We start from the raw sequence: 61,410 nt of genomic DNA on the forward strand, positions 1-61,410 counted from the left end.
TGTGGGGCTCTGCCAGCTCGGGCATTGTATGTGGAAAGGGCAAGCATTGCTTTATGGCATGGGTTGCAATGTAAAATGCAATGGTGTCAAAATGTTTGAAAAACACTGGCATAGAGGAAAGGGCCTATGTCATCACGGCTGATTGAATGACTCATTCATCCCTTTATTGGACGTTTGGGAGCACTCACCCTGCACACAGATGAAGGGATACAGTGGTGCACAGGCCAGCACTGGTGCCTGCCCTTTGGAGCCGGGCAAGCCCACATCCCACGCCATACATGGGCTGTGTGATACATGGCGGTCACTCTACCTCTCTGAGACTCATGTGAGAAGTGAGAATGCCTAGCTGGCCCACCTTGCCAGCCTGGGCAGACTGAGCTGGTGCATGTCACACCTGGCCAGGCACCCAGTAAGCCTCCAAGTTCAGTGTGATGGGGTAGGGGCAGTGGAGAGAAAGCTATCTTCTGATGGAGCTCTGTCCTCCCTCCCCTAGGCCAGTAGCTGACTGCTGACTGCCCTCCCCTCAGCCATGGACACGCCTGGCTACCCTTCATTGGTGCCCATGACCTTGGAATCTGGGAATGCCTCCTCCACCTGGCCCCTGGCTGCCACCCTGGGAAACGTGTCGGGGGACCCCAGTGCAGCAGGGCTGGCTGTCAGTGGTGTCCTCATCCCACTCGTCTACCTGGTCGTGTGCGTGGTGGGCCTGCTGGGCAACTCTCTGGTCATCTACGTGGTCCTAAGACACACGGCCAGCCCATCGGTCACCAATGTCTACATCCTCAACCTGGCACTGGCTGATGAGCTCTTCATGCTGGGGCTGCCCTTCCTGGCTGCCCAGAACGCCCTGTCCTACTGGCCCTTCGGCTCCCTCATGTGCCGCTTGGTCATGGCCGTGGATGGCACCAACCAGTTCACCAGCATCTTCTGCCTCACGGTCATGAGTGTGGATCGCTACCTGGCGGTGGTACATCCCACCCGCTCCGCCCGCTGGCGCACGGCGCCCGTGGCTCGCACGGTCAGCGCGGCTGTCTGGGTGGCCTCAGCCGTGGTGGTGCTGCCTGTGGTGGTCTTCTCTGGTGTGCCCCACGGCATGAGCACCTGCCACATGCAGTGGCCCGAGCCGGCAGCGGCCTGGCGTGCCGGCTTCATCATCTACACGGCCGCGCTAGGCTTCTTCGGGCCGCTGCTGGTCATCTGCCTCTGCTACCTGCTCATCGTGGTCAAGGTGCGCTCAGCGGGGCGGAGGGTGCAGGCACCCTCGAGCCAGCGGCGGAGGCGCTCGGAGCGCAGGGTCACGCGCATGGTGGTGGCTGTGGTGGCACTCTTCGTCCTCTGCTGGATGCCCTTCTACGTGCTCAACATCATCAACGTGGTGCGCCCGCTGCCCGAGGAGCCTGCCTTCTTCGGCCTCTACTTCCTGGTGGTGGCACTGCCCTATGCCAACAGCTGTGCCAATCCCGTCCTTTACGGCTTCCTCTCCTACCGCTTCAAACAAGGCTTCCGCAGGGTCCTGCTGCGGCCTTCCCGCCGCGTGCGCAGCCAGGAGCCTCCCGCGGGGCCTCTGGAGAAGACTGGAGAGGATGAGGATGAGGATGGGGAGGAAGACAGGGAGGAGGGGAGTGGAAAGCAGGGACAAGGGGAGGAGATGAACGGCCAGGTCAGCCAGATCTCCCAGCCTGGCACCAGTGCACCGGAGCAGCCACTGAGTGGCACGGCTGGCAAGGAGCAGCAGTTTCTACCCCAAGAGGCCTCAGCTGGGGAGAAGTCAAGCACCCTGCACATCAGCTATCTGTAGGGGCCTGCAGAGGGCCAGGGTGGCCAGAGGATGAGGCAGAAGCTGTGGGTGCACCTAGGAACTTCTGCCCACGGTGTCAGCAGCTCATGGTGGGCTCTGATCCCATTGCTGCTGAGACTTGCTGTGTGGCCTTGAATAGGTCACTTCCCCTCTCTGGGCCCCCTGTTCTCTTCTGTGACTTAGGGGTGGGGGTGACCAGCCTGGATGAGCTCTGTCAGGTGAGAAGCCTGGAGTGCTATCACCACTGGGCTGCCCTTCCCACGCCGGGCCCAGGTTAAGGGGAAAGGTGCAGACCGGCTTTCCTCCTTGGAGACAGAGCGTCCTGGCGGGTCAGCCTGAGTCTTGGGCCTTAGAGGGATAAACAAAGGCCTGTGTTTCCTGGGCTCAGAGTCAGGTTCACAGGAGAGGGGCTGGGGCCAGGAAGGTCCCCCCAGCAGGGTGGGGAGGAGGGTGGGAGGCCCAGGCTGCTGCAAGGCCGTGGCTCAGCCCTTTTCTTTTCTGGGGCTCAGGCCTCACCTGCTGAACCCAATGACCTCCAGGTCCCCTGGCCCAAACAGTCAGGGCTGGGACTCCTGTGCTCTAGACATGACGAGAGGAGATAGATTTTCCAGGAAATTTCCAACTTCAGGGTCCCTTACTGCCTGGGCCTTTCTGAGGCCCTGCATCTAATTTTGTACTTGTAGTTTTATATTTCTATTCTTAAAGAGTGACCCCAAATTGCATAAGCTTAGGCCACCCAAAGCCTAGCTCAATGCTATTGTGTCCTGTGGCTGCAGGGGGGTGTCCCTGGGTCTTTGATACGGCCACACAGCCCCGATCTTCCCCTCCCAGAGGGCCAGGTAGACTGGTGTGGAAAGGCCAAGTGTCTAAACAGCACAGTGAGGAGGAGGAAGAGGATGGGGAGGGCGGAGGTCAGAAGTGGCCCGTGACCCGGGAGCCCCCCTGGTCCCTCTGCGCTGAGCGCAGTTGCGGTGTCCATGGAACTGGGTTGCTCCTGCCTGGCCTCTTCAGTCTCAAGGATGCACATGTGATCAGGACGGAAAAGCAAAAGCTCAGGAAGGTAGGGGCCAGCCCCCTGGAGGGCCTGGTAAGGAGGCCTAGACCTTGGTGGGGGTCTGGGGACAGAGCTGAGAAGCAGGGCCTGGGGCCTGAGGAGCAGGCCTCCCTATTCTCTGCATTCCTGGGGCTACAGTTAAGGAGACCCAGGAAAGGTAAGGCAGTGAAAGACCGCTGTCCCAGGCTGGACTCCCAGCCAGAGATGAGTGAACCGGCCCCAGGGAGGGTGGAACCTCAGGCTACATCCCCAAACCCCCCACCCCGCAGACGGTGGGACATCCTCAGGGAAAGCATGTGAACCACAAGCTGTGGGACCCAGATAGCCAACCCTCCTCAGGATCCCAGCCTTGACCTCTCTGGGCCTCAGTTTCCCTGTAAGGAACTGGATGTGGTTGCCTGCCTCCTGGGATTTGGGGGAGGAAAATGAGTCATACTGGGTAAGCTGCCATGCACACTACAATGTGGGGGGCGTGCAGAGGGACATACCAGATTATATAGTGAGGTAGCCTCCTGCCAGGCTTGGCCTACACCCTGTTCTCCATCAAGTGGCCTGTCTCCTGTCCTATCCTTGGGGGTGAGGACAGTGCTGGAAGTGAGAAAGGGGGAGTTGGGGTAAGAAGCCAAAGATCAGGGAAGCAGGGCTTGTGGGGGAGAGGCGCCCTCTCAAGGGGGAGCAAGTTCACAAAACCAGACTTTGTGTGGAGGCCGGAGGCCAGGCCCTCCTTCTGGGATTCCCTCGGGGAGGTTCTGGGGGTCTGAGGCAAGAGGGCCTCTGGCATTCCAGCATTCTTTGGCCAGCCCTGCCTTCCTGATTCCTGGGGCAGGTGAGCCTGTTCTGCAAGGATGGCTGGGAGAACCCTTAGGGGAATTCTTTACTGCTTCTGCGCTTAGCTCTTGTCAATAAAGACGGCAACACATGACAACAGCCATTGTCTGGCTTGATTCTTCTGCCTGGCGCTGTGTCTATATCCTTGTGTATGAGTGGGTATGTGCGTGTGTGCCCACCTCTGTCAGGATCCTCCCTCTATCCGTCTCTCAGCTCTCTGTGCCCAGGCCTCTTTGTGTGGCCTTGCAGAGTCCTGGTCCTCCAGGCGAAATGGGAGATTTGCCTGACAAGCCTCAGCCTACATCCTAACAGATCTTGGTCCCACAGCAGGAGGTATGTCCAAAGATCAGATCTCATGGAGGAAAGTTGATTGGCACCAACTGGGTCACATGAGGGGCCCTTGGGCCAAACACCAAAGACAAGGTGATAGCGTGCCATCAATGGCTAGGTATGGGTCACATGCCCATCTTTCCAGCCAGAGAGAAGGTGGGGCACAGTCTGGCCTGACTAATGGGATAGGGAGTGGGTTGGGGACAGACCCCAGGGGCAAGGGGTGCAAGCTAGGTGGCAACAGCACATTGGGTGCGTGTGTGAGCACTGTGCAGGGCACAGAGTGAGCGGTCAGAGCATCTCAGCCTTTTCCATGAGTCAATATGTGTTGGGGTGTTAACCCCCAGGGGCTGCTGTGCATGTGGCAGGTGTACATGGGCGGGGAGCACAGGGGCTGCTGGGGACAGAGCTTTGTGTGGGAGTGGTGCCTGGGCCAGGGTCCCTGCTCTGGGTCCTCGAGCCCCCTGAGCTTACCCACTATGCAGCCTGTCACTGCTCACTGTGATGCTCACAGGCACCCACGTGTGTGGTATCCCAAGGAGGATACCAGGCAGGGACTTGTCCCTCCAGGCCGGGACTTGTGCCTGGTACATCTGTGATTCTCAGAGTCTGGCAGCACCACAGGCCCTTCATATGAGTATTTGGAATAAATGAATGAAAGGAGGGAATTCCATTTCACAACTCCAGGGGGCAATTTTTACACTGTGACTCTAGCCTCCTTTGGATTTGTGTAACATAGTGACCCTGCATAAATGGAGGGAAGGAGGGATGAAAGGAACCTGTATGGAGGCTTGGGGCTGGAGTCTGTGGGTTACTGGAACAGCAGGGGCTCTAGGGCTACAGGCTCTGGGGTTGTGAGCCCCAGCAGGCAGGAAAGGGTGTTGATGACCCTCCCTGCCTGACTCCCTCCAGATATCCAAGTTGCTAAGACCCACAGCCTTACCTTGAACTTGTCTCTCAGAAGTGGTTGCCAGGCAACAGCCCATGGCCACCAGGCTCTGGACCAGGACTTCATGCGTCAGCATCTGCAGAGAGGAGCCAGGAGTCCCCAGGGCCTGGGGTAGGGGAAGCCAAGGCCAGGGTGGGATGGGGGTGCTTCAGGCCCTCTTCACCTACAAGGAGTGGGGGAGATGGAGGACACTGTCCCATGGGGAGGTGACAGCCTGGGCTGCGTAGGACTCCAGACCTAGAAGGACAGAATCTAAAGTTGGCAAGAACCCCAGGCTATTATGTGAGGGGCACTCCCTGGGGGTTGCCTAAGCCCACCGCCCCGCCGAGGACTCACTGTGCTTCCCTGTCCCTGACGGGCCTGGAGGAGACTTTCAGCAAGTCCACTGCAAGGCTGTGGGGGAAATGCCTCCCCTAAAAGCCAGGGGACCCAAAGTCAGGAGGCCTGGGCCTGCACCCACTCTGCCATGAACCTACCTACCATGCTGCCTTGAGCCAATAATGTCACCTATCTGGGCACAGCTCATTAAGCTAACAAAGGTTTTCCAGAGCCCCGACTGTATGCAAGACCCTGACGCTGGGCTGAGGGAACAGGGGGGGAAAACAGACCCAGTTCCTGGGCCTTGTTGCTCACAGGCAAGCACACAAGTAAATGCACCACTGCCTGAGGGGGAGGGAGATGCAGCTTGCTCTGGGGGAGCACGGCAGGGTGGGGGCTGCACTGGGAGCAGAGGGGTGAGCATGTGCCAGGCAGAGGGAGCTGTGTGTGCTAAGGCTTTGAGGCTAGAGGAATGCAGTGAATGAAAGGGAGAAGGGCAGGGGCGGGGCCCAATTCAGGGACAGAAGTTGTGTCAGACAGGACCTCCTAGGAGGTTAATTCCAGTTGTCAGTTGAATTGTGTTCCCCTCGCCCCACCCCCAAATTTCATACGTCGAAATCCTAACCCCCACTACCTCTGGATGTGACCTATTTGGAAATGGGGTCACTGCAGATGTAAGTAGTTAAGATGAGGTCATACTAGAGAATGGTGGGCCCCTAGTCCAATGATCGACATTCTTTAGAAAAGGGGTGATTTGGACTTTGCACAGGGAAAAAGTTGGGGCGATGCTTCTACAAGCCCAGGGGGAAGACAGGAAGATAGCACACCAGACTCAGGGAGATGGGCGTGGGACAGCCCTCCCTCACACCCTCAGAAGGAAGCAACCCTGCTCGACACTTTGATCTCAGACTTCTAGCCTCACAATTTATTGTGAGACAATAAATTTTTGTTGTTTAAACCACCCAGTTTGTAGTGCTGTGTTACGGCATCCCAAGTGAACTAAGTCAGCCCCCACCTGCAAAAAGGAGAAGGTGCCTCCTCTCCGGTCTTCACGGAACCTTTGGACTAACCCATTCATTCTTTCATTCAGCAAGTGTGTGTTGGGCTGCTGCCAAGTATAGAAAGCTCAAGGCAGGGAAGTACAAGGCCCACCTTTCAGGGGTAAAGGGAGTCCCAGCAAAGAAAAGACATAAAGAGGCAGTTCTTAAGCACAAACTGCCTGCGTTTGAATCCCGGCACATCCATTCACTAGCTGTTTGAACTTGAGCCAGTTAATTAACCTTCCTGTGTCTCCGTTTCCTTTCTGAGATGAAGACGAGAGCAGATGTTGCTATTTTCAGGAGGGTTAGGTGAGTTAAACAGTTTAGAACAGTGCCCAGTGCATCGTTGGTGCTATGCGTTAAATAAATGTGAGCAGTGCTTCCACAGAAGCAAGAACATGCTCGCGGATGGGTGTGGAAGTCTCCAAAGGTGGGTTCTAGCAGCTGAGTGTACAGCTGTTTGTGCACAGGGAGTTCACGCACAAGGAAGGAGGCATGGAGGACATTTCCAGCTCTGATACCCATCTTACAGCTGAAGACAGTGAGGCCGGGGATGGTTATGTGATTTGTCCAGGATCTCAGCACTAGAGGCAGGACCAATCCTGTTTTCTCAGCCCCCAGTCCAGTGTCTATAGTTTAAAAAAATGAAATGAGGGCCACGGTGGCAGGAGTGATGCTGGGTGGGAGAGATCTCTGACCACTGGGCAGGGGAAGTTGATGCCCTTGGGGAAGACCTGACAGGCATGAGAGATCCTCCTTTCTCTCCCAGAGGCCCAGCCACCCTTCAGCGTGCCCTGCAGCCTTTGGTCCAGGCCTGCCTGGCAGGCCAGGGTGGTGTACACACATGGGTGAATGAAGGGCCAACTAATGCACACTTGTGGGTGGGAGGGGCAAGGTCAGTCTTTACTTTTTCACTGGTTCAAAGAAAATGCCCGGGCCACAGCTGGCATCCTCCAGGGTCCCAGACACCTCGGGTGCTGGCTTACACATTGCAGGAACACAGCCTGTGGGCAGCCAAGAGTCCATGTCCTCCACGGCGATTTGGTTACAGGCAGGGGAAAATGAGGACCGGGTGGCATGTGGCCTCTGGGACCTGTTATCTGCTTTCATTACCAGAAAATACGTCAATATTTACCCCTGGGAACTGCTGGCCCTGCTGCCCTTGATCAGCATGCCCCCAGAGCCTGCTTGGTTTCTCCATCCCTAAGAGTAGGGGCTGTCTCCGAGCTCCAGCCTTCCATACTTCCATCTGCTCGTCCGACAGGGCCAGTCTCTCCTTTCTGGCCATAATAAATGGCATCAGTTATGGGGAGAACAAAGCAAACCCAGGATGCCTGTTTACATGGGCGGCAGTCAGCTGAGCTCTCGGCCACGCAATCAGGTTCCAATTCCCGCGTCACCTTGTTAATTCTTGAGTGCTTTCGGCCAGCCTAGGGACCACCTGGAGTCTCAGTTTCCTCATCCGCAAAATGGGCTCCACACCCTCCTCTCACAGCCCTGCTGCAGGACCTCGAAGCGGCTGTGGACTGGCTCCGGCGACGCCAGCGCTGCTCTGGGTCCGGCAGGGGGCGCCGCGGGACCTCCCCTAGCGGCAAGCTCCGCTCGGCCGCCCTTGCCTCCCTTCGGTCACACTAGATCCACTCGGTCAGACTCGGCTATGTTCGACCACACACACCAGGCTCGGCCAGAGTCGGCTCTTCTCGGCTGTCCTCGGCAACGCTCGGCCAGACTCGGTTCTGCTCGGCCAAATGGGCCTTGTTTAGCTGTGCTCTGCCTCTCTCGGGTCCGGACGCGCAAAGGCCCCGCCCCGGCGCCGCGGCGGATCCCGTGTCCCTAGCTGGGACCGTGCACCCGAGGCCTGCTCAGAGTCTCCCCCTGGTGCCTCACGTGGGCTGGTTTCCTTGCGGCGGGGGTCCGGTGTGTCTGAGCCCTGGGTGACGCTAAGGGTGCTGCGAGCCTTTTCCCAGTGCTTGAGGCCAAACCGGTGGCCGTGGGGTCCGGGAGGCAACCCCCTTACTTCTGCCGAGTGAAGCGAGGGGTTGGCACTGGCCCTTCGCGCGCTCTGACGGCCCATCACCCTGGCTCTGCCCCTAGTCGGCGGTGGGGAGGGGGCCAGTGGCTGTACCCATTTGCTTTAGCCTCAGTTTCCCCGTCGAACCATAAACAGGGTCCTCGCCGTGGGGCAGAGGGTCTGGGACGGTGCTGGCTCGCTCTTTGGGCCTCTCGGGGATTCAGTTTTCCCTTCTGTAAAATGGGATTAAATTTGACCAATTCGGAATAACACCCTTGAGATCAGACGTGGGTTTCTGAAACCCTAGGAGGGAGAAACTGAGTCCAGGGATGGAATTTCACTCCGGGCCACCCAGCTAGTCAGTGGAGGGACTTGGTAGAACCAAGGCTGTGGCGCTCGGAGCGAAGGGAGCCCAACGAACTGCTTGAGAGAGGGAGGGTCTCGCGGATCGCGGACCGTGTGCCCACTTTGCGGGAAGTGGGGTTTGGAGGAAGAAGTGCATGTAGGGGCGCTTCGGTCTTCCTCTTACCACTCCCCTACCCACTTAGCTCCTGAAAAAGAAATAGGAAAGGCGGGTAGCACCGTAAACGCCGGTGGGACGGGTGGGTGCTGGCTGGGACGGGGAGCGTCACAGGCGACCAGGTGCAATGGCTCTCCCCAGCAGGTGGCGCTCACGGTTTCCTTTGTTTAGTTTGTTGGTGACTCCTTCAGCAATTAGATCTGTGACTTTCCATTGACAACTTGCACAGCTGATTCCCGGGATCATCATGTTTTCTGTTCTCATTTTTTGACAGGCACACGTTGTGTTTTTTAAATACATGAAGGGTTCTTGGTGCTTTGTAAGTCCTGACTAAATGTCAGTATTTTAAAACCTGGGCTGTAACCTAGATGTGGCCAAGGAGCTTGGTTCTGAGAGTCAGTGAGTCTGTGCCTGGTTTTCCTCACCTGGAAATTGGGATAATACTTGTGCCTACCTCAGAGGGCTATGGAGAGGACTGGATGAGTTAATACACGTAAAGACCTCAGAACAGGACCCTACCAGGGTGTAAAAGCTTGTCTTCTGAGAACAGGGTGGAAAGGGCAGGGGGTGGGCTGGGGACACACATGGCTCATGCTCTGGGTTTCTGGCCTGGGTAACAGGGTTCAGGCTTTCCAATAATAGTCAGTAAGGGCTACACCCTTACTGATGGGGGTTACTGCAGAGTGATGGGGGCATCTGGGGTTAACTTCTCTTCCTAGGTATGCTGTCATCCTGGGTCTCAGGGTGTCCAGACTCTAGGAATATGACCATATGTGCATGTCCTCATCATATTCAGGGTTTACCAGGGAGAAGCACTGAAGGGTGACCAGTATAGAAGTCCCCATGGGGTGTCCCACCAGGCTGCTCAGATGGTCTTGGCCTCGTGTCCCAGGGAGGGCTCAGAAGTAGGGAGACATGCCCAAAGTCCCACAGCTAGAACTGCCGGAGCTGAGACACAGCCCAGTTTTGTCTGCCCCAGGGCTGGAGCTCTGTCTTAAGCTACCTGGCCGGCTGTGGCGATCCTCTGAATGGCCAGGGTACCATGAGATGATGAACAAATAGAGGAGTTTTAGGCATGGGGAGAGAGAAAGAGGAAAAGTATTAAGGTATAATATTCTTAAGCCTTGCTCTCTTGTCTGCCCTGTACCAGGCCACCTGCCCTGGACCAGGGAGGACAAGAGGCCCATCAGGACGGCTGAGAGCTAATGGAGCTGGCCTGGGACCTGGTGAGTCTCATGCCTTTCCAGGCCTCATCGGCCTCACCCGTTAAGTGGGATGAGCAGCCTTTCTGGCAGAGGGGCTGTAGAGCACAGCGTGGGCACACCAAAGGCCCTGGACAGTCCTGTGTCCCCAGCCTGCTGTCCCCATTCCCCATCTGTTTTCCTTCCCTGCCCCCTTTCCTCTGAGGCTGGCTTTCTAAGCCAGAGGGCTCAGAGACAGCCAGGAGTGGTCTCCCCCTGGGGTGCCGCTGACTCAGCCCTTTTCTCTGGTGGCCCCAGCATGAGGAGGAGGGAGGGTGACTCCCCTTGGCTCCCGCTCTGTGGCCCTGGCTCTGTGCCCTGGGAATGCTGCCTGGGGCAGAGCCACATAGACCGCACGGCCAGTATGGACCTGACAGTTTTCCCAGCAGCCATAGTCCTTCAATCTGCTTTCCTTTGGGCCCCTTTGGGCCCCTAAATAGGCCTGGGGTTGGGGGCTCCAAATGCACTTGGGAAGGGAAAGCAGCACAAAGCTATAAATTGGGAGAGTCTGGCTCTCATCCAGTCTGCTGTGTGACCTTGAGTCAAAGAGTTGCCCTTCCTGGGTCACAGTGTCCCTGCGGGTCTTGGATGAGATCATCTCTAAAGGTCCTAACAGGCCTGAGAGTCTGCTGTTTGATCAGTTTCCCAAAACAGGAAAGCTGAGGCCCAGAGAGGAGACCTGGTCAAAGACACACAGCCCGTGTGTGTGTGTGTGTGTGTGTGTGTGTGTGTGTGTGTGTGTGTGTGTGTGTGTGTGTGTGTGTGTGTGTGTGTAGACCTGGTCAAAGACACACAGCCTCTGTGTGTGTGTGTGTGTGTGTGTGTGTGTATGTGTGTGTGTGTGTTTTGCCCTCCACACTTTGCCCAGCTGTGAGTAGGGACTGGGTCTTAGTTCCCAAAGCTCCAGGTACCCTTCAGGTCTCTACACTCCTGTGCCTCCTGAGGGTGCGAATGTCACTTGCCACCCCCTTCCCAGGGGACAGACCCTGAACTGCAGCCTTTGTCCCACAACCATGCCAGATTGTGCCATTGTGGGAACTCCAGTGGGACAGAGAGACTTCCATTCCTTAGGGTTGTGGTTTCCCTCCACTAGCTGTGTGACCCTGGGCAAGTCACTGCCCCTCTGGACTCACTCCCCATCCTGAGGCTGGGGTAGGCTTGGTTGAAATGATAGGTGGGAACACCCTTCAAGTATCAAAAGCCCATGCAAAGATGAGGCCAGCCTGGCAGTAAAACTCAACAAATGTAGAACGAGAAGGGCTGGTGGGCCAGGGATACTTGAGGCTGACCCCAGACCCAGGGCTGTAGCCTTTGCCAGTCCCCCTGTGGCCTAACCAGAGGAAGCTGGGGCAGGACCCTGCCCAGGCGCAGGAGCAGGCTGCACAGGCTGCCCTCCTGGGAACTTCTTAGGGGTCATTTCCACAGGAGGCTTGGCTCTAGAAGACCAAGAGGATGAATCAGCCATGGCAGAATCCCAGGCAGAGGAGGGGGGCTTTGGTGTCCATTGGGGGTGGGGATGCTGACCTGTTTGCCACCCTTACCTGATACCTGAGAGGTAATTTCCTGCTCCCTCTCTCAACATTTACCAAGCCTCCCTATGCCTGGCCCTGATGGGGACCAGGGTCCAGGGGTGAAGGGATTGACCCGAGTCACCTGTGACTGGTGACTTGGGGCAAATAAACTCTTCAGCTTTGGCTGGAGGGTCTTGGCCGGACTGCAGGGCTGGTCCCACTTCCTGAGCACCTCAGGACCCTCCTGCCCCTGCCCCTGCCTCAGCCTTCCGGGCCCTCCATTTCTCAGCCCCACACATCGTGGGGTCTCAGACCCTTCCTACTCTAACTTTATTGGGCCTCTGAATCAAATAAGACCCCACCGGACCACCAAAGAGTTAAATAAAGGAAATCCAGGCTCCTTTTATCTCCACAGAACCCGGAGGCTAGAGGGGAGGGATCAGGGAGGAGGGGAAGTGGGAAGCCAGCTCAGCCTCCTCCCTCCCTCCCCTCCCTTCATCCTTTCCTCCCTTCTTCCCTCCCTCCTCGGCGAGCCCTGGGGGTCTGGGCCAGCCACAAGTTATACTGCAGACATGGACCAAGGAGCCAGAGGCTACCTGGACGCTGGGGGTCCATGAGCCGCCGTGGAGGCCGCTGGACACACGGTGAGTGGTGGCAGGTCCTGCAGTTTCCTTTAGCAGGGCCACAGGGGCTAGGGTCCCAGCCTGGAATTCTCCTCTTTCCTCCTCTCTTCCTAGACACATCTCAGGCCGGGCTGTCTCCCCTTGGCCCTGCCAGCCCCTCAAGCCTCTCCCCACGGGTCCCTCCTGCTGACCGCAACCTTAGGCTCTGGTGCAGGGCTGTCCTCTGCTGCTCCAGGCTGGTGCCGCCCCTGCCTGGACACACACCGACTCAGCTCAGTGAGCCTGGCCCTCCTTCCTCCCCAGAGAGGCCCCAGCTCCTGCGTGGAGGCAACAGGAACCCCCAAACCACCCCCGATGGCATGGTCCTTCTCACTTGATCCCTGCCCAGCGCCCTTCCCCAGGGCCAGTCAATGGTCCTGCTGTGGTTATTAATACTCTTGTGAAAGGCTGCTTTGCTTCCTGCTTCCTGTGCTCCAGGTCACAGTTCTGTGTCTCCCAACTTTTGACTCCCATCTGGCGGGGGCCAACAGAAATGTCCCCAGCGGCACCAGTCCTCTGGGAGAAATTCTGCCCTTCCCACTCTGTGCCGGCACTGGGAAGAGGTCTTGTTGGGCAGAGGAAGAAACAAAGTTTTTATTGAGACTTTTACAGGTCAGGCATTTTCCCTGCATTTCAATCCTCCCAGGTAACCTGGTAGGGAGGTGGCATTGACATCTCTTTGTAAGTGTCAAGGAGCAGGAAGCCCAGAGAGGTTAAGTCACTAGCCCTAGGTCATGTAACTTGTAAAATGATTTGGGGATCTCAGGTCTGACTTTAAGCCCTCACCATTCCCCATTGGGTTACATCTATGGCCAGGAGAAAAAGGGGATTTTTGCTCTCAAAGACACTGGGATGTGTAATTTACAAATAAAAGGGGAGGATGAACAGAGGGAATGTTATCCTCTGAGAATTTGGCCTGCCTGTTGAGCAGAGCCAGGAAACCAGACCAGGGTGGGCAGAGAGGAGCTTGGGAACAGTCACCCCCAGGAGAGGGGATGGCTCCGGAGACGGCCTGCCCACCCCTGCCTTCTCCTGCTACTGCCCAGGCCAGGAGAATGGGGGTGGGGGGCGGCTCTGCCCCTTTAAAACCTAGCTCCTACCTCAGTGCTCAGAGGAGATAGGATGGCATTTACAAAAATAACAATTTTACCTTCTCTACATGTATTAACCACAGAAAAATATTTTTGAATTGTACTAAATGTTAAAGGAGAACACAAAGGAAATAAACAAAGAAACGCCAGAAGTGTAAAAACCAGTCTGGTTTCAAACGCCGAGTTTCCGATAGTGCGATAACTCGGTGCCAGCCCCCAAAGACAGCTCCCACCTCAAAGGCTCTTTGCCTGGCTTCCTGCCCACCCAGTCCCAGCCTGTCTCCCATGTCTACTGTCCAGGCTACTTCCTGCCCCTCTCCTGGAACTCTGGATCCTTTCTTGGCCACAGCCAAAGACAGAGCCTCAAAATCCCTTGGACTTCTATGACCCCTTTGAATTTTTCAGACCTCCGAGTCCTGCCCCTTACTTCTAATTTACCACCTCGGTAGCTGATTGGCAGGTCTATTATGATTGACACAACCATCGTCCAATGAATTAACTCTCCAGAGCCTTCCCTGCAGGGCTTCTGTGTAAGGCTGAGCTGTATGTATTGTTGACTGCACAAAGATGCTGAGAGGGCAGGTGAGCCGACACCAGCTCTTGCCAAGCTACACATTCTTCCAAAAATGAATTCTTTTCTTTTTTGTTTCTAATTTGTCCACCCAGAGGGGTGCCTTCTACCTTACACAAAGGTGTAGCTGTGCACAAAGGCCAGCAGTGGCTTGCAGTGCAGAGAGCCCAGAGCTCAGCATACCTATTCCTGAATTTTCAATTATAGAGTAACATCATCACCACGTGTAACTGCATTTTCTCTGATGGATGCTGCTTCCTGACTGCTAGAACAAAGAAACTTTCCTAGCAACTCTGTCAGGATGGTGGTGCTCACGTGCCACCATGGGCTCAGTCATGTATCCTCTCTTCTGCTGAAGAACAAGCCTGCAGAATCCTTTGTGTTTGACCCTCGGGGCCACAGGCCTCCCTCACGCTGCACTGATGTCACGTGCTTGCTGGAGATGGTGGAGTCCATGGTCCATGGCGAGAAAATGAGCCTGAGGGAGGTGGGAGGCAAGAGAAGCATTGTATAGTTTTATTGGTTACAACACATGGGCAGCTGGGGCATCTTCCTCTCCCACCCCAGAAAAGGCATGGGACCCCCAAGTGCTCTTAGCTGTGGCTCTCTTCAGAGGGCTTCCTCCTTCTCAGGCCCATGTATGGCAGAAACCTCCAGGGACTGTGCTCAGGAAGTCGGTCTCCAGGCCCTGCATTGCCACAAGTGACCTGGAGAACTTGCTTCTCTGTGAAGGCCTCAGTCTTTTCATGTGTTAAATGGAGGCACTAACGCTCCCTCCTTGAGCTAAGTCAGGAGTGACCTCGCTGTGGGTGGTGGCATCTGCCGTGGGCATCAGCACAGTGTAGGTGGTAAGCCAAGTACAGTCTGTACCCCTCCTTCCCTGCTCCAGGTCGCCATGGGGATGGCTGCCCTGGGCCTCCACTGGGCAGTTGTCCTGCTCCCTCTTTTGGTGTTTGGGGTGCCCACCGAGGAGCCCACCTCTGGGGAAGCCATGGGCTCCAGTCCCCCTGGGCACTGTCGACGGTGCTGTGACTCTGAGGATTCCCTGGCCCCTGCTGATGCTGCAGATGTGTCCTCGGTCTCCCCATCTGCCCTCCAGTATACGCTACCTGAGGTCAGGCCCTACATCAATATCACCATCCTGAAGGGTAAGTCCCCACGTGTGGCTTGGGCTGGACTGGCCTGACTGGGGAAGGGAAGGCGTAGAGTCTCTTCCTAGGCTAGGGGAAGCAACATGCAGGAAAAAGCAGGACAGAAAACTTCCCAGATGCTTTCTGCCATTCACACATTTATGGAGCACCTACTGTATGCTAGGACTGTTCGGAATTCTGGGGACAGAGCATGGACAAGCCAGAGAGAGATACCCGCTCCCATGGAGCTTCCTTGCTAGAAGGGAAGGCAGACAGTAAGCAATAAACATATTACTCAAGTTAGGAGCCCAGCCACGAAATGCCCCAGGTCACCCAGTGGGGCATGACACCAACCGAGGGGGCCTGGCTCCTAACCAGGGCTTCTGCCTCCAGGTGGGCAGAGGTATTTTTCTTGGTTCCTTCTCTGGGTCAGACACACAGACTGCACCCTGCCATGCCCCACATGGCAGTGGAGTCTGGCTGGGTGCAGTGGCCCTGGGGGTGGGCGCCGGGCCTGGCTTCCCAGCGACCACCATCAGGCTTTCACCGCCGGTGAGGGGAGCAGGCAGGTGTGGAGTTAGACCGTAGCTTCGGTCCTGCCTCTCCCACTCCTGAGCTGCGTGATCCCGGGTGAGCCACTTAACCTCTCTGTGAATGGAGATGGTGGTGGTGTCTTCTTTCGAGGGGCATTCAGGGAGGCAATAGTTGGCACACATAGGCTACGCCGTAAATATTGGCTCCTCTTCTGGCTGTCCTTGGCAGGGACAGAGCATTAGGAGCAGGTCCGCCCTTGGTGCAGGTCTGGGTGCCCACTCTGACTTCTCCCCTTCTTGTTCCCACAGGTGACAAAGGGGACCGAGGCCTGGTGGGCACACCTGGAAAGCTGGGCAGGGAGGGAACCCGGGGGGAGCGCGGCCCGCAGGGCACCAAGGGTGCCAAGGGGCAGGTGGGCAGCCCCGGTGGCCCGTGTCAGACACGCTTCTCGGCCTTCTCAGTGGGCCGCAAAACGGCCCTGCACAGCAGCGAGGGCTTCCAGCCTCTGCTCTTCGACACGGTCTTCGTGAACCTGGATGGGCACTTTGACCTGGCTGCTGGCCACTTTGTTGCGCCTCTCCGCGGCCTCTACTTCTTCAGCCTCAACGTGCACAGCTGGAACTTCAAGGAGACTTACGTGCACGTCGTGCACAACGAGGAGGCAGCCGTCATCCTGTATGCGCAGCCCAGCGACCGCAGCATCATGCAGAGCCAGAGCGTGATGCTGGCCCTGGCGCCCGGTGACCGCGTCTGGGCACGGCTCTTCAAGCGCGAGCGTGAGAATGCCATCTACAGTGATGACGTGGACACCTACATCACTTTCAGTGGCCACCTCATCAAGCCCGAGGACGATTAGTGCCTCCAGAGGGCGGCTGGGGTACGGGGTGGCGGTGGGCAGGTCCCGTCCTCTGTAGAGTGGGCCCCCTGGGACCCGGCATTCTGGGTCGCCTCCTCCTTTTCTTCCCTCCATCACCCCTCCCAGTCTTGTTTCTGCCTCTCTCCTCTCCTGGACATATTTTAAGAAGTGTTCTAACCTAAGTATTCTAGAACTCTCCCAACCTTTCAGACCAGCACTTTTCAAACTTGAATGTGTGTGCCAGTCACCTGGGGACTGTGCTGACATGCAGATTCTCATTCGGCAGGCATGGGGGCCCAGGATTCTGCGTTTCTAATGAGTTCCTGGGAGATTTTGACATGCTAATCTATGGACCCCACTTGAGTAACCAGATTCTAGAACTTTCACAGCATTCTAGTATGTTCTGAGCATTCTGGGATCCTCCAAACATTCCAGAATCTTCCCAACATCCTTGAATTCTGTCATTCCTCTAATGCTCCCCTTCTGTTCTCTTGCCCCTACCTCCTCCTCCTGTCCATTGTCAGGCACTGATATCTGTCCCCAGGTGCTCTCTGCCCTCTGCGGGCCCTCTCGCTAGCCAAGTGCTCCTGGATCTCCAGGCTTTGTTAAGGTGCTGAGGCCCTGGTGGGCTTCCCCCTCCTTGCACAGCCTCCTCTGGCCTGGTGCTGCCCTTACAGATGCTGCTGGGTAGTGGGCCAGGGCGGAAGGTACCAGGCTCTGGACCCCTCAGCAGCTCTGGGGAACTGAAGTGGGCAACATTCCAGGTCAGGTAGTAGGACCCTCCTCTGAGCCATGATGCCAGGAGAGGCTCTGGGAGAGGCTGAGGCCAAATAAGGGGCATCAGGCCCTCTGTCCCTTCTCCCTCGCCCAGGGTGGGGCAGCCTGGTGGCCCCAAGCCTTCCGCTCCCCCAACCCCAGGTGGCCTGAATCTCTCCCCAGAGGCATGGCCTCCGCCCATTGGTGCTTATGCAGCTTCCGGGGCAGTCTCTGGTGCCCACTCTGAGGTGGCCCCGGTGGTGGTCTCTGGTGCTCACTCCTAGCCAAGGGAGCCGCGGCTGCGTGGCTGGGTAATGACAGCAGGGCCTGACCCAATGTCATGAAGGCTGGTGCTATCTAACCAGCCCCCAGCCCAGTTTTGCCCCTGCCCTGCTTGTCCAGTGTGATTAAAGGTTGTGTGTCTTGGCAATTCAGGCTGGTTCTTTCTGTTTGGGTCTCCTTGCTGGGCTCTGCACCAGACATGGAGGCTGCCATGGGGAATGCAATCCATCCCCTCCCCTTGGAGAACACCCATGGAGTTTACTGGCCAGTGAGGCATCTAGACATGCAGAACAATCCAGAGCCCCTCACTTGGGAATTCTCTCTCATGTTTGTGTTTAATATTTACAAGAGAACTGTTGGACATTCCCTGGAGGAAAATGCACACTGCATTCTACAGTGGACTATCCTGAATGGGTGTGATTTCTAACCCAGCATGGTGGCTACTCACATTAATATGTTTAATGTAATCCATGCCAGCTCCTCTTACTGATTTGACGGGGGTATCCTGCTCTGCCATGTTACTGTTGCTGTTTGATGGCTTTCTGGGCATGCGTGGAAAAGCATGCTTTAAAGAATGAACCCACCACAACTGGCCCTGGATTCATCCGGGCCCAGTGGCCCACCCAGGCAGGAGTAGACACAACCCTTAGTTTCCTTGGAGGCCATCAGGCCACTGAAGGGGGCCTACCAGCACACCTGACCATTTGGGAGCTCTCGCCCAAGACATCCCTAACAGGTCAGAGGTTGCTCAGGGGAGCCATCCCACGGCACACTCTCGGCTCAGGCCATGTCTGCCTCATTGACCTAACCAGCAGCCCCACTCAACCCTGGGGGTGAAGGTTGCCAAGGTGCCAGGCAGGAGCCTCTGCTTGTGAAACTTCTTGCCAAGCACCTGCAGGAAGATTGACGATAGTCCTTTGCAAACTGAGGTCAAAGGCTTCAGGTTTTTCCAGGCCACGTTAGTTTGGGGCTCCAAGACGGCCTTTGTGTTCTGCTGTCTCGTCTGATCTGCGGGCACTTCCTCTGTGTGGTTCGGATACCGGCTCTGGTCTGTGTGGGCCAGTTTTTTTCCACAAGAGCCCAGTTCCTGACTTGATGGCATATCCTCGATGGGTGGCAAGAGCCACTAGATCTTTGTGCCAGAAAAGCTCCCGACAAACAAGGTTGTGGTGGGGGTTAGGCAAAGACCCTGGAAAACAGAAGCCCCCAAGCCTCTTGCCAGGTCTGGGGGGACAGCATCCCCCAGGAGATCTGCAATGCTTGGTTAGTCCTGGTGACCCCAACGAGCTGGCAAAATGCCCACATAGCCACCTTCTCACTCTGGGGGCTTTCAGTTACATATTTCAAAAGTGACATTTCCTCTGCAATTGAGGCAGCAAAGAAGGGAAGGGAGAGGATGGCCAGGAGGAGAAGCAGCCCATGAAATGGAAATACCCCAGACTGGGAGTCAGACGACCTCACCTCCACTTTGCTGTTGCTTGGCTAGGTGGCCTGGGGAAAAGGCTGGGGGCGTTGAGGGGAAGGGGTGATCAGACAGGGATCTGAGTTCAAATCAAGGACAGAGCTGGTGCAGGTGGCTGAGCTTGGCCATGTCCCTGGTGACCTGCTGCCTGAATGGGTGGGCCAGATCCACTCCATGGGCTTGGGTAGGGTGTGTCTGGAAGTCCTCAGCCTTCCTGGGAAGAGGATCCATACAGGAGCTCTCTCCTCTGCCATGTGGGATTATGGGGAAAAGAGTGGAGAATTCAAGCGAGGGTGACTTCCAGTGGAGGGGACATGTGAGTAGGGCCTTAGAGGGTGAGTAATGACACAGGATGTGGGGGGAGCAGGCTATGGGATGAAAGGGTTGGGGGTGGCACAATACAGTCTATGTTTGGGCAGTGGGAGGGAGCAATACACTAGGTAAATGTTTGGAAAGGAGGCAGAGAGTGTGAGCAGAATGGGATTTGAGACTGGAAAGATCAGGACCAAGTCATGAAAGACCTCGAATGTCAGGCCAAGTGTGGACTTAACCAGGGAGCTGCTGGGGGATTCTGAGCAGTGTGGTCACGGGTGAGAGCTCTACCTGGAGCCCAGGTACAGCACGGATTGTGCAAGGAGACTGGAAGCAGCAGGGACAGCGTTGGGGTCCAGTGGAGGACACGGAACGGCTGGGAACAGGTGAATTGTGGACATGATTCTGCGGGACAACACTGTGTCCCCTTGGGCTTTGAAGGAGGCAAGAGCTTTAGTAGCAGAGGTTCAGCGGGTGCAACCTGGGCAAAGGGTCTGCTGGGCTTTGCTGCTCCTTCGAGACTTCTCTCTGCAGTGAGAAGAGAACAGGCCTGGGTGCCTGGAGGTGGGCTCCTGTGCCAGCTCTGCCTGGGGGAGTTGCCTGATTGACCTGAGAACTTGAGGGTGCTGGGAAACTCACCTAGCCGCTCTGGACCCTTCATTGTCCTTGTCTGTCACATCAGATTCAAAATCTCTCCTCTCTTGCCCCATCAAGGCTTTTGGGAGTGGCCAAGGCTATATAGGGTGACTGTATTTTCAGAACCCCAAATTAGGATCCATGGACTAAGGATGGGGCAGGAAACATGAAATTAGTGCTGACTGTCCAGGAAAATATAAAGTGTATGCAACAGGGCTGGGGACGTTCCAGAGAAGCAGTAAGTGCTCAAATTCCAGAGCGGGTGAACTGTGGAGCCAGGCCAGGGGACTTCTGATCGGGCTTCAATTTCCTTAGAACGGCTCCTGGCCCAGAGCAGACGTTATTTTTCCTATACGTGACCTGGCTTGCCCCTTCCTCCCTGTGGGTCTCAGGTTTGTTCTGAGGACCAAAGGCAATGGTGCTTGTGCATTAGCAGCACTGGGTGCTCCAAGAGCACTTGGCAGCTGAATGATTTGCAGCCAGCGTAGAGGGAGAGAGTCACGGAAGCAAGAAGCAGGAGTCCTTGGATGAAAGCATGCACCCCCTCTCCTGTTCCCTCCCCGTACTGCCAGCTCCACAGGCCCTCCCCAGTAGCTGGATATGCTGCCACGTGTACATCTGGGGGAAGGGGAAAACAGGCAGAAACTCAACAGATCAGAAACAGATGTCAAGAACATTATGGGTGGGGTCAACCCGGGAAAAGCTGGGGCCAGCCGGCAGCTGCAGGAGCCAGGGAGGAAGGAGGGATTTCCATGACACGAGTCAAGAGTGCACAGGGCTAAGCTGGTGGGCTGGCCTGCAAACGCACAAGCCTGGGAGGCTAGGGTGGCAGGAACCAGGCCTGGGGTTGTGCTGGGTCAGGATGGGGCATGAAGTCACAGCCTGGAGGTGGTGGCGTGGGAGGGAGGAAGTAGCAGTGGGGTCCAGGCACACAGAGGAAACTCTGCAGAATGGCGGTGGGGTGAGGGCGCGGGTGCGCGTGACCGGCCCTGGTCTGGCTGACCACTGCTGACGCTGCCCACCCCTGGGGGTGGGGTGGGAGGGTGAGCTGATGGAACAAACTCAGATGTGTATCAAACAGAACTCGCTTTCTTTCTACACAACAATTAATTTTCAGTGGGCACCTCCATTCTGCTGGGGTTGAAGAAATGTGATTTGGGCAGCTGGGTTTCCCATTTCCCAGGGCTGCATCTGGCAGCGGGGAGGGGCCAGCTGCCACTGTGTGTCCACATGACACCTACAGAGCTTGTCGTGTCCCATCTGCTCTGGGCTCCGCCCACGTACCTGCTGACCCCTGCTCATTCCTGCAGCTCCTCCAGGGTCTGTATCCCTCTGGGAATGTCCAGGTCCCCTCTGCACAGGTGCTTCACGAATTCTGTCTGAGCCCAGCCCCACCTGCCTGGATACCCTACGTGGCTATTCCTCCCCTGGGACCTCAGGCACCTCCCTGGGTAGGCCCCGGGAGAGAGTAACAGATCCTCTGAATCCCAGATGCCCCAAACCTGCTGGGGGGTCTTCTCTGTGGCGTCTAGGCTCACTGGGGAAGAGGGATCGGGATCCACCTGAGCCGGGAACCCCAACACTGACACGTTCCTTGCTTCCGTCTGCCCGCCTCCCACCAGGGGCATCTCAGGTGTTGGGGCAGAGAGACTGTGCGTCTACTCAACACATCCTCAACCAAAGCTCTTGACTGGGCAGACGGGCTCTGTCCTTTTGAAGCTTAAGAACCTCGAAAAGACTCCTCTCCTCCCCCTGCTTTTTGCTGCATATCCCTTCTGTATTTGTTAAGGCTTTTTGGCACAAGGAACGCATATCGAACATGAAGTGTCACAAAGGAAAAATAACCCTAAATCCCAGCGCAGGGCGGCACAGGGCTGAGTAATTCACCAGCTCAGCAGCTTCACTAAGGACCCGGCTTGTCCCCCGTTTCCACTTGGTACACTTAGTGCCACAGCTTGGTCCTCAGGCCAGCTCCCCTCAGGGCCATAGGGTGCAGCCACAAGATGGTGGCCACAGGATGGCTCGCCAGGTCCCAGGCATCACTTCAGGCGTGACAAGGGCCAGTGGACAGAGAATCAGGTTCTTCCGTGCAGCAGCCCCTCCTCACTTCTCATTGGCCAGAACTGATCATGGGACCATACTTGACCCACCCTCTGGGAAGGAGAACAGGATTATGGGAAGCAAGATTTGCCTGCAAACCCTGAGGTCTGGGCTGAACCCCCAAGGGACGTCAGAGGAGGAGAAGTGGTCCATTTTCGTCAAAGCCCGCCAGCCACTCTGTGAGACGTGCATATCTGACTCAGTCAGGTTTTCTGGGTTCCGGGGAGTCTTCCCAGATTTGGGGGGCAGCCTTAACTCTGTGTTTCCCCTGATTACAGTGCTGATCAGTTATCAACCCTGCCCATTGGGCTTCAAGCTCCAGAGGCGGAACTTACAGGCTGGCATGGGCAAAGGCAGGGACTGGGGACCATGGGGCACATTTCAGGGAGGTTCCTCCCTCCATCCTGCCTGGCTCCTCCTTCTTTCCGAGTTTCCCATCACCTCCTCATGAGGCCTACTCTGACTGCCTTCTTTAAACTTGTGCTCCTCATTGGCTGGGTCCTGCTCTTTCTTTCCCGTAGTGTTGTCTTCTTCGAACTTCCTATGGAATTCACTTCATCATAATTGTCTGTGTCCACCCCCTGGACTGTAAGGGCAGGCAGCTCTGTTTTCTTCATTGTTGCAGCCCCAGCACCTATAACAGAGCTCGGCACATAGTAGATCCTCAATAAACATGTGTCCACTGGATGAATATGAGTCTAGAATTTGGGGAGGCTAAGGGTATGTATGCGTGGGGAGGTCCTCCCTATTTGTTCCAGCCAGGCTGGGCTCTGAATTTTTTTTACCTTTGCCTGTGTTTTGTTTGAACTTGGCACGTTGTGTGTCTCCTATACTCATTCTAACCACATTTTCTAAAGACAAATTGCCTATGTACTGTAGTCTGGAAAATTATATTTTCTGTCTTGTTAATTTACTTAAGTGGAACATTAAAAGGTTTAGAGTCAAGTCACATTACTTACTCTTATCACTTGTTACTAGGACTGTCCTAAAAATTCAAGCCAAAGCTCCCTTTATAATTCTTTGCGTATTTGCCCTGGCCCCACACCAGACGTTTCCTTGAGGCAGCCGACTTCACTCCTCTGGGAAGGAGTCCTTGTAACTCCCGCAGTGCCCAGCAGGGTGCTGCCAGCAGGACTCAGCAAATCCCCAGGGAGTTAGTGAAAGGGTGAAGAGACAGCCCCTCAACTTGATGCAAAGACCTTCCATCCCTCCATCCCTCCATCCATTCTTTCAATAAATACAGTTTGAGTGCCGACCCTGAGCCACAGATAGTTTTAGGTGCCAGAGAAGCCATAGAAATCCATGGACTTGACTGTAACCTTGAGGAGACATAGTTCAGCTAGGAAGACAGACACCATGCAAACCCTCCACAAACATTCAACCTACAAATGAGAGCAAGTGTTCCGGGGAGAAGGGCAGGTGCTGGGACTCAGCAGGCCAGCATCTGCTTTAGCTGGGCTGGCCAGAGAAGGCCTCCCGGAGAGAATGACTACAGTCTGAGGCCTGCGGTGGTGGGCTCATGGGTGAGGGCCCAAGGCAGGGAGGAGCTCTGGCCTTCAAGGAACTGACAGGCAGGCAGGGGCAGGGGTGGCAGGGACGAGGAGCCAGAGGGAAGCAGACCTGGGTCTTTCCGGGTGGAGGTGATGTTACATCATAAGAGTAACGGGAAGCCTTTGGGGGCTTTTAAGCCGGGACGTGACATTACCTGATTTTCATTTTTGGAGGCCAGTGGCTGGGACTCATGGCATGGCAGTGGTCCCTGGGAGGCAGAGTGGTGGACAGCTGAGCAAGATGAGGCTGCGGGTCAGGGCTGCAGGTGTGGGGCTGGAGCCCTTGGCACTCAGAGGCAGTTAGGGTGGGAGGTCAGGGGGGGTCCTGTCACCAGGACTGGGGGAAGAGGCAGGAGGAGAAGAGGCCTGGGCCTCAGGGCTGTCTTGGGACCTGTAACAGTCAGGGCCAGGAGAAGGAGGTGAATCTGTTTCTGATCTGCACCAACTAAAGGAAGATGAAGAAATACCACGGTTAAGTTCCCTGCTTGGTGTGGGGGTTAAGTGGGATGAAGGGATCTGGGAGGCCAGAGGCCAGAGTTCAAGCCCTTGCCCTGCTGTGTGACCTAAGGCTGAGAGCTGCTGTCTCTGGGCCTAGACTCATCCTCTGTTCAGGGAGAGTTTGGTGCCTCCAAGGTCCCTTTCAGGTCACTGGATTTGGCTTTCTCTTTCCCTGGGCTCCCCTCATGCTGTCTTCCTGGAATCCAGGGGCTCTGCGTGCTTCCCTCTCTTGTCCTGCAGGCGCCTCTACTCCCAGGGAGGAAGCAGGTGCTGTCCAGTTTGGGCTGCTGGCCTTGCTGTCGCCTCAAAGCCCTCTCAGAGAAACAGCCTTGCGTGGAGGCTGAGGGGAGCAAGCATCGCCCTCTGGTGGCAACTTCCAGGCCCACATGTCACTGTGCCCTGCGTTTTAACTCAAGAATGCTTAAGGCAATTTACTCAGTGCCTTTTGTGTGGGAGGTCTGAGGCTGGCGGGAAGGAGGTGGGCAGTGAGAGGAGGGAGGGAGGAATTTTGTGTGTGGTGCTGACCTTGCTCAGACCCTTATTCCTCCGAGTTCTGGGTGTCATCTCTACGGGTGGGGTTACCGTACGGGCAGCTCCTGGGGTGGCAGGGGGACTTAAGTGGCATCGTGCATGGAGTGCGTCAGCCTCACTCCAGCCCAGGCTGCATGTATAACACTTATGCGCTCAGTGCCTTCAGAGAAGACTGCCATGCAGAGGGGCGCGCTGCTATGTGGGTGGACATGCCGGCCTTGGGGATCCTCCAGACAGGGCGGAGCTCAGGTGCTGAGGGTTGCCATTCCAGGGCAGTCCCTTCAGCAGCACACCAGGTGGGGAGACCCGGCTGTGCAGGAAGCCTGCAGATACACTGCTGACAAGGGTGTGGGGCCCTGCCCAGTGCTGCGGAGACCTCGGGCGTGTGGAGCATCTCCCATTCCCCAGTTAGCAGCTGGGCTGGCTGGATTGCACAGCTTAGATGTGCTTGAAGGAGGCCCATCTGTGCACAGGTGTGTTGGCTGGAGCAAACACACTTGTGTGCACACCAGAGCTGGAATGGGCTCACTCCTCTGGGAAGGAATGATCTCCTCATTGCAGGGGGAGATCAAGGGAGTCCAGGCACTGTCGGGGAGATGGTGTGGAGGAGTGGAGGAGAGTTGGGCATTGGGCTGGTCTTGGGATGTTTAAGGCTTCAGGCCCTGCTTCACCTACACAGTCCTCTTCACATCTGTGTCTGTTCCCACATCTGCCCCCTTGCTTAGGCTGGTCTCTGACCCTGGCCCTGTGTTAGCCATTATTCGGCCTTCAAGGCCTGGCTCATGGCCGCCTCCTTCATGAGGCCTGCCCTGAAGAGGCTGCCCAGGGAACATCTGCATACCTCAAACAGTCCCATTATTACTGCTGCTTTGACTCAATTGCCTGGTTCCTGTCTCCTCAGCTGGGCCCCGGACTCCATGCCACACTTGACAAATGCTCCATGCTGACTGCTAGGTGTTCTTACTGTCTGTGCCTGGGAAAAGCGTGATTCAGACTCTCCTGAGAGGTGCGGTCAGAGAAGTGGGTTCTGGAAGGCCCAAGCAGAATGGCTGGTAGTGCCTCGAATTCCTCCCTACCCCACTGCTGGTCTCTCCAAAGGCAGCAGCAGCCCAGCAGGTTGGAACATGTGTACTGGAGTCCTACGGCCTGGGTTCAAGTCCCAGCCCCAGCCCTTACCACCTCTGTGGCCTTGGGCAAGACACTTAACCTCTCTGTGCCTTAATTTTCTTATCTGTATAATAGGATACTAAAAGAACCTACCTGACAGTATTCTTATCAGGATTAAACGATGATAAGATGCTTCTAAAACTTGTACGTGCACATGAATCACCTGGGGATCTGGTTAAAATGAGGGTTCTGCCCCGGCACGTCTGGGGTAGGGCCTGAGATACTGCTTTCTGGGAATGCTCATGCTGTTGTCCTTGAACCACACGTGGCATATTCAGGAATTAATACTTTAAAGTGCTTAGAATGGAGCCTGGCATGTGTAAGGGCTGTGGGCAGTGATTGTTGCTGTTACCTAGCACCTCTCATGGAGGTGTATGGCTTCTAGAACTTTCTGTTCTCTCTATCATTCATGGTACTCTGTTCTCGGGAGCTTTGGTGATGCCTGTGATGTCTTTAGACTATTCTCAACCTCTTTAGTAGCCTGTGTAGTGGGCCCTGAGGAGGAACAGGTGTTGGGGGCCAGAGAGAGGGTGATTTCAGGAAAGAACTGAGAGGAGAAACAGGAAGAGGGCCGGTGGCAGGCGGTGGCTCAGTGGCCAACTCGAGTGTCCGGGCTTGCTCTGGTGTGAGTTTCACAGCCGAAACCACATACTTCACAGCTCCTCTGTCCCCGCCCCCTCCCTCCTGCCACCCCTGCTTCCTGCAGGAAAGTTACAGGTGACCTCAGTCAAGGTACCAGCAATGCTCCTGGGCTGGAACCGCAGGCCTGAGGCTGTCGCCCACATCCTCCCCATCGAAGTGCCCCTGCTCCCCCACTTCTGGCCTTTGGGGCACTGGCCAGGCCTGGTTTGGTCCCTGAGGGCAGGCTTGGGGAGGGATGATCTTCTGATGGGGTGGAGGAGGCCAGATGAGTGACTGCCGGGGCCGAGGGACAGGGGATACAGGGGAGATCCCACGCTGCCTCTCCCTGCATACCTCATCCCATGGCCCCAGGGCTGTTAACAGGGGTCCCATGTGGTGACCTGTGAACGTGTTCTGGAAGCACAGATTGCATGCATCAGCTAGGAATGGGCAAGGGCCTCCTGCGAGCTGCAGTTTGAGGTCATTTCCCGGAGAGCAGCTGCAGGCCCTGAGGAACTGGGCCAGTCACAGTGTTCCTCCGGCCTTGCCCCAAGAACGGGTGACGCAGCCTGGGGCCCTTCGCCTCCTGCTGCTCTCAGGTTGGCTCATGAGCTCCGGGAGGCCCATGAGGTCAAGGTCACCCATTCAAGCTGCACGTGGTGGGGGGAGGTGAGCTTCTCTCCTTTTCACTCAGGTGGCAGTGCGGACTGTGCCTAGTCCCTCCCTAAATGAGGGACCTCAGGGGGGGCAAAGCATCCTCACGCCAGGAGACCCACTCCAGGGGCTGAAGAGCCCTCCTTCCCCTGAGGGAGATGCCCAGGTCAGATTCCTCCAAGAAGAGGATGCCTTGCTTGGAAGAACTTTCGGGACCATCTGAGCCAATCCCATCCTTGGCAGGGCTGGGAAGGCTGAGCCCAGAGGGCAGGCCTGGCACTTTCTGCTCTTGCTTGCCCAGCATTCATCTGATCCCCCGTTTCTGGGACCGATTTCCATTGCATTTCTCTCCCTGCACTAGGCGAGATCTTGGCTAAGCTGTGCATCACCCATCATCACATCGGTTCAAGCTGTATCCCATCCTCTCCAGCCAGCGGGTGGGCATTTGACCCCATGTTAGCCAGCAAGACTCTGAGTTCTGGTGGAATGAGCCAGAAAACAGCTGGATGCTGGTGCCTTAAAGGCATCTTGCTGCTGGGCTCTTGCAGCAGGCCTGGAGTCTGCTCTCCCTGAGGCCTGGGTCTTCAGCTATTTCCAAACAGTGAACTACTTGCGATTCTCCTAGCTAGTTCTCTTTGGCTCAGTCAACCACAGCCCATCACCTCAGCCCCACACAGTGATTAGCACAGGGAGTGCAGCTAATAAGCTGGTGGCTCTGCTAGGCTTCAAACCCAGGTCTCTAGGTTCCAGCTGGTGCTCGTGCCCCCTGGGAGGAGCCTCTGGCCTGAGAGGAGTGGCAGGACTGAAATGAAGTGGAACCAGAGAGAAGAAATGAGTGATCTTGTCTTGGCCCGGTGCTGGGGTGGGGGATGGTGGTGGCTTGACTGATGGGCAGGCGGGGGTGGAAGGGGTCAGCCAGCCAGGTTCCCTGTGGCCCTTACACATGCCCTGGCCCCTGCGCAGCACCCCTGGTGTATTGTAGGAACTCTGCTCTGGGGTGGGGGTGAGGGGTGCAGGGCACCCAGAGGATTTGGTAAACAGAGCACGTGCTGACCTGGTTCAGACAAGCCAGGGTGGGTTTGTGACTAGGTGCGGTGGAGTACTCACAGTGGGGCCATGTCTAGCTCACTGTGAAAGCGAAACCAGCCACCCACCAGACGCAGGGGCCTCTGCTAGTTCTGAAAGCTGCAGTAGGCTGTCTCTTTATTAACCAGCACCCAAAGTAGAAACCAGGCAGCGAGACAGATTGAAGGTCAGCCAGCCCACTGGCGTGTGCATGGGCCTCACCAGATCTTAGAAGTCAGTCACCCAACCGTGTAGCCAGCCAGGAAGACATCCAGCTGTGGCCCTTTTAGGGTCACCTACCCCTCAACTACCTTGGGCAGCAGGCCCTCCTGGTCGCCCTCTGAGACCCACTGCCCACACCTGGCTACAGAGCCTGCATTACAAAGCTGGTCCTATTCCAGGGGCCCCAGCAGAGAACACTGTGGGGTATGCCTATTTCTCTTGCTGTTCTCCCCTAGATTCCCACCTTGCCATCACCCAGGCTGGTCACCAATTACAGAAGAGGGACGGGGAGGGGGTGGCTGGGAGGGGTGCCGATACTCAAGATGATTTCAAATCCCAAATCTGTGCATTAATGGAATCCTCCTCCATGCTTGGTAGAGGCCCCTGTGCCTGTCAAGAATCTCAGTTGTAAACCACAGAACCCAACCTGGCTACTTTCATTAGAAAAGGAATTTATTTTCAGGATATTCTGAAGCTTGGGAATCCTGGCAGGACCCGAAAATTGGGCTTGGAGCGGGGCAGCGTCGGCGATGTGACATGCTGGTGCCGCCCTCCCCCACCTCCTGGAGTCCTCTGCCCCCGTATCCCATCTCTCTCTCCCACAGTGAGGCCTGCGGTGGTGACTTCTGACGGGGGGAGCCTGGTCACATGCTCACTGCCCAGCTGCTATGGAGGCTGGGAAAATAAAGCTTTGGCTGGTTGCTCGGAATGCAGCCTCTTCAAGAAGTAAACACTTCCAACACAGCAAAGGTTTGCAAAGCTTCTGTGTGACCAGGACGGAAGATAAACAGCTAGCCAGCCCTGGAGAGCAAACATCCCCAACAGAGGGTCTTTGTCATCCCCAGGCCTCAGCTCCACTCTGTCCTCCCAAAGTGCCCCTTCCTCCACCTCACCTGGCCAGTGGTGTGTTTTCTGCAGCAGGTCTGGGGCTATGTGTTTAACTTAGAAGTTATGGCCAATTTTTACATGAGAGGATTTCATGTATTTTTAAAAACAGTGTTCAGCCTTTCTTGAAAATTCAGAATGTTCCGGCACTATTGAGCCAGCATTCCCATCTGCCATCTCTCCTGTTGGTGGAGCCTCCGGTTCACCACGGTCCCTGCCCACAGACCTCACGCTCTGGTTCCTGCCTGGCCCCCATGTGCCCCTTAGCTGGGCCCTGCCAACTGCCCAGACCCCGAGGGAGCGATGGGGCCTTCCCCCTGCATCAAAGTCCCTCATGGTGGGAGGCCAAGAGAGTAAGGTGTGTTTTACTTAATTGATGAATATCCAGGAGCACCGTTTGGCCCATAACATGTTTCCAGGGCAGCTGGGGTGGTCCTGGGAATGTGCCTACAAATGGTATAAATAGAAATAATGTCAAGAATTCTGTTTTAAACTTGGAGAGCCTGTGTGTGCACACTGGTATGTACGGCTTTGGGCTGCCGATGCAGGCGCCCCGGGAATAATGACAGGGAGCCCCCACATCACCCTGCTTCCCCGAGTGCCATCCAGAGGGGCCCCTCTCCACAGGCTGTTCTTGCCGGCCTGGCCCCTTCACGCTCCGCACTTGCCCCAGAACTCCCCTCCCTCGGGCTCAGCTCGGCCCCTTTATTTGGGGAGGACACCCGAGGTCCTTTCTGCATCCCCTTCAGGGCTTGCTCTGTGATCTGCCCAAATACAGCAGCCTCTCTTCTCCCAGCCATTGTATTTAGATTCTTGAGGTGGCGATGAGAACGACAGTGCCAAGATGCCAAGAGTCAGGAGCCAGGGGAGATGTGAGTCTCTCCATGATGCCGGGCCAGGTGGCACCCAGACCTGGCCCACCTTGCACCTGCCCACTGCTTGAAGCTGGGGAGCTCAGCGTCTCCAGCCCGGCTTGACTGGGGGCATCGCTACAGAGCTGTTGGGGGGGGGTGGTTGTCTGACCCCACTGACTTCTCTCCTCCCAGCAGACCCTGTAAGCCGTGGTGATAGCCAGGCAGAAACTCTACAGAGGGCCAGTTCAATTTTTTTCCAATTCCTTAATAAAAACTGCAAACAAAAAGCAAGCCAGTGTGACTTCTAGACAGAAAGGAGTTTCTCACAGACACACTGCAAACTTCACACGTCCTCTTCCCTCGCTGCAACACCTAGATTGTCTTCTGAGAAAGATCACAGATCTTGATGAAACCTACTTAAGAGTAAGAATAAGCAAAAAACTTCTTTTCTACCTGTTTCCCATGGGAAAGGAGAAAATTGTGACAAGGGCCACCAGAGGGTCCCTGGAGCCTTCCTGGCTGTCCCCAGAACAGGACTGTTGCCTGGCCATCGGGAGATGTGCGTTAGGAGTCGGTATGACTGTGGACAAAAGGGTTTCCCGCCTGGGCTCCATCAGCACAGATGGGGGTGTCCCATGGGCTTGGTGTCTTGAGGACATTTTCAGGGTCCTTGGGAAAGGTTAGAAATGATCAAAGGTATAGGAGAGCTGGTGTTTGGGGAGCCCTCAGGGGGACCCCATTCCCCACAAATGGTCCCACACTTTTTGTTTTGATTTTGGTTCTAATTTTATTTATGTTCTTATGTAGGTATTATGTTCCCATGAAACAAAGTTCAAATGGTACAACAGGCTATTCAGAAAAGCTCCCCTCTGCCTCTGCCTCCTGGTCCCCCAGGTCCCCTCCCTGAAGGAAAAAGCTGCCAGCAGTCTCTAGGGATTCCTTCTGGAGCCACCCCTGTGCCTTTACAGGCTAGCTCGCACACACCCTCACACATGTGCACGCATGCCTGTTCACCCTCACCCACCCCCTCATGGATGCACATGCACACTCATGCACTCACAGAAGGCTCCCCTCTCACACACACCCGCACACACCCTCAGACTTTCACACACTCACTCACATGTGCCCCTTTACTTCTACACGAGCAGTGGCACACTGCAAACTTTGTTCCGAACTGGGCTTTTGTCCATCCATCTTGGGGATTGTTCCAGACTAGGAATAGAGAGCTGCCCCCTTCCCTCCTGTAGCGGCTGTGTCATACCCCACGTGAGGTCATTTGGGGTATATCCCCTAATGTACTCGCTGGACGTCCTCTGTCCATGTATGTAGGCTGCCTCCAGGCTTGTGCAGCTTGAATTCCTTGGCACATACAATTCCTACATGGTCACTCAGCTTTAGAGGTGGTCCTGCTGGGTCATGCGGCAGAGATGTTGATAGACGTTTGCCTCCCAGATCGGTGGTACCACTTAGAGGGGGTGCTACCAAGGTGACCCACCCTTAAAGGCCACATTTACTGATAAACCTTTCAAAACTTCAAATACATTATTCCCACTGTTGTTTTTAACTTCTATTTTCTGGAACCAATAGGGTATTAGAGATTTGGAACCTTTGATTCTTTCCGTTTTCCTTTTTCCTTCCTTCCCAGCACCTTGATACCTTCTGTATGGCAGGTAATTTTCTGGGCTCTGAAGCTGTCTGGCTGCATTGCACACAGAGGATCATGACATGAAATGCAGTAATCAGCTTGTGCATAGAATCTGACCTGTCTAGGGTGGGAGGTCAGGGAAGGATTGGTTTTGAATTGGGGAGCAGAGTTAGTCTGGGAAGAGTGGGGTGGGAATGGGGTGACCAGCTTTACCCCCATTTTAGCGGTGTCCTGTGTCCTGGAAACCCCTTTGGGCTCAGGAAAAGCAGGACAGCCAGTCTCCCTGGAGCAGTCCTGGCGAGAGACCAGAGTAGGGAATGCTTTTCTGTGGGAAGGCATGGTTTGTGTGGGACATGAGCTCCTCGGGGTGCTGGAGTTGAAGTGGCCAACGAACAGCCATTCCCAGAGGAACACCGAAGAACACGGCTATCCCGGTCTGGAGCCTGGGAGGCCAGCAAGGTGACGCTGTGGCAAAGTAGAGATGGTGAGGGTGATGGCTTGGAAATGCAGGACGACGGGGAGGCAGAGCCTCAGAGGATGGCCACGTTCTGTGGGGGGGCTGGTGGGTGGGGCGTCCAGGGATGATGGATGCGGCAGAGAGGTCGGCTCCGACCAGGGCCCTCAGGGCTCGGCCACCAGACTCCTCTTTCTCCCTGTCCTGCTCTGCTCGTCCCGAGGTTCCCTCCTACTCTGTGCTCTCCACTTGAGCACAGTCAGGGGGAACCAGGCTGGGGGTTGGATGCAAAATCATGCATGGCGTTGCCTCCTGGCCAGGGACCAGGACTTGCAGCTGGTCGTTAGTGAAGCCTGGCGCTGTGGCAGCTGGGGACTTGGCTACCTGCTGACTTGGGAGAAGGCAGGGCATAGCACCTGGGAGGGGTGGGACTCAAAGACAGGAGGGGGGGTTTGAGCGTATCAGCCTGATGAGCAACTGTGCCATCGAGGCTGAGCCAGGCAGGGAGGGAGGCCAAGAGGGATGGTGGTCTAGGAGATCGTGGAGGTCATTGTGATGGCAGAGGACAGTCACAGCAGAAAGAGTTAATGGTCCCTCCTCTGCCTATGTACCCTCTGTTTATAGCTAGGCCTATTTCCCAGCCTCCTTTGCAGCTAGGTTGGTCATGTGACTCAGTTATAGCTAAAGGGATGTAAGTTAGACGCTTCAATGGCAACTTTGGGGAAAGGTCCTGAACAGGTGGAGGCACGCCCTTCTTCCCTCCTTCCTACAGCTTTCAGCTACAGGAATGCTGATGTGGTGAATGGAGCATGAGCAGCTCTCTGCATGAGGCAGAACAAAGATACTGAAGATGCCCCAGTAGCAAGACAGATTTAGCTCTGGATCCTGCCGACATCATAAAGCCCCTCCAGGAGCCCTGGACTGCCTGCCTCAGGACTTCTGTTGTAGGAGACAGAAATAAACTCCTCTCTTATTTTAGGCCCCTGTTATCCTCTTCTATTCTCTTCTGACACACACAGCTGGACTTAATCCTAATGGGGACACTGCTAAAGAGAGGAAAAGGGTGGCAGCAGTAATTGGGGGGAGGTGGCAATTTGAGGGGTCTGGGTTGGCCCAAATCACAGTGATGACAAAGTCCCAGTGTGGGCCTGGGCATGGGTCGGAGAGAGGATCCCTGGGGACAAGACGCACAGGAGCCTGGAGGCTGCAACCCGGACCTGAAGTCTCCCCAGAATGGGAGGAAAGGGGAATGAGGAGGGAGGGGGCATTTGGTAGATGCCAGGGCAGAAGAGGGCATGGGGGTCTGGCAGTCTGGCTTGACCCCCAGAAGAGGCAGTCCTGTGATGGGCAAGTGAAAAATTCATGGTCAGAGAGGGACTTGGGAGCCAGAAGACCCCAGCATGTGCCTGTCCCATAGCTCCTATGGAGGCGGGTCCCTGGGTGGGGGCAGGGTTCACTGGGGTCGAGCTGCTGGGCCTGTGTCCATGAGAGCTGGGGTGCAGGGAAGCTGGCTCACAGCAGGACACTGTGAACGTAGCGGGAGGGACGGCGGGCATGTGGAGGGTGTGGAAGAGGCAGTTACAGGAACTACGGTTGATGAGCTTGGTGGTTGGCTGCTGGGAGAGGAGGCTGGGTGCTGTCCCCAGAACTTCCGACACACAGGCCTGGGCTGGCCCAAGGGGCCTCTGTTAGGACCCTGACCCCAGAGAAGCTCCCAATTTCTCTTCAGGTTACCTCAGAGAGAAACTGATGTCTTCCGTCAGACAGGCCCTGGTTCTAAGGGTTCTAATCCTGGCTCTGCCGCATTCTGTTTGGGTGCCCTGCGAGCCTGTTTCCTTGGCTGTGAAACGGGCCGGAAGGGGCTAGTTCTGTAAAGAGCAGTCTAGTGAGGATCAGCACGTACAAAACCCCGAGGCACAGAGAGCTCGGCGTGTTTGCTAAACATCAACAATGCCTGAGCTGCAGGAAAATTCAGAGATGACACAGGACCAGCTTGTGCAAGGCTTTGAGGCCAAGACTGAGTGCAGATTTTATTATAAATGCACTGGGAGCTACCGGAAGGCTTTAAAGCGGGTGGTGCAGTGAAGGGACCTGATTTGGGTTTGGGAAGGGTTGCTCTGGCGGCTGGGTGGAAGATAGACCGAGAACGTCAGGAATGGAACCTGGGAGGCCAGTAGGGGGGCCGCCAGGGGGCTGCTGGGGGGTGACAGCAGCTGGGGCAGGGGTGGGGTCTGCTTAAAGCACTGGCTTAAAGTGCACTTGGTTGCCACCGGAGGCTCGGGGCCGAAGCCTGGGCATTCCCACACCCTCACTGGCTTGACTGTCCAGCTCGGGCCCCGGCCCACCTTCTTGTCACTTGGGGTGATGCCCACTGACTGCCCAAACAACAGCCTCCAGGGCTCACCGGCCCGGCCCAGCAGAAGTGCATCTTGGCTCCTGTTAGAGTCCAAAGGGCTTCCTCTGGGGAGTCATGGGTGGGGACGGGGAGGCACAGAGAGGAGGGTCAAGGGTGAGTTTTTTAGGCCTGGACTAAATCACTTCCACCCACATCCCACTGGCCACTGGGTCATGGGGCCCCGCCAACTGCAAGGGAGACTGGTATATGGAATCTAGCAGCTGCCCAGGAGGGAGGGGCACAGTGGGGCCTGGGGACACATCCCTGCCTTCTCCCTGGTTCCACGATGTGCCCCCAGCTAGAAGGATGTGCCCCCCAGCTGTGAGGTTTTAGGTGGCGGATGCGAAGGCTGGGCAATGCTGAAGCTCTCCTGGCAGGACCTGCGGCCTGGGGTGCGGGCCGGTGAGTGTGGGGGTTGCCCCTTTCCTGGCCTTCTCCTTCAGCCCCCTGTCCACGCAGCTCCCCACGGCTGCATGTGCTGCACCCCAACCCCAGGCACAGGGCTGCTTAGGGCCCCCACCCCTCCCTCACCTGGGTAGCAGCCAGCGCCTGCACACCTGCATGCTGCTCAGGTAGGCAGGCCAGTGCCATCACCTCAGGCTTGTCTGCGCCTGGCCTTTGGGAGACATTGGGTGCTCAGCAAATGTTTGCCGGATGAATGAAAAAAAGGAAGGAGGGATGAGCAGGAAGAGTCCCGAGTGGTAATGCATGCGGGGCAGGGCAGCTGTTCCCGGCGGAAACCTGTTGGCAGTGGCTGCTTGTTACAGGCTGGGTCCGTGACTTCTGGCTTCACCTGGAGATGTAGTTTTGCCTTTATATGTGTTTGGAAAAGTTTTAACTGAATTCATTTAATTCGGGGCGGGAAATAAGTTGAGGTGGCACGAGTGGGTCTGTAGTGAAAACCCTCTTCCTATCTCTTCCTCCTCTGTCTTTCCTCCCCGGGAGAATCATGTTCCCCAGTTTCTTGAGAAGCTTCCAGAAATATTCTAGGCTTAATAAATCTTGGCTATCACTCCAGGCTCTGTGGTGGCTGTGTTTACTACCCCCTTCTGCAGCCAGAAAGCCCTGCGCCCCGGGAGCTGGGGGGTGGGGTTATCTTTATCGGGCGCCTGCTCTGCGTGGTGGTGTGAGGCGCTCCAGGCACTCCTGCTGTTCAGGCCGCGCAGCACCGGGGCAGGAACCGGTACCACCTCGTTCTGTGGTGTGGACGCGGACATGGCAGCCCAGGAAGGCAGCCGCGTGGCTTCCACGAGGCCTTGAGCTTGGGTCTCGCTCTGTTCCCAGTTCCCGTTCCCAGGGGGTCAGGCCCGAGGGGCTTCAGTTCTGCCTTCTCATTTCTACGCAGACAGGTGGCCCTGCCCTCCCACCCCGCCACCTGCTCGCCCTCTTCCCGTCTCTGAAAGACACAGAGGCTGAACCACCCCCCGCCCGGCCCCCCGCCCGGGGAAGCAGGGCCATTAGAATCAAGAGAAAGGGGGAAAGTGGAGCTGCTGCTGCTGGACGCTGGACGGACCCTCACGGCTCCCTGACTTGTGACACTGAATAGACGTGAACCTGTCTAAAGAGGGGGCCATAAATTTTCATTATTAAAAAAAAAGCCCCGTGCTGACCCACACTCCCTCCCCTAAAGGGAGAAAAAGGGATTAGGAACTGTGACTTGAGAGGATCAGGGGGGTTCTAGAATGTTCAAAAACTGGCCATTAAATTGTTCAAAAAGCCCCTGCAAATAGTCACCTCTGAATGCTAAAGTAAGCGAGGGGCTTCCTGGAAGGCTGGGTGAGAAAGATGCCTCCGAGGGATGGGTGGGGTCGGGCAAGATGCGCTCGGGGACATCCGAAGGGGCATGTTGGTGTGAGGCCTGGGCGTTAGTGGGTGCGTGTGACTGGATGAAGGTGTTAGAGGCCGGGTGGGGGGGGGCCTCCGTGAGGGCGGATGGGGGTGGGAACAGAAGGGGCCGCACCCCCTCGGGCCGCTGCGCAGCAAGGTGCCTCCTTGCGAGCGTGAACGGTGCGTCTGCCGCCACAGCCCCCGCGGTGCCCCGCCCCCAGCGGAGGAGGGAGATCTTTATCGGGCCCCTAGGTGCTCCGGGAGTTTCAGGCTTTCTCACCAGCCTCATCTTCCCACCTCCTCACCCCCAGCCTTGCCCCCTCCGTCCTCTGCACAGGAAGTGGGCTGGCCCTGGGGTTTTAGTCTTTGCCGGCCCAGCAGCCCGCTGCTACCTGGGCGGCAGACCCAGAGCAGGGCCCTGGGGAGATGGCTGCGGTCCCAGCAGCGGACAGAAGTGGAGAGAGCGCGCCGCAGCCCCATGTCTCAGCCAGGTGACACCCGCCGCCTGCCGGGTCCCTCTGAATCCAGGGGCCTCCCTCCCAGCGCCTGCCCCCAGCCAGAGGGGCTGAAATGAAGGTCCTGGGGATAAGTATCAGCTGTGGCACAGACTCAAGGCGGTTTCTGCCTGCGCCGCCCTCTCCCAGCGCTCACCCCCAGCCTCATCTCAGTTTCCTGGGGCTGGAGCAGGCCCTGCTCCCCCGGCTCCTGGTCCCCAGCTCGGCTCTCGCTCCTTCGCAGCCCACCCTGGGGGAGGCTGGAGGCTGCTCCGGGGTGAGGAGCCTCCCGGGCCCTGGTTGAGCCCCACTCCCCAGCCCAGAGGGTCCAGGAGGAGGATGACCATCTGAGCCTCAGGGTGCCAGAGAGGGCGCGGGATGTGGGTGGGAGAGATGCAGCCGCCTCCTGACATCTGTGGAATGGGCCCCACTGGGGAGGCCCCTGTGTAAAGCGCTCCTCGGGTGGCTTGCCGGGGGAGGGAGGAGAGACGGCCCCTCTGGACCCGGCTATGAAGTGGGGTGTGCTGGGAGGTCACTGGGAGCCCTGGTCTGGAGGCCAGAGCCCTGAGTTGAGTCCAGATTCGTCCCTTACTTGGCTGTGTGGCTGGGCAGGCCAGTGGTGTCTCCAAGGACCACCAGGGGGATGGACTCCATCTCTGGGGCTGCCTGCAGGTTGTGCTATCTTCCCTCTCAGCCTCAGTGGTGCCCGGAGCACGGAGCGGGTAGGGTGGCCGAGGGACAGAGCCATCCCCGAGGGCCCCCTTCCTTCCCCCACAGCCAGGATCCTGAGTCCCGTGAGGGCGGTGCTCCTGGAGATATACAGCAAGGGGCAGCCCTGTCTATGTGCGTGTTGGGTGTGTGGGTGGGGAGGGGGCTAGGGAGTCACCAGAGGAGAAGGTCATCAAGTTCAGAGGTCAGGGGAGGGTCTCTGGCTTCTGTCCTGCGTCACCTTCTCCCTCAGCCCCCATGCACCCCGCAATGTCAGCCCTGGTGGGGCCTCAGGCTGTGTCTGACTGGGTTCCAGTCCCGGCTCTACCCACCACGTAGCCTGGGCAAGAGCCTTACATGTGCGTCAGTCTCCTCGTCCGGGAAAAGGAGCCGTAAGAGCGCCTACTCACAGGGCTGCTGCGTGGCCTGGATGAGGTAACCCGTGCAAAGTGCTCATGACAGTGCCGGGCACCGAGGGCAAGCGGACAGCGTGTCCCCACCGCCTTCTCCTCTCTGTCATCCTCACCATCATCACTGCCATTATCAGCATCATCTTCTAACTTGAAATCAGATGACTTCTGAATCAAGTTCCCCTGGACAGCCCTGAGCTTTGGTCTTGGCATCTATCAAATGGGGATGCTGACACCCCCCTCCCAGGGCTGTGGTGGGGACCTAATGAGTCAGGGAGTGGGAGCAGCTTTGCTCATGAAGGGCAGGGTGTGTGGGTGTGATGAGAACCAGGACAGAGGGTGCTTGGGGCTCAGGTCCCACCTGCTCTCCCCGAGGCTGGGCCTCTTCCTTGCTCTGTGACCGTGCACAGGTTCCTTACCCTCTCTGAAACTCAGTTTCCTCCTCTGCAGAAGGGTGCAGCCTCAGTGACTGCTAGGAGCCCTGACCCCCTCTGGCCGTTTCCAGGCCTTCCTCCCCAGGCTTGGCCCACTTGGTGTACACTGCTGGACATTCTGGCTATGGGGGGCAGGGAGCTCATTCTAGACTGTGCTGCTTCTGCCTGGCTGGCGGCTGCTGGGCTGTGGTTTGGCCCTGACCTTCCTGTGATCTTGCACAGCTTTGCCCCCACCTTCCTCCTCTCAGCCTGAGGCTCTGTGCCAGCTTCTGTCCTGGGCATGGGGTTGCCCTGCTTGCTGGGGCCTGGCCATGGGCAGCACCCTCCAGGGAATCAGTGGTGCCTAAGCCCCTGGGTCAAAAGTCAGGGAACAAGCGGCACAGAGGACTTGCTGGGAGACCGTGTTGGACTTTGCACCCTTTGGGGTCCCAGCCTGTACCCTGTGCTGTTGGAGGTACAAAGAGAGAGACAACCAGCCCAACCCTTGGCTCACCCTCCTACAGAGACAGCAGACCAGGCAAACAGGAGCCCATGGGAACCTCTATGAGCTCCTCTCCACACCCAGGCCGGATCCTGCAGTCGGCCTGTGCCCCTGCTGGGCTCTGACTGCCCGGGGCAGGGAAGCTGTCAGCCATCCCTCTGGGACCAGTGCCTGGGCTGGGGTCAGCACAGGCAGAATAATATGAGCAAACAGGCCTTGGGAGCCTGGGGACGGATCCAGCTCGGCCTCTCCTGCACACGTGACCTTGGCAGGTTAAGGACCTGAAGCCTTGGTCTCATCATCTGTGTAAGGGGATAATGCAAGCGCCCACCCCCTGAGCTGCTGGGCAGAACAGACGAGCCAGTGTGTGTAGAGCGTGAGTGCTCGGTATCCACTGCAAGTATTGCTATGAGCTAATCAGAACATGTTTATTGATGGTGTGAACTGTCTGGGTGGGTGGGGTGTGAACTGTCTGGGTGGGTGGGGAGCTGTAGTCAGGGAAGTAACAGGAGCAGAGGGCCCCTGCCTGGGCTTCAGGCTGTCTGCCCTGGCACAGCTTTCACATCTGACCCGTATCTGCTGTGTCACCTTAGGTGACTTCACCTCTCTGTGCCTCAGTTCCTTCCTCTGAAAATGGGGATACTAAGAGTATCTCAAGCAGATGCTCTTATTGCTCCCTTTAAAGAGTTTAAAAGAGAGCCTGACATACTGGAACCTCTCAGTGAATGTTTCTTGGTGTGGTTAAGGGGGAAGCAGGGCAGGGAGGAGGTGGGCTCTGATCTCAGCTCTGTGTTGGCCTCTCTGTATGAACACAAGCAGCTCTTTCTCTTTCCTGGGTCTGTTTCCCCAGCTTTTGAGCAAGGGGTTGGGCTTGCTCAGAGGGCCTCTTCAGGTCTGACAACGTGTGGACCCCTGAATCTCTGAAGGAAGTGTGTGAGCATTTTTGAAGCAGAGAAGTGGGCAGGTGCATGGTGGGGAGCAGAGGGCACCCCCAGAGTGCGAGGGGCCCAGCCTGCCTCCCAGAGTGTGCGTGGGGAGGGCTGTGTGCTCACTTGCACCTCCTCCCCTTCTTCTTCCCTCCAGGGACCCCTTCCCCAGCTCCCAGCCCTGGATGTGATGGCAGACCCTGCTCTGTCCTGGCAGCTGTCCCTCCTTGCCCTCCTGCTGCCCCTGGCCGTACCTCGGGCATCCGCAGTGATGAATGGTGAGGACCAGGCAGCTGAACAGCTGTGCTTTCCCTTGGGAAGGAGGCCAGCACCCTTCTAGAACCCCTTAGGGCCCCCTGCTTCTTGGCAGAAGATCCGTCAGCAGGGGAAAGAGGCAGGGGAGGGGCTGGGGGGCAATGGGATCAGAGATCAGCCGTCCATCTCCCCCCTCGGTTCCCCCATCCTGCCTCCGCGGTACCCACATGCCTCTCCAAGCCACAGGAAGATACTGCCCTGCCTTGGCCTGCCTGTGGGACCTTGCAGGCTCAGGGGCTCAATTTTGTCCTTTCTGAAGTGGGTCCACTAACCCCTTCTCTGCCTGTCAGGCTTGCCTACCTCTTCCTCTGATAGGCGCCAGGTACAGGGAAGCAGGGGTGGTGGGCAAGCCCCAGAGGGCTGTGGGCATCTTGCCGCCAGCCACTCACAGCTCATCTCACCAGCAGACACGTCCAAGCTCTCATGCTTCTATAACTCAAGAGCCAACATCTCCTGTGTCTGGAGCCAGGATGGGGGCCAGCAGGCCACGTCCTGCCACATCCACGCACAGCCAGATAAACGGTGAGTGTGGGGTCGTCCGGCGCAGCTGCAGAATCTCAGCATGGCAGGATCTTACAATCACGGACTTTTAGACTCTTGGAATCCTAATCTCAGACTCCAAGATAGCTGCACTTTAAGAATCCTGGGCTGATAGGACCCACAGACTCTCAGTATCACAGAAATCTGGAAAATGTGGGAGTCAGATATTTACACTCCTGGAACCTATGTAGGAGTGTGGTGTGGGGGGCCAGGCTCGGTGGAAGGGGCTGGACATGACAAGGTAGTTTGGGGACACTAGGCTGAGAGCCTGCTGAGAAGGCTGGACTCGACTTCAGAGGCATGGGGGAAGGAAAGGGGTTCCCCAAGCCTTTTGAGCAGCCTGAGATTTGAGACTCCTAGGGCAGCGGTGGGGTCAGGGGCCTGGGGCGTGGCTGGGAAGACGGGCTGGGAGGGAGTCAGTGAAGACGATGCCGTGTTCTAAACATCCTGGTGGCAGTGGCAAAGGGGGCTTTAGGTTTTGGTTCTGGCTTCTGGTGGGTGGTTATCCTACAGGGCTCCAAAGGCCCAGTCAAGCCCCGTGGAAGCCTGGAGGGCTTTAAGTGTCTGAACTGCTTGTTTCTAGAAGATCACTGAGGCTGCCTGGGGCCAGGCTGGGATGGGGAGGGCAGGGAGAGGTAAGGGAGGTGCAGCAGGGAGGGAAGGGGCACCCACGCTCAGGTGGGCACCCAGACAGCCTGGCCGCATGGGGCACCACCTGAGGGCCAGCTCTGGGGGCCCCTCCTTTTCTTCTAAGAGATTCTTTTGCTTTGAAAGGCCTTGGAACAGGTCCTGTGAGTTGCTCCCGGTGAGGCCGGCATCCTGGACTTGTAACTTGATCCTTGGATCCCCAGATGTGAGTAGCTAAAGCTGAGGGCTGAGGCCCAGGGTGCAGGTGGGCGCAGAGGGCTGTCCTTCCAGCGAGGAGCGGGGCCCGGCCGGCCCAACGGCCAGGGACAGCGGCAGAGCGGGTTGCCTGGGGCTGGGGAGGCAGAAGGAAAGACAGCAGTGTCCAAAGGCTGGACCGGGCCCGACCTGGGGCCAGGGCTCTGTGTGTGAGGCTTGCCGGTCCTGGCTCTGGTCCCACTGTGTGCTCCATGCTCTGCGGGTCCCACAATGCTTCTGTACAACGCATCATGTGGGGAGAGCATCCAGTGTTAATAACACTCCCATCTGACTTCAAGGGCAGAGTGGTGTGCGGTTAAAAGTGGGGTTTCGGGAGCTGCAGGTCTGGGTTCCAGTCCTGGCTCTGCTGTGTACCAGCTGCGGAACACTGAGCAACTTCTGAGTCCCAGTTTCCCCTCAGTGAATGGGAATGATAATGGTACCTGCCTTGCAGGATTGTTCTGAGGTTAAAGCACTGGGAACACCACCCAGAACAGAGCATGCACCTGACAGTACTGTCAGTGGATCCTGTGACTCTGCGGGTGGGCGCCAGCAAGCCACCCTCCTTACCACTGAGGAAACTGAGGCTCAGAGAGGTGCTGTCCCTGCCCAAGGTCAGCCAGGGAGTGGCAGAACTGGGATTGAACCCAAGTCTGTCTGTCAGCACCCAGCCAGGCCCTCCATCTCTGCACTAGGCTGCTTTTGAAGGGTGCATAGCTGTGTCCTGGTGGGTGTGCATTAAATTATAGTCTGTCAAACCCTTCTTGGCAGCAATGGACACCAGAGATGCCCAGGTCCCATTCTCCAACCATCACCAGGTCGTACACATTGTCAAGGGGTAGGAGAATGTGGATATGGGTTCCCATGGTGCAATTGATCTGGGCACTGCCTCTGCAAGCAGACTACTCTGCCCGACCTGGGAGCCCTGCAGATGGTCTGGCTTCAGGTCTGGGCTGCACCATTTCCTAGCTGTATGACCTTAGGCAAGTCCTTAGGCCTCTCTGTGTGTCAGTCTCCTCAGCTGTAGGACAAGAATAGTAACAGTGGCCATCTTATGGGTGTGGAGAGAACTAATGAGGCAATACACGTGATGTGCTTAGAAGAGGGCCAGGTACTGAGGAAGTGCTCAACAGAATGTATGACAGGCATCTTTACAACAACAATAGTGTAATAATGATGGTGATACCATTGCCATCTGGGAAAACTGTCCCCCATCAGCCGGATGAAGCCTGGAGCGAGGTCCTTGGAATGGAGCGGGAGGAATTATTCCCAGCTTTGGGAACTCTGACCATTAGGTTCAAGGTTTGCTCATAGTGGACCCAGCAGCAGGTCAGGAGGACTGTGCCCGGGGGCCTGGGCCCCAAAACACCACTCCAGACCCCAGGCCCCAGATCCTAACGGGGCCTGCACCCAACCTGCCTCCTGAAGGGCTGCCCTCTGCACGGGGAGCAGGCCGCCATAAGCTGCTCCCTCGGCAGCCTTGGTCGGGTGTGAAGGGACGAAGCCACATTCTCTCGGCGGGACTGTGGCTGCAGAGACCTGGCTTTGAATCTGGACTCCCTTGCTGACCAGATGGGGGACTTTGGGCAAGTCCCTTAACCAGCTCCAGCCTCAGGTTTCTCACCTGTAGTAGGGGTCTGGACGGCTTGGAGAATCAGCCAAGAAGTGTCTAAGACACCTGAGCAGGGCCTGCCCACAGGAGAGGCTCGATACCTGGCCACTTCCTTCCAGAAAAGCTGGGGGGTGGGAGGAGATGGTGGGGGCAGAGGTTTTCACACTCAAAGTCATTGCATGGGTACAATTCCAGATCTCTCCCTTCTTGGAGGGCTCATCCTGCTTGTATACCTCTTGTGATGGGGAACTCCCTCTCACTTCACTGTAGATCAGGGTTGACAAACTACTAAGGCTCATAGGCCAAATTCTTCCTGTCATCGTTTTTGTAAATGAAGTTTTATCGACACACAGCCATGCACATTCTCTTACATGTTGTCTCTGGCTGTTTTCACACAACAGCAGAGTGGAGTAGTTGTGGCAGAGACCACATGACCTGCAAAGCCAAAAGTAACTGCCCTCTGAGCCTTTGTGGAAGTTTGCTGCCCCTGCCTTAGATGGGGGAGCATGTGGAGGGGTTCCACCTTCGTTGTAGCCTTGGTCTCCCCTCTTGGCCTCCCCTGTCCTCCTCCTGAGGGCCTCTGCCCTCCCCCAGCTGCTGGCATTACACCGCTGCCCTCCCTTTGCAGTCTCAGACACTGACCAGGGCTGACGTCGTTAACATGAGCGTGCTGTGCCTCGAAGGGAAGAGGTGGAGAATGGTGACAACCCAGGACTTCAAGCCCTTTGAGAACCGTGAGTGAGGAACCCCAGGTGGGGCTGGAACTACAGTGGGCACCTCCTTCCCTGTCTCCCCTCTGCGGTCCCTCCTATTCTAGTGCCTGTCCACACCTGCACGTGGCCTCTCATGGTCTACTACCCTAGGGATGAAGTCCCACTCCTTACCCTGGCATTCAAGGCTGCTCAGGACCCTGCCCTCTCTCTCTCTAACTCTCCTCTCCTTGTGGCCCCACATTCCTACAACAACCAAAGGCCAGCACCCAAATGCAACTTGTGCCCCTCCATGCCTCTGAGCCCTTGCACATGCTGGCCCTACTATCTGCAAGGCTCTTTCCATGGGGAGAATGTCCCCTTCACTCTTCAAGGCTCAATGAAGGGTCACCTCCTCCAGGAGGCCTTCCTAGACTCTCCCAGCCCTTTGTACCTCCTCTTTCAGGGTGTTTATGTCCTGGGTCATCATTGTCTCATGATGGTCTGTGAGCTCCCTGAGGGCAAAACCGCTGCCTCATTGACCCTATGTCTCCATTCCAAGTACCCAGCACTAGCCTGATCCCAGTAGTGGTCTGGGGAGGTTTGTTGAATGACTGAGTGCCCATCTCCATCCCTAGCCCTTTGCCCCTCCCCCCAAGCCTTGGAGACCATCTCTAGGGAAGAGCTGGGGCAGACGGTGAGATCCAGGTAGGGTTCTAAATGTAGCCCTGCCTTAACTGAGTGTGATCTGACTGGCAGATTTTAACATGTCTGAGCCCCCGTTTCCTCACCGGTAAAATGAGTATAATCAGTTACCTGCCATACATGGTTGTTATAAGGTGTCTGTGAGCCAGGATACAGAAAGTGCATAGTGCATGCTCAATAAACATTAACTTAGTATTTGTGTAGTACTGCAGACTCTCTGAATTATAAAAACGTTGATCAATTTAACTCCAGAATAATAAAATCTTATAATCATGAAGATTAATAGGATTAAATTAAATTAATGAGATGACCCATGTAAAACTCTTAGATCAATTCTGAGTGCAGAGAAAGGCTGCCTTGATTTATCCATTCAGCAGATGTTTAATCAAGCACCTATTTTATGTGCCAGATAGTGTTCTGGGCACCAAGGATACATCCGAGAACAAAGTCCCTGCCCTCGGGGAGCTCACAGTCTGGTGGGGGAGACAGAAGACGAATAAAGAACCAAAAACAGCTATTTCATGTCAGGTGGTGATAAGTGCTAGGAAGAAAAATAAAACTGGTGGGGGTGGGTAGAGAGAGCAGTGGGTGGTCAGGGAAGCCTTATCCAAACAGGCGCTACTTGAGCGGCAACCTGCGGATCCCTGGGGGAAGGGCATACCGGGAAGGAGAGTGGCAGGTGCAAAGGTGGAGGCGGGGGCACCTCTCCGCGTTATCATCTCAGCGTCACGACCCAGCATCCCCCACGCTTGCTCCCCTTTCCTCTCTTCTGCCTCCAGTTCGCCTGATGGCCCCCAACTCCCTTCAAGTCACCCACCTAGAGACCCACAGATGCAACATAACCTGGAAGGTCTCCCAGTTCTCCCACTACATAGAAAGATACCTGGAATTTGAGACCCAGACAAGGTTCCCAGGCCACAGCTGGGAGGTGAGTACACGGCCCAGTGCCAGCCTGCCCTGGTCCTCCCCCGGTCCTGGCCCCCTGTCCATCCTTCATCTCAGCAAAGCCACAGCAGCCCCCAGGCAGCCCCCGCCTCTCCTCTGAACTGCCTGCTCCAGCCTCCCTCCCCCAAGTGCCTCCTGACAACCGAGTCCCAGCTGGTGGCAGATTCTAGGCTGGCACCAGGGCAAGTTTTACATAGCCAAGAGGCAGGCAACTGCCCTCTCTGTGAGATTCCAGAGGCCCTGGGAAGCCACCTTCCCACTCCCCAAAACCAGCATGGTCCAGGTCCACTGAGGATCTGCCCTTATTCAGTCACTTACTCATTCCTTTAGGGGCTTGCCCACTCACTCAACATTTACTGAGTACCTACTATGTGCTGGATGCCAGGGAGAGTGGAGGATGAGACTGACAAGCTCCCTGCACTCAGGGAACTTACGTGGGGTGGGGGCAGGACGGTTGTGAAACACAGACCAAGGGGCATTGCTAAGCACCATCATGAAAATTAAATGGGACATTGCATTTGTGGGGGGTCCCGGAACAGCTGACTTCAGACACCTGTGACCAGGGAAGGTCACTCTGAGATCTAAGGGTCAAGAAGGAGCTCACACTGCAAACATTTGGGGAGAGTTTTCCAAACAGTAGAAACAGCCTCTGCAAAGGCAAGACAGTGCCTGTGTGTCCGGGCAACCAGACAGAAGCAAAGAGAGGGCTCCAGAGGTGGGAGAGGTTTCTGGAAAGATCTCTCTTTCTGGTCATGTGAATAGACTATAGCAGAGCGAGGATGGAAGCACGGAACCAAGGGTGGGAACTCAGACTTGGAGGCAGGAGGAGAGGAGAGAAGAAGGCTCCAGAGATGGATCCAGCTGATCGGTGGAGGGCCCTGGATGCAGTGGGTGGGTGGGGGAGTTAGGATGACCCTGGGGTCCGGGACCTCAGCAACTGGGTAGGATGGTGGGGGTCAGAGGAGCAGGGCGCAGCAAGCGGGGATAAAGGAAGGCACTGCTTTGCTCAGCCTCCGGGCCGGCCCTGCCCAGGTGGGGGAGGTAGGCAGGGGGTCTCCTCTGCCCTGACAGCCCTGTCTCTGCACCAGGAGAAATCCCTGAGGAGGCTCAGGCAGAACCAGCACTGGATCGCCCTGGAGACACTCACTCCGGACACAATGTATGAATTTCAAGTGCGGGTCAGGTCCCAGCAAGGAAACCGTAAGACCTGGAGCCCCTGGAGCGAACCTCTGGCCTTCAGGACAAGGCCTGCAGGTACCAGTGGGCAGCAGGGATGGGGACAGAGCTGGGACGGGGAGGGGGTGGCTGGGCTGTGGCTCTGGGCAGCTGGTGGGGAAGGCCTAAGGTGGGGTACAGAGCTCCGCTCCACTGATACTCATCTGCCATCATTGGCTCACTTGATGTGACTCTGCAGGGTGGGCAGCGTGGACATGATTGTGCCCATTTTACAGATGGGAACAGGGGCTCCGTGAGGGGATGGGATGTGCCCATGGCTTTGTGAGTTAGTCGGGAGGCCAGAAAGGCTCTTACAGTTTCTCCGCTCTGCAATTTCAACCTCCTGGTTTCTGCAGGGTCAGGGTGGGCTGCTTTTACCTCTCTGCCTCCGTTTCTTCATCTCTACCATGGGTGCCATGATACTGAGGCAGCGTTGCTGTGCTGAAGCCATGCCGCGCCCCATGTTGGTGTGGCACACAGCAGGTCTGCTGGGCCAGCTGGGACCCTGTCAAGGCCTTGGGTCAGAGGTCAGCCTGTCCCTTTACACCTGGTTGGGGGCAGGGGGATGCTAGAGTGATCTGGGTGGGTGCAGGCGCTTCTCTAACCCCTCTCCTGCTTCTCCTCCTGCCCAACAGGCCCTGGGAAGAAGACTCTGACCCTCCCGTGGCTGGAACACATCTTCATAGGCCTCAGCGGCGCCTTAGGATTCGTCATCCTAGTCTGCTTGCTGGCTAACTGCCGGTACACGGGGCCATGGTAAGAGCACTCCCCTCCCACCCGTCAGGCCCCGCCTGACCCACATACCTCCCCTCGCCAGGTCAGGCTCTGGGCTGAGACCCCCACTCAGACACCCCGGTGTTCTCTCTGCCCTCCAAGAGTCCTTCCTGCCTACCACCTGGCCTTTCCCTGTGATCCACCCCCAAAGATGGACCATCATGCAGCCAGCTGAGGGGAGTAGGGAGGGTAAGCCCCGGGGCTCTGCCCAGAGCATTGCTCTCAGGAGTTGGGTGGGTGTGTGCACATGCAGCCGTCTGCATGTGTGGGTCCTTGTGGGTCTATCTAGGGCTGGGCATTCACTTGTTTATTCCTTTATTTTCTGAGCCTGGCTCAGTGCCAGGCTTGGTGCTGCGTGCTGGGAACACAAGGGCAAATGAGTGGCTTCATGGAGCTCACAGTCCTGTGTGGGAAGGCAGACGCTATTAATTATACACATATACAGTGACGTGGTGTGATTAGGGTGGTGAAGGAAGGTACCAGATAGATCAGGAGCAGAAACAGGGAGAGGAACCTCAGCTGAGACGTGGCCAGGGGAGGCATACCTGAGGAAATGATTCCCTTGAAATCTGAAGGAGTTGCTAACCAGGCAGGGTAGAGGGGATGAAGATGCATCCCAGGCAGAGGAAACAGCAGGTGCAAAGGCCCTGGGTAGGAGGTAGGGAGCAGCAATCCAGGATCTGAGACTGCAGGGATGCCAGTGTGGCCAGAAACCAGAAGGGAGTAAGGCTGCCAGGCTTTTTAGGGCTTTGAGGCTGTGGCACACATCTTGGGGCAGATGCAACAGAGAGCAGGGCACTCAGCTTGGCAAGCAGAGCATGGGCTGGAACTCAGCCATCACTCACCACCTCTTCAAAACAACGTGCCCTGGGGTGGTACACAACCTGAACCACCATCCATGGCAGCCCTGACTAGGAGGCCCGCATTCTGGCCTCCCTCCTCCCCACCTCCTCCTGGTTCACTCTGCTCCAGCCATCTCCATCCTGGACCACTCTGGCTTTGTGTGGTCCCCCACCGCACTTTCTTCTCTTGCGTAAAACTCTCCTCTTCGTCTCCACAGAAGGAATGGTAAAATTGCACACCTGGTTTGTGTCTATCTCCCGTGAGAATGTCAGCTCCTTGTGAGCAGGACCTTCTCTGCCCGCTGTTCTTGTATCCCCGTTGGCCAGCACAGTACCCTCCCTTGCTGGGCATTCAATCACTACTCACTGTAAACAAATGAAGGTGGCGTGGCTGCGTGGCCTGCCCTGGAGCTGTGCACTGATGGCAGAACACCGTGTCCCCCTTCCCTTCTCACCCTCCTTCCCTCCTTCTCCCCTGTTCAGGCTGAAGAAGGTTCTGAAGTGTCACATCCCAGACCCCTCCGAGTTCTTTTCCCAGCTGAGCTCAGAGCATGGAGGAGATTTCCAGGTAGGAGTCTGGGGGTGGAATACAGAAGTAGGCAGCTTCTGTACCCAGTGGTCGCCTGGGGCTGGCTGGAGGGCGGGCAGCGGTGTGAGTGGCTGGGGAGGCAGAGCCGGAGGGAGAGGCGACAAATGCTGACGTGAGCAGCCCCCCCCGATTGCTGGGGGCCTCTTTCCCTGGCTCTAGCACCAGTGTTTTCAGACTGAATGGTACCTCCTGTCTGAGCAAGACTACCTGGGTTCTAATCCTGGCTCTGCCCCATCCTTGCTCTGAGACCTTGGGCAAGTCAGAGAACCTCTCTGTGCTCAGCTTCCCCCAGTAAAATGGGGAGGAGATGTGTTGCTACATGGATGGCTCTGAGAACGTTGCCTGGCACACAGTAAGTGCCCAAGGGACACTAGCTAGAATTCCTGTCACCAACTGTTGGCTGAGCAGGACTTGCCAGGGACGAGTTTGCCCCACCCACGACATGTGCAGATCCGCTCCGGGGGCACAGTGCTTCCTTCAGCCCCTACAGAAGACCCCTGGGCAGGCTCCATATCCTGTCACAGGGGCTAAGGTCCTCTAGCCATTTGCAGTCAGGAAACACAGATTCCCCTGAAAAGCGCAGGCCCACAGCGCAGTAACACGGAGCCCCTTTACGGCTTACTGTCTCCCCCCAGCCCTCCCCCTATTCAGCACAGGAGCTTCAAGCAGTAGGGGGAGGGGGTGGGCTGCTTCTCCCACCCTACTGTCTAGGCTCCCTGGGTCTGGGGGTCGGGGGGAGCTCAGGTTGGGGCTGCGGGGAGGTCAGGGGGAGTGCTGAGGGGCCAGAAAGCCATACTGGCCCAGAGCGACCACAAGCTGGCTTTGGAGTTCTCTATGAGGGCTGATCCAGGCCCCTTCTGGAATTTTTTGGAAAACTTGGAAGACTTGGGATACCTTACCTACCATACTCTTGATGCAGGGTAAGGTTTCTCCTTAAAATTCCTTCTTCAGCACTAAAGGTCATGAGCTCCCCATCAATAGAGGCATTCAAGCAAGCTTTGGCTGACAATGTGTCAGAAATATGGCAGGAGTGATTCCTACATTGGAACTGGTTGGAGGCTGGACTAGATACACCTTCAGCCCTCTTCCAGAGGGAAGTCCTTTTGACTCTATGGGCCTGGGACATTTGGAGGTGGCACTGGGCTCCTTCCTGGGGAGCTGCAAACACTCTATCTTCCCATGACACCATTCCCAGACCTAGGCGCCTAGTGTGTGGAGGAGGCATCCTGGGGCCCTGGGGATGCATGATGTGGCTGGAGGTTGGGACCGGCCAAGAGAAACCCCACTCTCTGTGCATCTGACTGAGAGGTCTGCTCCTCTCTCTCCACCCCAGGACCCTCTGCTCCACCACTGCCCTGCCCAGGACCTGGGAGTGTGCATGCCAGTGTGCAAGTGTATGTGTGAAGTGAGGCAAGTTTCTCTGTGTGCCCCACCCATCCACTTCCAGGCATTGTGGACAGAGGCCCAGGCCCAGGAAGTGGCTGACCACACACACCTCTGAGGGGCCGTGTGAGGCCCGGCACACAGTACTGGCCTCCCCTCCTGGCCGCACGCTCCGCACGGCTGGCCCTACCCCTGCTGCCTCTTCCAATGTGGGAGCCCCGGCCCTCCCTTGCAGCATCCTGCTCTTCCTGGCCACTACCCTTCTTTGCTATGCTTAGGTCGCCCTTGCTGCCTCTTTCCCTTGGCCTTTTCTCCTGTAACACAAACTCCTGGTTTGGGGGAAGGTGTGGATTTTGTTGAGTGGTGTGTACACGTGTGTATAACAGGCATCTCAGTCCCTGGAACTCACCCTGGTCAGGGAGAACCAGATGTTTCTCCTAGTCCATTAACCCTTCTGAAATATATTCACTGGGCCCCCAGGCCCTGTGCAGGGCACAGGTGTGCAGAGGGAACCCATCAGGCCTGGTCCCTGTGCACAGGGGACCACAGCCCAGTTGCCGAGGGCCTCCAGGACTGAGGGCTGGTGGCCTTCTCAAGTGCACCCACCTAAGATCCCCACCACTCTACCCTGAGGGGTCTGCAGTTCCCCACACCTCTGCAGGTAGTCTGCATCTCACCTGTGCCAAGTGTTATCACCATTGCTTTTCTACTTGGCATCTCCCTGCCAGCCCACAGGGAGGAAGTCAGGAGAGAGGCAGCAAACTGTTATGAAGCTGAGGCTCAGAGAGGTGCAGTGACCTGCCCAGGCTTACACAGCGAGTGAAAGTAAGGGCCAGGACTGGAACCTGGGTGTCCCTACTCCTCACCAGGGCTCTCTGGACTCCAGAGCAACAGAGAAGTGCTCTGATAGGCTCTTTCCTCTCTCTGGGGAGGAAAGATATGGAGGTGAGGACTGCAGGGCACTGGGAGGGACAGGAGAATTGGGGGGCATTAGCTCCCCACCTGATATTTTCCCACAGCAGTGTGAGTAGATGTCTGGATCCCAGCTGTGCCACCAGCTGGCGGTGTGATCAGGGCCAGGCACACCCCCTCTCCGGGCATCAGTGAGGTGCCCAAGATGTGTGCTCAGGGCCCCTCTGGCATTGATTGGTTGATTCACAGTCTCTAACCAGTCCCCACCAGACACTCAGGATTCAACCCTTTGCTGTGTCCTCGGTACCGAGGGCGGCACCAGGCTCACAGTAGGTGCTGAAGAAACAGACACTCATGGACTGGGCACCTACAGCGGGCAGGAGGGCCTGTGGGCAAGCACACTTCCGGGCTGAGCAGGGGGGTCCCCAAGCCAGTGTGGGGAGGGAGGGACTGTCAGGGAGGGCTTCTCAGGGGGGGCAGCCCTGAGGGGATCACTGAAGGAGGAGGGGTTAGGAGTCGGTGCTGAAGGTGTGGAGGAGCTGTTCACACTCACCCTCCGCGGCTCTTTCTCCTGGCAGAAGTGGCTCTCCTCGCCCTTCCCCTCGTCCTCCTTCAGCCCCAGCGGCGTGGCGCCGGAGATCTCCCCGCTGGAGGTGATGGACAGGGACACCAAGGCCGCACAGCTGCTCCTGCTGCAGCAGGACAAGGGGGCGCCCTTGCCCCCATCCGAGACCAGCGGCCACTCGCTGGCCAGCTGCTTCACCAACCAGGGCTACTTCTTCTTCCACCTCCCTGACGCTCTGGAGATTGAGGCCTGCCAGGTGTATTTCACCTATGACCCCTGCACCGAGGAGCCCGGTGAGGGTGGGCCCGGAGCGCCGGAGGGGTCTCTTCCCCCGCCTCTGCTGCCTCCACCAGGGCAGGACGATGCCTACTGCACCTTCCCCCCCGGGGACCACCTGCTGTTCTTCTCCCCAAGTCTCCTCAGGGGCCCAGGCCCCTCAGACACTGCCCTAGGGGTCCCTGGGGCTGGTGAAGAAAGTCTGGCCCCCTCCCTGCCAGAGGAAGCGCCCCGAGATGAGGCTACCCAGCCCCTGGGGCCTCCGTCCCCAGGAGCTCCGGACCTGGTGGACTCCCAGCCACCGCTGGAGCGTGCCCTGGGAGGGGCGGGAGGGCAGGGGGCAGGCTTCCCCTGGGCTAGTCATCTCGGACAAGGCCAGCCCAGGGCCCCCACCTCCTGCCTGACCCTCAACACCGACGCCTACCTGTCCCTCCAGGAGCTCCAGGATCGGGACCCAGCTCACTCGGTGTAGACGGAGGCCAGGGGTGGGAGGTAGGTGGCTGCCCACTGTTGCACCAGGCGCAGTTGAGGAGTCTGTCCCCGAGGCTTATCCACTCCTGTGACGTCCTGTATCCAACTGCCCCCTGGACGTCTGGGCTCAGAGGGCCCCAACCCAGCCCTGCACACTTGGCTGTTCACTTCCAAACTTCAGCTGCTGCTCCCTGGTCCTGCAGCGCAAGCCAGGAACTGCGGGGTGGGGGTGGGGGTGTCACTTTGACTCCCCCACCCGCTCATCACTCACGGAGGTCCAAGGGGTTTGCCTCTGAAGCATCCCTCCTCTCCAGGCCTGCAGCTACTCTTCAGGGAGAGTGCTCATGGTTCTCCGGGGGTCTTCAGCTCCGGCCTCCTCACTCCTTCCTGCCTCAGTCTCACCCCTCCCACCCCTGTGGGGGCAGCAGCGTGCTATTTCCAAAACAAAAATGTGGCTATGCTGCCCCTTGGGTAAACCTCCCCATGGTTCCCCACGGCCCTCAGCACCACTTCCTGGCCTGGCCTTTGCCCCTCCAGCACCATGTTGGGACAGTCCCTTCTGAAACCCTCCCAATGGTCCTACTGAGCCACGTGGAGCTCCCTTGTGTCCCCATAGCTTTACACATGCTCCCTGTGCCTGGGGTGCCCCCTCCTTCCTCAACTAGGTGGAAAACTCTCCTTATCCTTCAAGTGTCACTTTCACTTCCCTTGGAGGGAGACACTGCCTCTATTAATGTGCACAAACTTCAATATTCATTGCTGGAGGGACAGGCTCTCTGGGTCACAAGGTGGCTGGAGAAGTAGCCCTGTCACTTCAGCCTTGGGATCAATGTGACCTCTGGGTGCTTGGCTACCACATCCTTAATGCTGTGGCCCAGGAATCGGCACAAACCCCCCAGCAACGTGGACCCTGCCTGGATCTTTCCACAATGGCTTCACAGGCTTATACGGCAGCCCATCCCTGAGCCCCACCCACTCCACCCTGCACCAGACAGGCCTTTTCCGCAGCTCGGGGGCTGGCACACCACCTCCAGAAGGACATCGCCAGTCACTGCACTTGACAGATTGTACTTAGCACCCCACTGCATTCCCTGGATGGATTAGTAAATATCTGGCACCACCTTGTCTGGGCACCCTGCGCCCAGCAGCCTTCACACAGGGGGTACCATCCATCTCACAGGGGCACCCTTGGGGTCTTCATCCTTCTAAGGTCAAGACTTGGAGAGGAAGAGCCCCGGGCGCACTAGGTTCCAGCATATTCGCTCCGGTGAGAGGCTCGTGCCCTCACTCGGCAGTCCTCCCCCTCCCACAGGGCTGGCCTCTTCCTTCTCGGTGCCCCCACTACCCCTCCACTTCATTTCCTCTGTCCCTGACACTGATCACACCTGGGGCGTCTGTCACAACCTTCCTCCTTGCCCAGGAATCTCAACGGGGGCCAGGACCTCCTCCCAGCTAACTGAGCTGGGAGAATGCTGGTGTTCACTCACAGACTCTGCTCGCAGTTGACTGGGCACCTGACACAAGCCAACCCATAGGCTGCCCAGTATCCAATGAGGTGACGAGAACAGAAGCTCTGTCCAATCATGGAGGCTGGGCCTGAGCTGACCAATCAGATTACTCTCAGTCTAGGACATAAGAACGTGTTGGCCTCTGTGAGCAGGTGGAGAAAGCGCCCCTGAAAGGATAGAGAGGAACTGAGCCGGGTTAGCAGAGGGTCCTGGGCTGTTGGTGCAGAGACTCCTGCTGCCCAGGGGGCTACTACTGTTCCTTCAGGATTCCTGTTTCCCTTATGTCCAAAATAAAATCCCCTTTCCTGAGTTTGTCTGCGTCTTGGATCCTGACCATGGAGGAGCTTAATTACCCCGTGGTCCCACTTCTCACCATACAATGCCGTATGTTATGGGCCACAAGACTCCTCCATCCTGGCCGGGGTGTCAGATCCAAGCTCCGAGCCCAGATATTTGCTGTGTGTCCTGGTGCAAACTAGGAAACCTCTGCATCTCTCCACTTTTGAAGAGTTCTTGGGAGGGTTACATTTCTCAAGACCTGGCCATTTGTGTTATATACATTTTTAATGATTCGTGTGTACCATCTTTGTTATTGTATAAATATGTTTCTTTAAATCAACTCACATCAAAATACCTTTATTTAAAGAAAAACCTTTATATTGCTTCTGGAAATGGAAAAACTGATGTTCACTATGAAGAAAAGGTAATTGTAAAAAGTAAATACAATAAAACAAAATGTTTCAGTTCATCACCTGCTGGAAATCTGTTTTACATTTAAAGGTGAAATTAACTAGTGTCGGGAAACTGTTGAAGACAGTGCCACACCAAACAGAGACATCTTCCTTGAGAGAGAGCAAACGGAGTTTAAAGGGAATAACTTTTTCACTAATAGGGGTCAGATTTTCTTATTCTGTGTCCAGGCACCATCTGAAATGGTCTCATGGGAAAATAAAAATGAAGTATAAATAAAATATACTTAAAAATGTATTCAACATAATACAAATATAACTATAATGAAACCTGATCACACCGGGGGTGGCTGTCACAAACTTCTGGGCACCTGACCCAAGCCCACCCATAGGCTGCTCAGTAGCCTTCTGGGCACCTGACACAATAAATATAGCACATATGTTATATATTAATATATGATACATATTAATATATAATAGTGCCCTTGGCTCTGAAAAGTTGGACAAGATCATGGATGGCAATATCTGGCATTCATAAAGTTGCACTCATGGCAGACTTTGCTAATCAGTTGCACCCATGAATAGCAGACATTACTAATTGATCACAGCTCCCCTTCCTACAGAGCTGGGGTACAGCTTTAGATTCTGTAGGCAGGTCCTGACTAATCATAGCTGACACCTGATGACATCTATGGTCCATATAATCTTTCGGGTTCCTTTCACAACACAAGGTCGTGTTTTTCCAAACTCCGATTTCCCAGGCAGGGAAACCTGAGCCTGGAAGGCTGAGAGGGGCCTGGGAGCAGACGTGCCCAGGGAACCCAGCTGTCCCACCCCCACCGTGTCTGGCGAGAGACTTGAGCTGGTAGTGAGAGGAGTAAGTGGCTCCCTTATACCAGGTGGAGAGGGACTGATGGGCCAGCAGCCACAGTGTGACATGTCCAGTGTGGATTAAATATGGGCCTTGGGCGATGGGGTGAGGAAGGAGCAGCTGGCAAGGGTGGGAGGAGTGAAGGAGGGACAAGCCTGCCTGTGTCCGATTGCAGGGGGAGAGAAGTGGCACCAGCTGGGGACCAGGCAGCCTAGGGCCTGGGGGAACTGTCAGGTGCAGAGCGGGAAGCAGAGGGAGTGGGGCAGGTTGGGGTATAAGAGAAAAGGGGGAGAGGCAGGCGGGCATTCCGGCCTCTGCAGTCTCCAGTTTCTTTGGCTGTTTTTGTTCCTTCACCTCCCCAATCATTCAGCCTATCTGCTCTCTCCCCACCTCCCAGCTCCCCAACTCCAAGCAGCTCCCAGGACTCAGTTACCAAGCAAATTGTGATGGAAACCATCCCTGAGTAGGATGAGGAAACTACCACTGTCCTAATTATTGATATCCTGGCTAACTTCAAAAAAGATCAAGAAACACATGAAAAGGGGATACAAAAATGAACATTTATGTTTCAGACACAGACAAGCATCCTCTCTTTCCTCCTGTGAGGCAAGTGTTGTGTCCCCATTTTTCATATTAGGAAACTAAGGCTCAGAGAGGGTAAGAAATGCGGCTGGTGGTTGGTAGAGCCAGAAGTCAAGCTCAGGTTTGGCTCCAGAGCTTTTGGCCCTTTGCGTGCACAAGGCTGCATAGGAGACAGTTGATATTAATGGAAAAAAGTAAACAAAATTCCATTCTAAGCTTCCTAGCAACCAATTAAAAAAACAAAAACAACCACCCACATTCCATGTGATTAAAACCATCCCCATCCTTGTGATGGGCAGCCCTGCCTCTTGCTCAGACCCCTGCTCAGCCTCCTCCTTGGCCCACCTGCCCCCACCACCTGGCCTTCCACCTCTGAGTTCTGCCAGGGTGGTCTTGTTCAAGGTGGCCATGCCACGTCCCCATTTAAACCCCCAGGGACTCCCTGTTGTTTACAGGATAATGGCTGAATCCTTAATGTGACAGTCAATGACCTGCGGAACCTCAGGCAGGTCCCATCGGCTCTCATGCCTTGGTTACCCCCAAGGCATGAATGTGGTGGTCAGATGGGGGATTTCTGAGTGTTCGCCTAGTTCTGATATTCTGTGATTTCTGGTGCCACATGGAATGTGGCTTGTGGCCAAGACTACATGTTTCATGTCAAAAGTGGGAGGCTGGGGGTGGGCATGAGGGCAGGGACTGCAACTGACTCATTTACTATGTACTCTGCCCGTCCCTGGGTTTGCAGTAATCCTGCCACCCAAACAATCCACTCTCAAACTCCTATACAACCCTCAGGACCCTTGAACATGCCCACTTTTGGGAGGCCTCCTCACTCATCCTAAGTAGGGTTGGTTACTTCATCCTATTGTTTCCTTCCTACCTTACCTCTCTTATAACCACCTGTTGTGTTATGGGCCAGAACCTGAGCCAAATTCTGGGGGTGAGGGGTCACAACAACTGCTGTGGAAGAAAATCAAGCAAAGCCCCTTTTGCCCAAGCCTTTATTTGGAAACACCAGGCCTGGGAAGACTCTGAAGGGGTCTTCTAACCTGGGGAAGAAAGGTGGAATGTTGAACAGGGCTTTAGTCAGAGGGAATGAGCCATAGTTCAGCTTGTTGTGGAAACAGTTTGTCAAGGTTGGTTCTTGGAAGAGAGAAGAACTGTTCTTGCAGATTAGCAGCTACTGCCTGGCAATTTGGATTTTATCAACAGGCAGTCAGAGACAGACAGCTGTGGGGATAAGGACCTGTGAAGGCCCCATGGGAACATTCTCAGCCCTTCCGTGTGTCTTCAAGAGCAACCTTTATTGAGCACTTAACATGGATAGGCTCTGTTCTAAGCACACTGTGTTATCAACTCACTCGATCCTTGCAATGCTGTGAGGGGAGGCTCTGAAGGTGCCTATATATTCTTATTCCCTTTTACAGATGAGAAGACTAAGGCACAGAATGGTTAATGACGTGCCCAAGAGCACACAGCTAGACCACAGTGGAGAAAGGATTTGAACCCCGTGGTCTTTAACAAGCTCTTTACTGCTTTTAAAGTGTGTGCATGTCTAGTATCTCATACAACGTCTCAGCAACCCAGAAAGACAGAAAGGCCTGAGATTCTGAGTTCTGTATCACAGATGAGGACAGGAGGGCCTGAGAGGACAGTGATGAGCCACACAGAGAGTTTGGGGGGACGGGGGAGGCGAGGGCTAGAACCCTGGGCTCTTAGTCCTACATTCTCCCGTCCACTGCTGTTGGAGATGGGGAGAGGTCGCGTTGTTGACTGAACCTGAGCTCAGCGCGGTGCCTTGGGCCTGATGGCCCTGGGGCGTCCCCTTGGCTCTCTGGCTCAGAGACATTTTCCACCACAATAGGTATGACACACTCGGAGGCCCCCATCACAGCCTGCGGAGCGGGGGAGCACAGCGCTGTGGGAAAGCAAGGCCGGAAGTGCTGAGTGGGGAGAGCTGCGGGGGGTGGGGGAGCCGGCAATTCCAGGAAGCCAGGACGCAGCGGCGGGGAGGCGCTGGCGGGCGCTGCATCGCCTCCCATTCTGTGCACCTGGCCTCGTGTCGGGCACTGGCCACAGAGAGGAGGCTGGTTCCTGCCCTGTCTGCAGAGTCCCCAGCCCTGCCGGGGAAGGAGAGACCACGGAGGACACGAACAAGGAACCGACAGTCCCTCATTCCCATGGTGGAAGAAAACCAACCTGAGTCTTTATTGGAAATGCCCATGGGAAGGCTCTGAAGGAGTCCCCTAACTCAGGGAGGGAAAGTGAAATGTCATGCGTGGCTTTAGCAAGAGAGGGCTCAGCGCAGTTCAGCTAGTTTTGGATATAGTTGGGCGAGAATGGCTCTTTGAAGAGGAAGGAATTGTCCTTAGAGATTCATTCATCTGTTCACTGAACACACATTTATTTACTGAGGGCTATTAGGTGTGGGGTGTGGCCCTAGGTGCTAGGGATTCAGATGCAAAGGTGGGCAGAACACCCTTCTCCTGCCCTGAGGCCCCTGTGGCCCTCTTGGGGCCGCTGGTGCAATGGTTAAAGCACTAACTCTGGACCTGGAGAGCTGGATTAAAGCCAGGTTCTGCTGCCTACTAGCTGTGACCCTGGGCAAACTCTTAAATCTCTCTCTGCCTCCGTTTTCTCATCTGTGGAAGGGGGCAGTGCCAGGACCGTGATGAGGACTAAAGCAGTGAGTGCCTGTAGTGCTTGCAAGAGACGAGCTGGCTGTGGGGGAGACAGGACAGGTCAGGACAGGGCTGTGAGGGGGAAGTCCAGGGCCGCAGTGCAGAGGCAGCTGGCTGGCTGCATGCCCCCCACTGCCTTGGTGACACTGTCTGGGGCAGGGCTGGCCTGGATGCCGGAGCAGGCTGCGGTCCCATTGCCCCTCTCCACCCCCTTGCCCTTCCCACCCTCTCGCCCCTCACTGTCTCTCTCCCCCAAGCATGTGGGTAGATCTCAGGAGATAATGGTTTAAGGTGTGACCCTCCTCAGGAATATCCAAACGCCCAAAGAGATGAATCTCTTATGAAGAGATTCCAGGAGGGGTGACAGAAGCTAAATGAAAGCAACGGGGTCCCCTGCCTACCTCTCAAATCCAGCCATGTTAACTGCTACCAGCCTCATCCAGGTCCAAGGGCACTAAGTCCCTTCCAGTTCTGTCCCACTTGTTAGCTTTGAGCCTTAGTCTCTTTATCTGTAAATTAGGGTGAAGGGTGTTGGGGAGGGGAGTCTGTCTTAACCTTGAAGCCCCCTTCTGGCTGAACCAGTCTGTTCTGTGGCCTCTGGGAGGACAGGGAGAGGGTCCCCACTCACTCTGGCCAAATGACCCAACAAATTTGCCATTGCTGTCCTCTGCAACTAGCATCTCAATTTTAAATACCTGGGGCGGGGGTTACTGACTGGAAAGGCCTTGTGTGGCATGCTTGGTAGCACACCCTGCAGCAGGCACCCACCCTCATTCATCCTACTCCCTTCATTGAACTCCTGCTCTGTGCACTGCTCTGTTCAGAATGGACCTTTAGATTGGAAGGCGTTGGGATCGCTCAGGATGGGGCTTGGTGTTGGTCAGTCCCCGTGTTTGGGTGGGTGTCCTCAGCCACAGGTCCAGTGACTTGGAGTAATAGACATAGAACACCTGCCTCAGCACAGGTTAGAGCAACCAGCCAGGGACTGAATTCTGTTGCTTGTGATTTATGCAAATATGAAACTAACCACAAAACCTTTACTGCTGGGATCCCAAATTCAGATGCAGACGCTGACGGTGGAAGCAGGTGGGATGCGGTGAGGGGTACAGATGATCGCAACAGTGCTGAGCATGATGGCGGCACGTGTGCTGAGGACCAAGCAGGCGGAGGCACTAAGGCCCTCATGCAGATGATCTTTTCATTTTCATACCACTTATAATTATTGTCTCATTTTCTGTATGAGGAGACAGAGGCGCAATATGATCAAATACGTCGTAGCTCAAGATCATGTGACTAATTCATGTCAGCGTCAGGGCTTGAACCCAGCCTTCTGATTTCAGTACCTGTGTTTTTAACCCATACAGTGCGAGATAATGGGTTTAGTGGTTCAGACTGCACCCCAAGGCAGCCACTGCTGATTGCTGCCATGTTGGCAGGTAGGCCAGCTAGTCTCCACTTTTAAGAGAACCTGGAAATTCAGCTCTTGATGTAAAGTGTCCTGATTTTTAAATATTCACCACTAATGTTGTAAAATTTAAACCACCACCAGGCCAAGCAAAAAGTGCCTGCACACTAGAGAGGGAAGAAGAAAGGAAACCACCTGATGGGGTTTATTGTGAAGGTCACTTCTTCCCGACCTCGGCTGGGCTGGGTGCCCCAACCTCCCACCCCTGTGCTCTCTGAGCCCCAGGGGTGACCCTCTGCTGGTCCTGATCCTGAATGTCCCATCCACCACCGCATCCCAGCTCCTGCCACAGGAAGTGCATTGAGTGAATGTGTAGCCTGGGGAAAGGCAGAAAGGGGGAAAGAAAGAAGAAAGGTGGGGGGTGGGCCAGTTACATGGAGGTTCCAAGAATGTGGGCTTGCATGTAAATCAGAAGCAGTTTGAGCGGCAGAAGGGACAGAGCCCACAGGCAGTAGGATCTCTTGCAGCCCCACCAGGATGAACGCTGCCCTGAGGACACAGTTATCAAGGAGAAGAGAGGCACTCAGGGAGGCCTGAGCCAGGCTGGCTGCTTCCTCTGAAGGGCAGCAGAAGGGGCTCCTTGGAGAACCTCCCGTGCCTCTGGCCTCTGACGGGGCTCTGGAGGGAAGAGCCGCACCCTTGGTTGGAGCTGCCTGTAGGGGAGGCAAATGTGTATATATATATATATATGTTGAAAATTGGAATTCCGTGTGCCTTGGAAATATTTATTACTCTGCCTAAAGAATTGCATGGATAGTAGTGATACTGCCCTTTTATTTTATTTTTAACGATTTGGTTTTAGACACAGTACTGGGAAGAAGAGCACATGTAACTTGGGTTCAGTCCCAACCCTGTGGCTACCTTGCATGTGACCTTGGGTAGGCGTCCCCAGCCCCCCACCAGGAGCCCCCTGCTGGGACCCCACAGCTGGGGAGGCCAGGCCAATGCATGAAGGGATTCCATTCTGTGTTCCCCATGCGGTCTGCGACAGCCCTCCTCGAACACCAAAGCCCTGAGCAGAAGCCATGCTCCTGGCTGTCTGGCTGAGAAAGCGGTGAGGGGGCAGGCCAGGGCCCCAGTGAGGCC

The 61,410-nt window shown here is 56.2% G+C and overlaps 3 protein-coding genes across 4 annotated transcripts in view; all 3 read left to right on the forward strand.

Moving 5' to 3' along the window:
- The window catches only part of SSTR3 (somatostatin receptor 3), an 8,405-nt gene extending 4,631 nt beyond the window's left edge, over window positions 1–3,774 (forward strand). The window contains exon 2 of the mRNA XM_036891462.2: window positions 494–3,774. Within this exon, the coding sequence (XP_036747357.2) occupies window positions 530–1,798 (1,269 nt within the window). The 5' untranslated portion in view covers window positions 494–529 and the 3' untranslated portion in view covers window positions 1,799–3,774. The remainder of the gene's footprint in view (window positions 1–493) is intronic.
- An 8,327-nt stretch (window positions 3,775–12,101) lies between these two features.
- Window positions 12,102–17,630, forward strand: C1QTNF6 (C1q and TNF related 6). The gene is made up of 3 exons (XM_036891474.2): window positions 12,102–12,244; window positions 14,814–15,072; window positions 15,897–17,630. The coding sequence occupies exons 2-3, from the start codon at window positions 14,820–14,822 to the stop codon at window positions 16,442–16,444; spliced, it is 801 nt and encodes a 266-aa protein (XP_036747369.2). The 5' UTR covers window positions 12,102–12,244; window positions 14,814–14,819; the 3' UTR covers window positions 16,445–17,630.
- Window positions 17,631–36,660: 19,030 nt separating this feature from the next.
- On the forward strand, window positions 36,661–54,345 carry IL2RB (interleukin 2 receptor subunit beta). 2 transcript variants are annotated; one of them, XM_036891385.2, is made up of 10 exons: window positions 36,661–36,851; window positions 39,971–40,091; window positions 40,533–40,650; window positions 41,443–41,521; window positions 43,791–43,896; window positions 45,336–45,484; window positions 46,590–46,755; window positions 47,352–47,472; window positions 48,816–48,900; window positions 51,795–54,345. In XM_036891385.2, exons 2-10 carry the CDS (start codon window positions 40,004–40,006, stop codon window positions 52,527–52,529), a joined length of 1,647 nt encoding a protein of 548 aa, XP_036747280.2. In that variant the 5' UTR covers window positions 36,661–36,851; window positions 39,971–40,003; the 3' UTR covers window positions 52,530–54,345. The 2 variants fall into 2 exon arrangements, with proteins under 2 accessions (XP_036747280.2, XP_036747281.2); XM_036891386.2 differs by having other exon boundaries at window positions 36,663–36,851; window positions 40,536–40,650.
- Window positions 54,346–61,410: the final 7,065 nt, after the last annotated feature.

This window comes from Manis pentadactyla, chromosome 10, assembly GCF_030020395.1.
Source record: "Manis pentadactyla isolate mManPen7 chromosome 10, mManPen7.hap1, whole genome shotgun sequence".
Lineage (NCBI taxonomy): Eukaryota > Metazoa > Chordata > Mammalia > Pholidota > Manidae > Manis > Manis pentadactyla.

Excerpts from the sequence above, each read along its gene's own strand:
- C1QTNF6 (XM_036891474.2), top strand. The coding sequence starts at position 14,820 with ATGGGGATGGCTGCCCTGGGCCTCCACTGGGCAGTTGTCCTGCTCCCT. Across the intron at positions 15,073-15,896 it reads CAATATCACCATCCTGAAGG|GTGACAAAGGGGACCGAGGC; the intron begins GTAAGTCCCCAC and ends TTGTTCCCACAG.
- IL2RB (XM_036891385.2), top strand. The coding sequence starts at position 40,004 with ATGGCAGACCCTGCTCTGTCCTGGCAGCTGTCCCTCCTTGCCCTCCTG. Across the intron at positions 40,092-40,532 it reads GGCATCCGCAGTGATGAATG|CAGACACGTCCAAGCTCTCA; the intron begins GTGAGGACCAGG and ends TCATCTCACCAG. Across the intron at positions 45,485-46,589 it reads TCCCAGGCCACAGCTGGGAG|GAGAAATCCCTGAGGAGGCT; the intron begins GTGAGTACACGG and ends TCTCTGCACCAG.